Source organism: Tigriopus californicus, chromosome 3 (genome assembly GCF_007210705.1).
Source record: "Tigriopus californicus strain San Diego chromosome 3, Tcal_SD_v2.1, whole genome shotgun sequence".
Taxonomy (NCBI): Eukaryota; Metazoa; Arthropoda; class Copepoda; order Harpacticoida; family Harpacticidae; genus Tigriopus; species Tigriopus californicus.
Window position 1 is genome coordinate 6,764,164 of NC_081442.1, and position 60,948 is coordinate 6,825,111.

Here is a 60,948-nt window from a genome sequence, read left to right on the forward strand (position 1 = left end):
ATACGATGGAAGTTTTCAAGGATTTATTTCGGGTACATTACTCTTAGCGTTGTACTTAATCGTCTGATATTCATCTCTCGAATGATCTCGAACGAACATAAAAACCAGCGTGGTTTCACGCACACACAATAAAGGCGGGAACGGACGGAACAACTAAATTAAGTCCCCACTCAACCTGATATAGGAGGATCGAGGACACACATTCCAACAGGATTGAACCTATGAACCCGAGTATAGCTCGGGCACGCGTTAACCAACTGCGCTACAACCATCTCCACCCTATTGATGTATGATTTGTTCTGGCCGAGACTCGAGTATCCCCTATAAAATCGATCTCAGTTGCAAAGCTTGAGCTGAATGCCGCCTTGCTCGGAGCTAGAATGGCATTCGCAAACCATCTGTTCGGATAATAGAACAAATTTTGTTGCAGGTGCACTGGCTTTACAAGAGAGGCAGATTCCCACCAAGTGGACATTCCAAGTACCAACGGCCCCTCATTTGGATGGAGCCCATGATGCCCGGGTAAAATCTTTAAAGAAAGCGTTGGCAGCAATCTTGGATAGAGAAGAGAAGGGTCTGCGGCATCTGAAGGACGACGAGTTCCGTGTGGTATTAGCGGATGTTAATAGATTTATATACTCAAGGCCCTTGGAATACGAGGATGGAAATCCAATGAACCCACTGTCTTAGGGCAGATTTGCACTAGGAGGAAAAACCAAGATTGAATCCGGTTTGAGGATGGAGGTAGGACTAGTGCTTGGGCGACTCCAGTCTTTCACTGTACTGAAGTCGAACAAAGAGAATCATTTTGCGAAAATATCGCCACAGTACTAGTCCTACTCCCATCCTCAAACCGGATTCAAACCTGATTTTCCAACGTAATGTAAAGTCGCGCTTATTCATTTTTTGTTGAAACAGCCAAATCTTATGGTGCCAAATGGGCGGTTTGCCTCCCGAGATCCAAGACAAAATTTCCGTTACTTTCAGGACTGGTGGATCCGATTTGGGAGCGATGGACAAATGAAAATCTTCCGACATTATTAGCTCGAGGGAAGTGGAAAACCCGTTGTCAGGACTTACAAGTCAAGGATCGTGTTTTGGTCTTGGAGGCAAATTTGCTATTGGGTCTGACGAGTTAGTTAGAGCCGCAACAGTGAGAATGTCGGGAGGAGAAACGAAACAACGACCTGTCACGAGACTACGTGTATGTTTAGTCTAGCGAGTGGAGCAGGTTACGACTGGCCCGCAGAGAGAAAAAGAAGAGGAGGATTGATTGGACAAAATGATTTTCAGAAAATTTATATATCTTGTTTTGGGGCCAATTATGGTAACCCTGAAAAAGTGGAATGATTATGTATGAAAAAAGGAGAGAACAAAAGAAAGCAACCGGGAAACCCTCAATGGAAGAAATTTACGAACAAAAGTAAGATTAATAGTCTACTACAAACGACGAGAAATGGTCAAAACAATATTCTTCAAAAGAAGTTGCAAACTAACGATAAAGCTCCTTAACAATTTGTATCCAGTAGTCAGTAATTGCTAACCGTCAAAGAAAATTTGGTTTGATTCTTCCATCATCATTAAACAATCATTACCCCATCCATGGTCCCAATCTAAACTCCTCAAAGCATTATGATGCTATATATTTCGAACAATTAAGCCAAGATTAAATGCCAATGCTCGTTATTAAAAAATGTTGACACTACGTTTCAAATGTTACAAGTTAGGACTACTTGTAGCAAAAAAAAAAACCAAATTTTCTTTAGAGAAGTATGGTCTTGATGGGGGAAAGGCATAAACTATTTATTGGTCATCTAAATCTTAGGAAAAGAAACGAGTAACGCCATTACATTTTTTTCGAGTAATGGTTGTGTAACGAGTTACTACTTTTGACCAAAGCAATTGTAGGTGTAGTTCGTTCCTTTCATTGAGAAACGACTAATGCCCTGCCTATTACTTCTGGCCAGATCCAATATTTGGCCTTTTTGACGTAAAACCACGGCAAATTTCAAGGCATTCACCTCTTTTAACAGTTTCGCTTACAGGTCGCATGATAGTACAATGATTGAACGTTGCTCTTGCAACGCAACCTTGACCTGAAATTTGGCAAAGTCTTTTTTATGGCATACTATGTTCCCAATTTCTCCCCGCCCGTCATGAATATCATTGCAAAGGGGAGAACCTGAGATGTATCTAGTCTACGAACATTGTTCAAAGAATACGAACATGAGAACGAGAAGATCTCTGATGTAGAGGAGTTATTTCAATTCCGTCTCAAAGTTAAGTAATTTGACATGTACACCATTGACTTTGTAATGCCTTAAGCTATTCCACATCGAAAAAGCATAATCAAACGTATTGCTCAATAAATCGAACGGTAGGAAAGAAACAAATTCAATAAAAATAAGAAGCCAACCCAACAGCAAACCATCTAAGCATTTTCATAAGGTTATCATGTATGGACTCAATCAGTGTATTGTCGATGGCAAAATTGGATTTTGAAATCGTACCTTCCGTAGCACAAATCGATTCCACCAATAAAGGCATATAATTGGTCAACCACAACGAGTTTTTCATGATGAGCCCACAAATAATCTGTCATTTCAGCCTTAGCACCATGATCAGGATGACGTAGCACCTAACATATACATACATCTATTAGCATGGTTTTTGTATGTGAAAAAGAGCACTTCCCTTACTTTAATGTTTCTCCCTCCTTTCTTGAGAAGACACCGTTTGGAATAAAGGCTGTTCAAACCTAGAGCGAACTCGAATTCTTTGTAGAGCAACACGAATATTTTGACCCCCTCTTCCTGTGGGAAAGATGTGGGATAAATCCAAATTAATAAAGTTTTGATGGAGAATGCAAACAACTTGGTAATTGATTGGTCGCACGCTGGTACGGAGTCTTGTGATTGTGGAAAAGTTTCATGATGGGATTTTGGGGCTTAATTAAGAACTGGGAAATTGAAAGTACAACCAGTCATCAAAGTTGGGTTCATTGCTTGCGTCATTTTTCAATTAGAAGCAAAATAGAAATTGACAGATAATTGTTTTAAAAAAACATTATGTGCATTGAACGAAATAGGGTTTCATTTTGTCAGACCAACCCGATGGACAAAAGCCTCTTTCAAAAGGAAATCGAAAGAGTTTGACGGCTAAGGGTGTTTGAACGATATGGGCAGGTTTGAGAAGCAAACTGATTATTGCAGCCCTCTCGAATTGCTCCCCAACGACATTCTCTCAGTCGCATGAAATGGATTAAAAGCTAGAGAAGTGCCTTACTGAAATGCGTGATCTAGAGTGCTTTCATATTATATTTCCGATTCCCGACTTACCGCTTTTCTAGCCAGCAAGTTGTCCAATCTCAAGGAGGGAGCAAAATGTAACCCTCTCTTAAGGTATATTTCTGGACTTAGCCACCAATCCGTAATGAAGATCTCTTCCTTTGCCCCTAAAATAACGTCACAAACCGATGACATGAAAGATTGTCCGTCCACGAACCATCGTGTTCTCTGGTCGGAGCGCACGGGGGCGAAAGAGGTATATCGATTGGGCTGCACGAAATATTGACCTATAATTGAGGAACATATACAATAACAAATACGACACTGCCCTGCTTTCTTCACAGCGAGAAAATCACATTTTTGACCAAAACATGCAAGCGGAGACCTTTCATTAACAACAAAACACGCCTTTGATAGTGTCCATACAGTGTAGACTAACTCATATATTTCTAGACACAGGATAGAACAGGATAGTACAATGGATGTTCTCTAGGAAATTGATCGCAAACTGGTTGGTTGTACTGTTTAATGAAAGGCTAAACTTCCATAACAATCACAGGTATTGTCAATAGAACAGCTTTGACTCAGGATGCAAAAAGATGCACTTAAGGGCCCAGGATGCAAATAAATGTTATTTGCGTATGTTTGAAACACTACTGATCACACACTGGTCCAAAGCGCCTCTTGCGAAGAACATTTAAACCGTCGAACTGATTGGTCCGTTGTCGTAGCCCATGTGCATAGGCTAGGCCAAGGACGTTAAAGCTTAGGAGACCATGGATATGCACTCTCAAAATGATTTAGAACCCTATCACCTTTCCTTAAGACAGTTAACAAATTCGAGAGCAAATCACGTCAATTGTCATGGATTCATGGTCAATACCAAAAAGAATCTGGAATTGCGAGTGTAATTTGATTCATGCAAAAGTAAGCGTTAGTCGTTTAATTTTGATCGTCATCTTTTCCTTCACGATGATCAAACTTGTGACTCGTCTTTTGCGTTATGAAATTATTACTTTCTAAATTTTGGTCTGTTCAGAAGTTTGTTCGCTTACTGTTAACTTGATATTTGATGGCTACAGCTTGGATTTCAAATGAAATCTTTCCCCACTTTGTCAAAATGATGATAGAAGATGATGCAAGTGATACAAGATGAAATGAGAAATGCTTTCATTTCCAACATGTTATGTTCAAGTGACAAGTGACAAAGTTCGCCATTTCATGTTGCCTCAGTGAGGACTGACAAATAGCGATTAACTTCCGTTGACCAAAGTAAGTTTTTTGCGTTTTCTTTGCTCTTACGTTTTATCACTTACCAAGCTCTTATTTCAGCACAATGTTTGAAAGGGTAATCCAACTCTTTTCATTGAAATGAATAGACCAGACAGACTTTTCACTCAGCCTCAACATGAGTGATAAGACCCTTTATTTGCCACGAGGAAAATTGCAACCAGGTCTGATATTTTCGTTATTTTGAATACTCTTCAAAGTGATATTTTTCGGATTAAAAAAAACCCTATTTTTACGTATTAAAGTGCTGGGAATTCCATTTGTAGTAGCAGGAAGGCAGTCCGTATCAAAAGAGGGAGCAAAACAACCAAACCAAATTTTAAAGATGTTATTAGGCCCATTGCTTACCCGGAGCTGATGTAATAGCAAGTTGAATTCCGTTCAACCATTCTTTCGTTTTCCTCTCAGTCCAAGTTTTTAGGCATAAACATCGGGTCAAATTCGTGGCCAAAATTGTATTTCGTCTGCGTACTTGCCGATAGCCGGAGCTGATTTGAAAATCTGAGAAAATATATCAATTAAAACTGCAATACAAATCATTCGGAGAAATGAGAAAGTAACACCTTAATGGTTGACGCCATTGTTTTCATTACGACACCTCACTTACTAAGTCCTACATAATTTGAAAATGTATTACCAGGGCGCAGAAAGTTATTTTTGAGGAACACAAAATATATTTTTATCGAATTTCTTTTACAACAAAAATTATCTAGCGCAAACATATAAGCTTGATAAAATTCAAAAAAAAGAAACTTGGAAAAGGAAACTGGGCTAAAAGAGCACGTACTTTTATATTTGCTCTTTATGTGTGGAAAGTATTGGGATTCTAGTAGCGTTTTCAGGAAAAACTTGAGCTTTTGCTAATTGAGTCAAGGAGGAACAATGTGGCAATGGGAGAGCTTCTTTATTGGGATAAATCAAGAAGGTTTGGACTTTACAACATTTAAAGGAGGTACAAAAGGTATTACTCCAAAAGATTTTCTATAATCTTTTAAATTATTATTCATTATCATTTCATTATTATTTCTATTATTCATTATTATTAAAGTATTCATGAGCTTTGTCCTCAACCAGGTTTTAGGGTCAATTGTAATGATTAAACCTTCAGGTTTAATACACTTTTGAGTCCTTCACAATCCAGGCTAGTCAAAACAAGGAAGTACTCTTTTCTCTTACAGGTTCCTTCAATGCCGATATGCACGAAACTATGAAAAACATCTATTCTTAATTACACTTGGGGACCATTTTATCTACCGTGGGGGTTTGACATGCGCCCACAGCACACGGCGTCAAAAATGAGTATTCCACATGGGTTGGAAAGTAATCAAATGGACTGCGTTTAACTCCAGAGAGAGAGCATTACGATAATAACTGAACTGTTTGGAGGGTTCCACGACAATTCGACCTATGGGACAAGTCGGCCTAGGACGATGCAATCCAACGAACAACTCGACCCTACGGACAACTCGACCCAACAGACAACTCGACCCAAATTGAACACAATTTATTGGGTAACACATTCTACAACAATGGAACAAAATTGAAACTTTTGTATCTGAAAGGCATCACACAATGCTAAAGTTTTAATTACTTCAATCAAGGCGTGACAATAAAATAAAGTTTTAGAAATCATATTACAAGCTTTTACTGCAATGCCTTAACATATTTGCAACGAAATTGAATGCGAATCAAGTTTTAGTTTTGTTCAAGAAGTAAGATATGTTGTGTCTGGTTGTTATATTGGGTAGAGTTGTCCAGCCAATGTGCACTAGTACAAGTGAACAAGCCACACCTTGAATATATTTAGCCAATTTGAGCCCTAATTAGTTCATATGGCTAGCAAAAAGGTGGAGCAGGTCTTTTTTCACAAGAAACAACACAGGGATAAGAGAGCGCTCCCATTGGGAGAGAGCAGTGCTGGGGCACGTCATGACTAGAGTCCGAGTGCACTACACTTTCACTCGATTTTGGAGGGATTGGATCGGCTAAAGTCTCTTAGAAACAAGGTTGTTATATATCCCTTAGAAAGGACTCTGATCCCGACTCGTCAAAAACAAAAAATCAACTTTGCCTTATGTTTCGTCAGAAAACGGACTTTCATATATCATGAAGCAGCCTTTTAATGATAATTTCATTAGCCTTTTTTTGCTTATATTAGTAAAAACAAGACAAATCTTTTTTTTAGAGTTGAGTCCAGTCTTTTGGGGGACTTGTACGAGTCCAAATTTTGCCGGACTCGTCACAGCAAAGAGAGGTTAGAAACTGTACAGTATTCAGCGAATGTACGAAAGCTATCGGATAATGCACGTTTTCAAAAGCATATATGGGCTTGGTCCCAAACCAGATTTTAGGGAGTTTTTAAGTCAGACTTGAAGGGCTAGCCAGATCTGATATAAAATCAATATGAAGCCAAAAAAGAATCATGAGTCTTTTATCCCAAAGACCTAGAGATTTTGTTCTCCGTGAGTAGTTTGAAAGTCTGCAATAAACCTTTTTAAAGTTTTCTAGAGAAAGGATGTTTTTAAAAGAACTTAAAGCCATGGAAATATCATCTTGAAGGAAAATATGCGAATATCATCCCACGGCATGAACGACAGTACACTGGACATATTTGACGCCGCCAAATGTACCCGAATAGGATAATTGAAAATCTACAAACCATTGAACTCAACCTCCCGTCCAGAAATTGAAAAAATCTTGGTCACGCTATCCAAGACACGTACATTCACTCGCCATAAACATTCAAAATTATAGGGAGGAACATGGAAAGTTTTACGCTGTAGCTAGAATACATCTTGTCAACCCGGTTTTATTCTACAAGTTAAGTTTTCAGCCCAACGGGTGAGACAACATGAACGAACAAAGAAACTTGACTTGCGCGAATAAAATTTACGAGTGAGATACGTTCGTGTAAAGTTCCGAAATATTGTTGATGTCAGTGGTTGCAGAAACATCCAAGCACTCCTTGAAAGTAAATCAAAGGTGTTTTAACCACTACTGAGCGAAAAAGAGCTCACTATTCCTCGATCCTTGAATTCCATTGTCAATATTGTCAAAGGAAACGGGAAGAGGCACGATGGATTGCTAAATAAGCTGCTCTTGCTTTGCCTTGAACGCAACTTCTTTTCCGGACATTATATGTGACCCAGAACACTAATTATACATAGGATTTTGATAGAGTTAGCCAAAAACAACACAAACACATTATAATTCAATAAAAGGGAATTGGCCCATTCGGCCCTTTATTTGGTAGAGGCTGAATGACAAAGCGCCCTCTGAAGTATAGAACGTAACACATATTTCATGCAGTGTAAGGGAGCTATATTCTTGAATTATAAGCAATTAAATATGTGAAACTAAATCAAAATGGCTGGAAATAATCAGCAGTACCCACTTTGAAACGATGGAGAGTAAAAATCGATCAAGGTAAGGTCTAAATCATCGTTTCAGCCCGTTTCTCAATGAGATCAAAGCCTACCGGGGTATGCGACGGCAATTGGAAAGACTACCAGTTAAATTGCGACCTCCATGCCCAGGGTTATTCATATGAATGAAAATCGAAAAACCCCTCATGGACGTTTCATGAGTTTACACATGCAACGCATATGATCCTCTCGTTTCTTGGCGTTAAATCCTCGTTTCCGACAGGGTGCTGGGGTTAGTTTCAATGGCAAAGTCCTCGTCTTTTCTTTCCCGTGAATGTTCTCTACCCAATTTCGTTGCTTTCTTCATCTCTCCACGCAGTGCAAGAGTTGAAAAAGCCGATTTGAAGAAAATAAAAACGAACATATTCGAGATCAACCCCGCTGTTCCGAATGTTTCATAAACATTAAATGAGAATTTAAAGAGCAATTCTACTTCTTTTATCCAATGCCCAATATATTTGCATCGGCATCCCTATATATGTTAAATAAAATCAGGGGAACAAACAAAGACATTGCTAAATTCCATTCTTTGAAATAATGCAAAATTATTATAAAATTATTTTTCTAAAATAGGAAGGAAAGTGACTTACAGCTAATCGAAATAAAAGTCAAGATCCTCAGAGCAAATTTTAGTTACCTTTGTCGAAAAGTAAAACTACTCGAATTTCTCCAGTTTTCGGCTTGATTCCTAACAAAAAAGTATCTTGGAGTATCAACCACAACTTGTTCCATTTCGTCCTGAGGATTACAAATACCCAAAGTGACTACATAGTACAAACAATTGAATTGCGACTCTTACCCATAGCATGACATGCAATTCTTTACTTGGTTCAGGACACTCCGATTTAACCAAGTATGTGGTCCATCATCCCCATTTCTTTTTTTCACGAATCCTTCTTTTAGTTTAGACAATCCTTCGGTAAACGAATACTCACTCACTTCAAAAAAACTGAGCTGAAAATGAAAGCAATGTGCTTCTTAAAAAGCATGCTACCCAAGCAAGAAATTAAAAATCGTTTTTACCGTTTCCGGGTGATTTCTATATAGAGCGCATGCCAAGACCGCTTTTAGATACTTCTGAAGGTGTCTCCTTCTTTGTTCAATCTCATCATGATTAAGTAAAGAGTCTGGACGCTTAGGAAACCGAGGTAGATGTCGGTTCGAATTCTGTTCATCAGTTTCATTCTCATCATTATGGGTCTCTTCCCCAAAACTATCGGCTTTGGTATCTTCTTGATATTTTTTGCTTGTGGTATCCGTCTCCAATTTTGAAGATTTCCAAGTATCTTGTTCTCCAATTTGCCCATCTTTCTTAAGATCTTCTGATTGATGGTCCTTTTCTTGCAAAGGATGTATTTTGTGGGGAGTCTTTTCCATCGGCTCTTTTCGACTTTCGGAGAGTTCATTTCCCTAACGATTTCCAAAATGGAAGTACATTAGTTTTTGAAGATGGCTCCACGCAATCTAACATATAAATCTTAGCCGACAAAAAACTCTTTGAAAAGATAGTTCGTTTTGTTAATTTTACGAAGCATAAATACTCCTGGAAGTCTCGGCATTTGAGTCGGATGGCGGAAATGATGGTGCTGACCTGGAACTAATGCAATGCCATGGAATAAGTCAAAAATGGCCATAAAAGATCAAAAAGCATTGGAATTCCTACTGGCAGTGTGTGTTATTATTTTTACGTCATCTATAACGTCTTTTGAATTTAGAGTGAAAAAGCTACCATGAGTGTCACTAAAATGCTTTCTCGCCTTCGCTTAATTGAAAATAGAGGGAATGCTTTAGAATCGCAGGTTGCAGGTTGCAGTCTGCATTTGTTTTTGTTTTTAACATTGCACACCCAGTCCAGTATTCTGTGAGGGTTTTGCAAATCATCAGCAATGGGCCTCCGGTATTGTTCCATTTACGTGAGTAAATGTTCTCATAAGAAATCTGCACTCGAAAGGATGGCTTAATTGGACTCGGCAGGAAACCGATTGCATTCGACTACTCATTTACAGGAATATGAAGGCAACTCCAATTTCTAATGGCCTTGATTATCCCATTTAATCGGTCCGAAAAGACAACGGGAACTTTTATATTGGTTCTCAATCAATTTCAAATCTTTGGGAGGTTTTCGTTGGCCAAAGACGTTTTTCTGGAAATGATAAATGCCATACCATTTTGCATGTACTAAGTCCTTCTTTCTACCATTAAGTGAAAAGGAGTGTACTCACCGTATTGGAATTTTTGTCGACTTCCCTTCGAAGTTTAAGACCAGCTCGGAAAACGAAAAGAGAGGTATGAACCCTTCGAAAGTGTTGGTATCTCCTCCGGACGACCCATTGGAAGGGTCCATGCTGTAACTCTACAGTGTAGAGATAAGGATTGAATCTATGAGTTGAGGAGCGCTCAACTTTTGTAATGGACAACAAAATGGGAACACCAGGAATAAACCCTGCGGAGAAGAAAAAGTATGTCATTAACGTGACCTTCCTTATGCAGGATCTGATTTCAAAGCCACTCCCAAGCCAACATCTCGAGCAACGAAAAAGCCAGTTTGTGGGGGAATATCCAATACTACACTGTAAATTGTGTTAACGGCACCCATCTAGATGATATTTGTGCTGTTTTGATTGAACAGGGTTATACAGTTAAATTGGGACTCATGATAAAAATGTTTTAAGCACTCTCAATTTTTAATTTCGGCGCGCTTTTTTAGCTTATTTGTTGACAAGCTGGCTCGAACAACCAACTTTTGTTTAACAACTAAGTTTGATTTTTTTTTAAAGCAGGGAAAACCTATCTGAACAAGTTCGGCGCAATCTCATTTTGAATGAATTTTCAAAAGGTGTAAGGGCAAGGACCATTGTCAAGAAGTTCAAGGGCACAGTGGGACAATCCACTATTTTCAGGACCATCCAGGACTTCAAAGCCACCAACAAGATCAAAAGGAAGCCCAGCAGCCGCATGCTGGCTGTGAAGAATGCTCCTTTGGTCAAAAGGGTGCGTGAGAAGATCCGGCGTGACCCAAGGTGGAGCATGAGGAAGATGGACAAGGAGGAAGGAGTGTCCTCCACCACCACCAATGCTACCTGTGGGTCCACCACTAAGTGGTTCTAGGCCATGGCGAAGCCCAAAGGCGGCCATTTTGAAAATTGATATAAAATAAATTGTTTCTGCTTTTGTACAAATAGAATTGCATTTAATGTGTTCTCCTGCCAAGCCATTATTTATGTATATAATAACTTATTTAACAGTCCCAGTTTATCTGTATCACCATGTAAGAACAACCGTATTATTTAGCAACAACTTGTTGACCAGAAAACATGCCGTATCTTTGAGTCAAGGTACGATGATGAATGGCTCAATTGGGTGCCAGTCACTTACTCATATTTGGGTCTCTGACCATCAACCACCAGCAATTCTAACAAGAGGCTCACCTCGTCTGTGATGGGATTTGAAAGGCACATGCTCTCTGGGATAGACGACACTGGAGAAAGGTTTTTGTTCCCGTGGAGCATTGACTAGGTTTTCACCCAGGGTGGTGTCTGATGATTGCTGATGATTCATGTCGACCACACGGCTTCCTGCTCCCTCCATACTTGGGAACGGAAGTTCTTCATATTCAGAATCAGAAGCTTGTATAGATGCTAGAGAGAGTAACAAGAATATCAAATACATACAACGGTCAACAGCACTGGGTTCCAATCTATATTCTTTTGTACTAACAATGCAAGGAATGGAGGAGGAGGTAGTGGTTGCAAAGAGCAGTAAGAACTTTAGCACTATCAGCAACAGAAGACTAACACTATATCAGGAAAACTTGCGGTTTCTACGCACCGCACTAGAAGCATCCAAAAAATGATTGCATGCTTGTTTTTCAAAAGGACTTTTTTTCGTATTCACAACACAGAACTTCGTGCTATGAGTTCAGAATTAAAAGCATATTGTCATATTACTATAAAAAGTAGACAAGTATTATGGCTTGGTAAAGACATAAATTTTTGGTCAACACTGGAACAAAAAGAAACTTCTTGGGGATGTCTCTATAGGGTAGTAATTTCTTCGAACAAAATTGACTTAAACCTACTCTTTTTACAAGGCACGGTTGATTTTTGCAATAAATAAAAAGTTTCAATGGCATTTACATACCTTCCTTATTTTCTTGTAGGATTAGGCTCTTGGAGCAGGAAAACGTAAGAAATAATCTCGTGGCCCATCCCGTTTTAGAGGAATCGTCATGGAACTCAATCGTCCTAAGCCAGTTCTTAAAACTTGTATCCGACTTTCAGGACACCAACAAAATCTTGAGGAGGAATGGGATTGATTCCCCCGAATTTCTGATCCCTTTCAGTCCAGTTAGGCAACCCATCATTTCTGGGAACCCTTATCAAACTTATGATTTCTTTTTTGTGTTGTGCCCTGTGTTAGCAAGAAAGCAACTCAGGAAACGTTGATCGAAGTGAAGTGACCTATTAATGAAACGAAGACTCAGACTAACATTTTGGTTGGCAGGCAACCATCGTGAAACACATGATTCACAGAAACCAAGATTTAGTTTTGAGATCATTGTGTAATTTGTTTCTAATCTCCATTACACTATTGAAGGCCATAAGGTCCATCCACATTCTGGACGGTCTCAACCTATGGACCTCGATTTTATGTCAACTCCACGAAATCGAATCGAATCAAAATCACCTTATGCAAGGAGTTGGCAAATTTTTGGCTGAGGGTTTATTACTGAAGAGACAAAAGCATCCATTCAAAGGATTCATTTTTATCATTAGATATAGGAAATAACTCTTGTCAGTTCCTCTGGTTATGCCTTCCTATAGGAAACTTAAATCGATCCTCAATATATCTATATTTTTCAATACTTGTATTGTATATTTGCTCAATTAACAGAGAGAGACTCTCAAAATCATAAGATTTGAGAGGACTAATGAAATGATGACTTTTGGGTTTACTATTATCCTATCCTCATATCAACCCCTTCCAAAACAGCTACCTTTCCGTACAGATTTTGGACTGTTCTTCAATAACTATAACTTAGATTCTAAAAAAAATGTTGTGCTTTTCAATTCAAGTACCATTATGCCATTTATTTGACAATTTTCAGCAATTTTCTCTTTTTATTGGAAACATGCTTGCCATTTTTCGTCTTAACTGCCAATTCATTTGCCAGAAATCGGGAACCCTCCACATGAAACCAAATGGAAAAGATGTCCTTCTCGGTCTTGAAGCATTTAGCATTCTCGCCCGTGCCTAAATTATGGCCAGGGCTCTGTTGGAGTCGTTGAGAATCAGAACAGATTGTTGCTCGTCTTTGGTTAAAAAAATATTCCTGGCCTAACTTCGCCTTTGTTTTTTGTAACATAGATCCCTAAGCTATGATGTACCTTGATCAAAAAATTCACATTCGGTTCACCTTTCGTTTTCACCCTGTGTCAATTTCAAACTCCAAAATAATAAAGCTATTTCCGAAACTTAGTTTCAAGCACCATTCCCCCTAACTTGAAGGCATTGATTCGCTTAACATACAATAGTATTTAAGCTTACTTGGATCGTTCCTCTTGAGAGAAATCACATTCGGGGATGCACGCCTTGAAACTGCGGCTAAATCTGAATTGGCACGCTCATCAAGTTTGTATGATTCCTCCATCGTTGGTTGTTGATGAATGTTGTTGTAGGGACGCTTCGTATTAGCCTAGTCCAGTAACCTTTTTCAAGGTCATCATTTCGAATCAGTTGTAGCAATCGGAGAAGTTTGTAGAATTACTCGTGGTCAGGGGGACTTTTCGACTATCTGAAAGATTTAAAGCTTTTCAACAAGGACATCCCACCACATGACACACAAAAATATGCTATCTTGGTGATGTGTATCATATCGTGGGCAATTCGCTTCAATCAGGTGGAATGCCTAATCTTAACGTCTTCGATTGCCGTGTCGCTGTTTCTATGAAGTCCTTGCATAGTTATTTCAGGTGACGGTTGATTTGCTACTTAAGAACCAGTCGTGGCACAAAAGGTTGGATTAAAACAGGACGATTCCTCAATCTCTTTTGTCTACATAAGAATCATGAACGAGAAGCCAGACCAACCAAGAAATGTCAATTTGAAAAGTCAATGAATTCAGTCATTCAAGCCGATTCAGCCAAATCAAACCCACCAATTTGTTGGTTGCACACCCTAACGAGAATCACGGCCGAACAATTGGCTCTAACCATGGAACATGGAACAATCAAACAGAAGTGATGCCGAGTACGGACCATAAAACATCATATTTCTTGTCGATTGATATGATAAGTCTATAATTTTGAATCAATATTTCCCAATATTTCCCTGGCTACGACGAACATTTCATTATTTTACCAAAAAGATCCGCTCGCTGGATGTGAAACGTGCAAAACTCGTTGGACTGGATGGATTAGTTGGACTTTTGGACTCATGGCCTCATGCCGAAGATGGCACAAGTACTCACATCAGTTGGAACATTAGTTCATGCCCGGCCATTGTCTCGATCTCTATCTTTTATTATACGAATGTGCCCGGGGGGGGAGGGGAGCAGACATAACTTACCTGGAGTTAAAGAGGCTCGAATAAATTCAGTAATAACCTGCGACTGAAGCGTCGAGGGAAAAGTGTTCAATGTGTAGAAGAACACCTGTAAAACAGTCTGTTAGTTGGTTAGTCAGTAGGTCGGTCGGTCGGTCCACTCACTCGCACTATCTAGTCGTATTCGTCGATTGCAGTTGACTCATTTGTTGTTACCATTTGTCAGCGGGCCAACAGCTGTGATCCAGGCCTTTGGCTTAGACATAGGGTTACTAGATAAAAGGCAGCGGCGCTTGGGATGTCCAACTAAAGAAGGAAAAAACTGGAATTCAAATTGTAATAAAGATGCGGACGGACCTCAACAAGGAGAAAATCACGAAGTAATGAGGTATTTCAACTAAAGAAGGCAGCCCTCGGCATGACCTTTCTAAAGTATGGATCTTAGTTTTATGGTGAAAAAATATGGTGAACAGAGTAGCAGAAGTAAATGTTTGAAGATGACATCCCAAATAGTCGTTTGAGAGGCAGGTCAAAGAGGATAAATGACATTGCTCCCCATATTTAGTATGTGCACGGGAATTAAGTAAAGGTTGATCAGTCAAGCCTAGATTTCGAGGATATTTGCATTTTAGAAGTTACAGGCCTAGCCTCGTCACTACTCTATTTGCCTTCGTTATTCAAATTTTATCTGAAGCAAACAGACTTAGGGAAAGCCTAGCGTTTATGGTTTGAGTCTGCGTCAAGCAAAAATAATACTGTCCAAAATGTTTGGATTTTTACATAAATAAAAAGGTCGCGGCACAGGTTTCAAGGAAAGCTGTTTTTTAATGGCAAGATATCCTATTCATAAGTGTACCTATGAATTGAATCTCGATTTTACCTATTAGTATCTAATTGCAGATTAATCATTAGGTATATTTAGCACAAAAATAAAGGTCATCCATAAAAACAGGAAATGGGCATCGCAATCTATGAAATTATTTACCTCGTTTCACAGGATTTCAACAGCTCTAGTCAACAATCATAAATTGTGTTCAGATAAAGGAATTCCCTACAGACCTTAAGGTAAGCGTGACCATGTGGCTGTGGCTCAGGAGAGAAATTAAAAACACAAAGGTAGCACGCTGTCCCCTTGCCCATGCCCCCTCTTTGGGCCGGGGCAAAACACCGGATTATTTGAAATCCAGCACTTTGGCCCGTGGCATGCAATCGCGACAATATAGAGGGCATGTCAAGGGAAAGAAATTCAAGTAAAAATGTAGTCCGGTACCCTGATTTTGGCATTATGGGGAGGGAGAACTTAAACCTTGACTTAAACAAACATCACAGTCACATGAAACCGACATAGTTAAAATGCTTTAAGATCTCAACTGGACTATTGTTCTTATGGAAGGAGGTGGAAGGGAGACGACCCTTATGGAAAACCGTGGCCTCCATCTTGATTGTATTGGCTTGTGGGCACACATTTTTGAAGCAAATCATGAACAGTTTGCATGTGGTGGGCAAAACTTGTCGCTTATTGTAAAAATTGCCGATATTGCCTTTGGCTTGCTCTCTCGTGAATTACATCAAGCAGATCACAACATCTCGTGGAGTAAATCATCATCATCTACCACACTTTGAAACTGTACACAGTTAACGAAACTTGAATTGTCCGTAGTAAGGCATTATCGGTGACATCGGTGACATCGGTGACTATGGATTATTGATTACCAGGGATGCCATCCACATTTCTATACTGAGACAAAGTATGAACGTATTCTTACTTATTCATTGTCAAAATTGTTTAAAGCAGTTTTATAGGTTACCAGGCACAATCAATTTCTAATGGCAAGGGATATCATTTTCTTTAAATGACTTTTTTCGATTGGTATTCAACCCATACATAATTGGTATAATGTTTATCTAGATGTCGCAAGCCTGTAGGGTTGAAATTTGCTAAGGTGTAAATGCCAAATGATTGAAAAATAATATTTTTTTTAAAGGTACAACAACTTAACATGATACGTAGACAAACTTCTCAGGTCAAATGAATTTCGTTGTAAGCATCGTATATGCCTTCTTATGCCTAGAATTCCGCCGTGTTCCTGTACTTGTAAATGAGTTGATTTTTTCTGTTGTATTCTATCTGTTTAGTTACGCATTTTCAAAACAGAAATAGGTTCTAGAACCTTCTTTTGCTCTACTCGTTTCCATTGACTCTTGCTTGTTCCTGTTGTCGAGTTGGGGTTTTTTGGCTTAGGCTACCAAGCTGGTCAGCCAAGAGTAGGTCATCGTCATTCTTTTCTCCTCTTTTGCTAACCCCCAACCTAGCGCTACCACCTATTTTTCTTCTCTTTGTCTGTCCCTAGGGAGTAATTTCCTCCTTGGTTTACCCCCAGAACGTATGTGTCGTTTGCCTGCTGTACAACTGGTTTTCATTTGCCCGCGCTGGTTTCTCTCCCTTTTGCCCTCTTGGCTCTGTCTTCCTTTTCTTTTATCTTCCTCTTGCTCTTTTCTAATGGTTTTTCTCTTTAAACTGAAGGAAGCTTCCAGAATATTTGTCGATATTCTTGTTCAGGTTCCCAGTATTTTTGATTAGGAAACACTCGAAGCTGGTTTTGGATGGGAAAACTCTATCCTCAAATAGTAAGCCTTTCATTATGGAAGCATTAATAGCTTGGGTTGGTCACACCCAGCCACTAATTTTTTCCGGCTAGCGTTGTAGAGTGGGAGATTAGTCCCGATGGGTACATTCCCATTTCAAAATCGACATCTCAGTCGAAAAGGTGGAGGAGATTGCGATCTTGCGCGATTTGTCCCAGCATGTTGGTGTAGCCCCTAGAGAGAGTAACGTTCTCGGCTTGTTTTTTTCCAATGACCCTTATCTGATCCAATGTGTCCATGTGACGCCTAGTAATCTGCCAGATCATTATATTCTCGCGATAGGGTCGAGCATTACTCAAAAGCCGTCGTGCTCTGGAGTAAGAGCGGCCAAAAAGGTCGGTCCGGCTAAGTTCAAGTTCAAAGATGAACATTGGCCGTTGATTATGGAAAGGTTAGGAGAGCTTGACATCATTTTAATGATGAAAACGGAATCATCCGTTGATGTAGCCTTAGACAAAATGATTCTACTTTTTTGAGGACGTCTGTTCCGCTCTAGCAATCACTGAATGTGTTCCACAGGGCGGGGCACAGCCTAAAATTCCGAGCTACAGGAAGAATTTGTTCAAAAGGAGTTGTAAACTAGCAAAAAGGCTCCAGAGCAATTTGAATCCAGTAGTTGTGGCCAGCCTTCAAAGAAAGTTTGAGTTGATCCAAGGTAGAATGAAGTTCTCCATTGAGACAGATCAGTTGAAAAAGGAAAGTAGAGTGGTTCAAGAGGAGAGGTCGAATCCTAAGGCATTTTTCTCCAATGCAAACTCAAAGAGAAAGATAAAACACCCTAAGGGCCCTTTGAGGTCAATTGGGAAGCCATAGACAATTTAGAGTCTATGGCCAACATACTTCGAGATCAGTTCTCTAATGTGTTTTCAACTCCAAAGAGTTTAGGAGCAACAGCCCATTGCTCTATTGATGAGTTTGTTGAGATTGGCAAGTCTTGTCAAGTTGAGCGTTTAGATGATCTTGTAGTCACAGATCAAGATGCTTTAGAGGCCCACAGGGACCTGAGACCCTCGAGCTCTCCTGGCCCTGATGATGTGATAGTTCAGTTTCTGGTGAGATGCTCACTGATTCTTGCTCCTGTTTTCTCGTACTTGATGCGTTGCATCTTGGACCAGGGCAAGTTTTCATCTTCTCTAAAGTTAGCTCACGTACTTCCAATTTTTAAAGGGGGGAGATAAGTCGCTCCCCAGCATCTATACGCCGATTTCTCTCACTTCGAATATTGCGAAGGTGTTTGAGAAGATCATGAAGTTCAAACTTGTTGAATTTTTTATATTCATGAAGGTCCTTCCTCCTAGCCAACATGGGTTCCAAGCATATTTTAGCACGATTACCCAACTGATTGAACATTAAGAGCAGGTTATTGAGGGACTAGAGAGACATGAGTCAGTTGATGTTGTCTGTCTTGATTTTGCCAACGCCTTTGACAAGGTAGTTTATGGTCTTTTGGTTAATAGGCTCCATGAGATAGGGATCCAAGGCAAGGTTCTCAATTGGTTAAGAAGTTTCATTTGTGGTAGAAAGCAATTGGTTAAGGTTGAGGGATCCCTTAGTGACATACATTGAGGATATGAGAGAGCTCTCGTATTGGGAGAGGTTAGAAAGGTCGGGATTGTACAGTAGGTACTCAGAGAAGGTACGAAAGGTATCTGATATTGTGCGTTTTCAAAAGCATTCATGAGCTTTGTCCCAACCCAGGATTAAGGGTCAATTGTAGTGACCGTAGAGGCTTAACGTGCGTTTTGGGAGCACCTTCAAGCCCTCTAGAATCCACACTAGTTAAAACAATGAAGTCCATCTCTCTTCTTTCTCGGGCTCCTTCATTGTTCAATTTGCTGCCTGCAAATATTCGTAGGACGTATGTAGGCGTTGGTCCAGTAACAGGATGTAAGTCAGACAAATTTTTGACTAAAATCCCCGATCAACCTTATATTCAAGGGTTAGCCAGATAAGCTTGGTTGGAGTGACTTTTCTCTGACAAGCCCTCTAGCCAACTCTAATTCGTCAGTCGATCAAATAATATAGACAATAAAAGTTAAGTAAAATGAACAAATTCCTCGTCTTGAATTGCTGGGATTCCAATTCCAGCAGAGGTAAAGAATTCCTCAAGTAATAATAAATGAGAAAAAAATCCTTGCAAAGAGAAGAAAAGTTTCTGGGTATTTGCGATAAGGCTTCAAAGGTACTTTTTAATTTTGTTGATGGCCCAGGAGGAGATCGAGACTCCCCGTGCGTTGAAAAAGACTTCCCTGATTGAGCTAAAGGAGAAGCCCAGATGTTCAGTACATTAATTCAATATGTTTAGTGTGCTTTAAGCATAGTCAAGTCTACTCTTTTTTTTTTTATTGCTCAGTAGCATACCGATTCTTGAGCGGTTTTCGGGACTTTAGCAAACTGTAAAGATGAAACTTAACAAGTATAAAGTTTGATTTGTTATTGAATGCATACTTTCGAACGGTTTTGTTTAAAAAGCTGTCCAAAACAAGACTTAAAATATTGGAAAATTTCACGTCAATGGGAGCTAGACTTAAAGTTGTTTTTTTAGCCGAAAAAGCCAACCGAAAAAGAACCAAAAATGGATCATAGTAATTGAAAGTGTTTTTGCGTACTGGGGTCGGTTGCTTGAGTCTCGGCCGGCCAGCGAAGCCAGCAATCAACAACGTCCTTATACTATTTCCAATGAGCAGGGTCATGTCCGTATCAGTTTAGTCCTCCATCTATGGGCGTGGTCACCGTCTAAAAGTCTCCATGAGAAAGGTTGGGGAAGAGAATCAAACCGAGGAACTCTCACAGCTAAGTAAACCACGTCTTCTCCCATACACGGGTGACTTCCAAATGCCAGATTCGACCGCTACCCCCTGCGGAACTATGTCGCCCTCTAGTGAATACATCAAACCACTCAACTATCATAGATCCTACATTGAAAGCGTATATATTCTGGGTTCTTTGTGAGCATACTATGCTTGGGCCCCGATTTATACTTTTAGAAAACATGAATTTTAATTGGCTTATAACGGGAATGGCTCGGATAGCAAAACCATACATGAAGTGATGATCGCAGGTCTAAATCCTTTTTCGAATTCCAATTCTTAACCTTTAGAAGGACATTTACTCATTCTGCACGCTTCTGCAAGCCATAGAGGAAGCAACTCCTAGAGCGTTCGATGTGCCAGGCGGTCTAGTTTTCAGAGCGAATGAATGTCAGCTGACCGGCTGCTAGGGTATAGTTTCTAATTGTAGAGACGCTGCCTTCCATCAGCTAGAGTTGCACTGTCCACTGGTTACCAATTCAGCTGCAGTAAAAAAACACAACAAACTCGACTTTTACTTTTACAGTTAAAAAGGCGCGAAATTCGAAATGTGCAACAACAGTTTTTTGGTTTTTAGGTGCAGACAGACTTTTGAATAAAAGTCTAGAGCTAATGATGAATCTTTATTTGAAGCTTTGAAGGTTTGCCCTTTTGCAAAAGCGCGCATTGAATTGAACATTGTTGATGAATGCTGACCTCTAAAAAAAGAAAGAGTATTGTTATGGTTTTCAAAATAACGCACCTGTTCTATACTTTACTTTTGTAACACCATAATCAAGTTCGCAGTTTCGTTATGCCATTATTCGCAATGAGCTTTTTTGTTTTAGACAAGATTGAAATATAAAAAAGATTATTTAACAAACAACTTCAGGTTTGAAGAAATTGACTGTTTACTTAACAATGCTCATTGGGTCTTTGCATCATTTGCAAAGTAACATTTATCTTTGGAGATGGCATCAATGCCTATCAAGTCTCTTAATTTCATTTGGATAGTAACAATTAAAATTGTCCTTAAACCAGAGCTATATCTAAAAAAATCTGATTTATAACCTTATTGGTAAGGGCAGGGGTTCTGGGATCACTTTTTAGACCTGTAAATGAAAATATGTTGGCTTATCATTGGGATTGTTCATTTTTACATGTGGTGTGGCGCTCCCCTAGTGCTGTACCATTAAAAGAAAAAGCAATTGCACATGATTGATCAAGGTTTGTCTGCTCTGTTGCCATTCTTTTTCTGTTAGATAATCCACATGGATTGCCGTAAAATCTCTATCAGCCCCGCCAATCTCATAAGATTCATCAATAGAACAAGGAGCTAAACTTTTTGGAGTTGAAAACACATTAGAGAACTGATCTCCATATATGTTAGCCATAGCCTATACATTACCAATGGCTTCCCCATCGACCTCAACGGGCCTACGGGGTATTTCAGAGGAGAAAAAAGCTTTTGAATTCGACCGGACCTCCTGATCTACTCTATTCTCCGTTTGCGAAAGGTCATTCTCAACGGAGGCCTTAATTCTTCCTTGAATCAAATCCAACTGTTTTTGGAGACTAGTCGTAACTTCTGTATTCCGATGACTTTGAACCTTTTTGCTGGTTTACAACTCTTTTTGAACAATTGCTTCCTGTACTTCGGAATTTTAAGTTGTGCCCCGCCTTGTGGAACACATTCAGGGATTGCTAGAGTGGAGCAAACTTCCTTTAAAACTAAAATGGTGTTGTCTAAGGCTGTGGACAACTTCTTTTTCAGCATTGAAACAAGGTCGAGCTCCCCTAACCTTTCTTTAATTGACGGCCAATGTTTATCACTAAACTTGAACTTAGCCAGACCGACCTTTTTGGCCGGTCTTACTCTAGAGCTTTTGAGAGATGATCGACTCCATCTCAAGAACATGATAATTTGATAGATTAGTAGGCACGGTGGTTCCCTTCAACACTGATATCTTTTTGTGCAAATGCCGAGACTTCTAGTAACGATTTTCGTTGTTATTGAAACAAGAGGAACAACTTTTGAAAAACAACGTCTCGTATTTTAGGTCTGATTTGTACATTAATTCATTTAAAACCTACATAAGGATACTATTTTCAAAAACTTAATTGATTTCAATATTTCGCAATTGTGATGCTATACTTGTCAATCGCAACTTTAATCAAGCTTGATCTTGAATTTGGACAAATTTACATTAACGTCGCTAGCACGTAGAAATTAAGTATTACAAAAAGCGACAAATTTGAAAATTGAACTGTCACATGCATCGTTCAAATTCTTTAGGAACATGATAGAATAATGTAGCTTTTAGCACTTAACTAAAATGAAAGGCAATTTTATATGTTTTGTAAGTTTTAAGTGACTTTTTTGCGCCTTTTAGTTTTTAAAGAAATTTTGAAAAAATGGAAAAATATTATTTCTTGCCAATTTACTGAAAAAGACAAGAATATACCTTGGAAATCACTTTAACATAATTTAGCCATTTTTCGATCTTTTAAGGTGTAAAACGCAACTTTCAAGTTGTAATAAATAAGCATCTGCTGAATAGAAGTTTATGAAATTTTACGTCAAATTTACGTCAAATTACATTTTGGCATTTCAGCAAACACTTTACCAGAAAATATAACCACCCTGTAAGCGTAACATGAACAAGCTGGATCAGATCAGAGTCATTAGAAAAGACCAAATCCAGAACGTTATTCGCTCTGGTGGCTACACCAACATCCTGGGAGAAATTGAGCTAGGTTGCAATCCCCTCCACCTTTTCGAAAGACTGCAAAGCCGATTTCTAAATGGGAATATACCGGCTGGAGCTAATATCTCATTATAAAAACCCCAGCCGGAAAGTTAAAGTTCTTTACAACGAAAAGCTTCAAATTAGAGAGAATCACCCAATGGAGGGACTCCTTTTTCAAAAATAATGGTTTAGTTTCCAACGGGGTAACATCATTCAGTAAATGAATTGGATTTTAACGCCCTACTTGTTCCAGTAATCAAAGATAGGTATTAGAAAACGGTATAGTTGGTTCTTAAGCGAATTTGAAGTGGGCTTTGTGTTTCAGTGCGTATTGAGAGGGTGTGTAAAAAGTGCTTCTACTGTACATTCATACAAAGCCCAACTAAAAATACCCACTCCAACCCATTTTCTAATGGTTTTATTCTTAACGCACAACTGGCCCGCAATGTTGTGGGTATAAGTTGTTTGTTCGTTTCTTTCTTTGCCTATTTAAACCGATTGTTTTACGTGGTCTGGCCTTTCCTCTTTGCCTGTGATATACAAGCTTGGTATTAATACATAGAAATGGGTGGAAAATTGAACAATTTGAACGCCTGAAAGATAAGACGCTGATGTTTTTCGTTGCTTGCGCCAACGTGAGGACATTTCGTTTCAAACTTGGAATAATCAGATGGGTTCCAGTTCTGTTGCTTTGGCAGGTATGAAACTACGGTTGAGCTGAGCCCTTGCGTCATCCACAAAATAATGGTAGCAGTAACGTCTACATCTTTTTTTAAGACTGTAAAGATCGACAAGCATTTTTAGCCTTGCCAAATAGTGCCAAATAGTCTGGCCTATCACTGCTTCAAAGCCTATTAATGCGGCGTTTTGATGTGTTCGTAGAGTTGCTCGGCGACCATAGCAGAGAACAGTATAATGCCTTTGGAATGATGAGTGGCTATAATGAGAAAATATAAGAGGTTAACCATCGTTTGACCACAACCAATAAAAACTATATATGTTTCGCACGAAACTGTGGGAAATTTGCGTTTCTAAATTTCTTGTTGCATTTGCTGACCCCAGAGAAATCCCTACAGAAAAGGCCTTTCTGTGGATAAAATCTAGAAATTGGCACTTTTGCTTTTGAACTACGTAATGGCTGGAAAGACAACACTTTTTTCATGTCGTTATTGAATGTAAAATATTGGGGACGCAGCAACAATTTCTGACTTACATTAGGGTAGAATCCTGGTCGTTAACAGAGGTCATGGGCCGTTGACTTTCGCACTAAAAGTTCCATCTGTTAAATGCAGTATGTGTACAAAAGCTCAACAATTCTCTTCATCTACACACAATTCTGGCAATCTGTCTGTACTTCCGATCGGTTCTAAAAAGAGGAAGCTGAGAGGAATGGACCCTCCCCCCATGCACATCCATTGGCCACACAGTTAGTTATACTAATTTAAAGTATTTTTCATATTGAAGTCAGGAAGTTGTTATTGGAATGATTGCATGACCTAAGTGCATAACCAAAAGTGCGTTCATTTTTTGATCGAAATAGATTTCTGTTATCTTTCAGGCGTATATTAAGATAGTTAAATTTATTAAAATGTCTAATTCATGATAGTAAGCATGAGATTAAATGCGACAAAATTTCTGTTATGCTACATGAAACACTCTTTGTTTACACGGCGTCGAAATTAATACGTACGTAGGTAATAACAAAGCTTGCATTCCTTCCATTCATTGGCAATGAGCACCGCTTTAAAGGCTCCGTGGTAACCTTTCACTCTTGAAGAGCTTGTGAATAAGAGTTCTCATGTTTTCGATGGAGTGAGAATGAAGTGTTGCTCAGTTTGGAGCTCGTGGTCTGTCTACTTGATGGGCCTGTCGAGCGATAAAACAAGGATGGAGGATGCCTTCGAGGAGGCGATGGGCGATGGGCGTGAGTTGGAACATCGTCGCCTACGATCCGTGAAAGAACACGTAAGGTAAGAGACATATATAAAGCAAATATCTTCACGTATCCGTTTTACTTCCCTGTAGTTTTGGCTGGAGCTGTGCACCCAAAAGTTGGATTGTTCAACACATTGCGAATTCTTTGGTATGGTTCATATTTGCGTTTGCTAAATTTATTGGAGCTTCCTTCAGGGCAAAGATACGTTTTAAGGATCAATATTCGCACAAGGGTACTAAGATTGCTTCCTCAAAGCAAGTAACTCATTATGACAAAAATTGAGCACCGTTCTTCTCCTTATGTGGAGTTTTCCTCGCAGTCCTTTCCAAAGAGTACTCAAGGTTGCCCTTTCCCTTGTTCCTTCCTCAGCTTCTAAGATTGGCCATGCTCAAAGATGACCATGCCATTTTGACCACAAGTCGTGTAGTCTTCGTGATATTAATACTATTTCTCGAGAGTATTACCGTGGATTCAAGTGGTTATATCCCAAACAATGAAATTTATGGCTCCTTCCCAATGGATATTTCATTGGGCGATAATGAAATTCAAGGTAAATTATGAAACTAACCAATCAAATGTAGAGCTTTAAATCAAACTAATTTACATGGTTTAAAATTCAACTATTCATAGATGAGATTGAATTAGCCAAAAGAGGTTGGAACAATTTCAATGCCGGATATGGGAAACGTGGATGGAATAACTTCAACGGTGGATCGGCGAAACGGGCTGCGGTAAATATAAAACTCCATCACTTCGTCCAATCACTTCGTCCAATGAGTCATTGTCATGATCAAATTGAAGGGATTAGACGGAAGCCATGAGCTCAGCAACGATATTTTGGCTCATGAACTTGGATCAAACTATGGAAAGCGAGCTTGGAACAGTGGCTTCGCTGGAGGAATGGGCAAACGTGCTTGGAACTCTGGATTTCAAGGAGGCATGGGGAAGAGAGCGTGGAACTCCGGATTTGTGGGTGGCATTGGAAAGCGATATTCTCCCTTATCCATTGACGACAAATCCTCAATTATTGACTTTAACAAAAGGGCATGGAATTCTGGATTCGCCGGTGGATTGGGAAAAAGGGCTTGGAATTCTGGATTTGCGGGAGGAATGGGTAAACGAGAATGGAATTCTGGTTTCTCCGGATCCTTAGGAAAGCGCGCTCTTGAAACCTTTCAAGATGCCGGAGAAGGTGGAGAGCAAGGTACGTGTTTGTACTTACATACAAAATATTTGTTTATATTTTTGCTGTCCAATAATCCCAAATTTGAAGATAACCAATCACATTTTTGTTTCCGAGTATCGCTAACAGGCTGAAAGAGTTAACTAATCGCGAGTGTGATGGTTCGTGAAATGATTTTCGTAACAAGGAATGACTGAAACATTTTTTTCTCTGTTGTCATGTTCCTGTCAGTATTCTGTTTTGATCTAATTTATAACTAACGTTGAGTTGAACAACGTTTTTAATCCTTATTTTTTCGTTTCAACTTGCCCTCCAATCTTATTAGATGTTAGTTTGATTGTGTATATACTTACATATGGTGTTCTTGCTTTTACTCTCCGTAGGTCTTCAAAGCTAAGGTTTATATGCATCTGGATTTGTTGGGACAACTGAAAACAATTTTGGTGTCTTCACGAGTGAATGAGCCAATCAACATTTTGCCCTTGATTGCTCTTCTCTTTTGCCATCTCCCATTTACATGTGTCCTGTGAAGTTCATCTGTCCTCTGCAAAGATCTAAATCAAATTACTGCTTTCTTAGGACAAAATCTATTTTGATGTTTCATCTCAAGTGAAAATAAACCAAAAGGCTTCCCCAATGTCGGTTGTTTGATCAATGTTACGTACATGATTTGTTAATAAACTCGAACCAGCCTCATCACATTGGAACTTACCGCATGCTTTATTTAGAAAAACGTGAGGACCTTTCTTGGAGTTTATTGTAGGGGAGTTGAAGCAAAAGTATTCATTTGGATGAGGGAATTTCATCAACATAGTGCATTTGGAGTGCAGGGCTGTAGATCATATTTCAAACGGCATTTCAATATGATCGTATCTATTATGACAGTTGCATTTTAGACCAAAGGAATCCATCAAAACGGAATTGGTCATCATTGGGAATTCGAGGGGCGTGGGGAAAACGATCGATTACCCCAACCCAAAACTACGTTGTCATTTCCCCTTCAAACTTCCGAGGTAAACTTTTTTAGGGATATCCTTCGACAACTGAACAAAAATGTCATGGATTTGTTTCTTATCGTGGGAATGTTTCGTGGAATGTTCTACACTAATGGAAATATATCAAATTCTATAACTATTCCAGCCTTGCAAGACAAAACAGAAAAGCGTACATATGGTTGGTTGGCTTTACGTGGACTATGGGGGAAACGCGCCATGCCGACAACTTCGGCGGTCAATTCCATCTGCTTAAACCATGCAATCAGATTTCCATTCAAATGCGAGAGATATTCTCGAGACATTCCCAAAATCTCGGTCGAAGAGGTGGATCGACTCACAAATGGAATGATAAAGTAAAACATGAAGGCAAGTCAAACTGCAAAATGTTTTTGATACTTACTCTACGGATAATTGCCATGGTACAATAAGGATTAAACGGAAAAGGAGTTAAAATCACAGGGGATGGCGCAAAGTTCGAAGGCAAGGGCGTCGTTAACCAATTAGAAATAGCCCATTCAACTTTTAGGACACTTGTTTTTGCTTTCGATTCGTTGAAGCATCGCCTCGTCTTGTTTTGAAATAGTCTGAAAAAAATGCTTATAAAACAGTCCTGAAACTTGTTATAGGACTTCGCAACAAGGGCAAATTCAAAATTGAAATCAAGGTAAGTGGACATAAAGTCTTTGCGGTGTCCAAGAATTGTACTACAAATACTATCCGACGTTATCATTATTCTGAAACCATGCCCGTGCTCATTCAAGTTAATTTAATCATTTATGCATACTTGGAGATCAGTTCTCTAGTGTGTTTTCAACTCCACTGAGTTTAGGAGCAACAGTCCATTGCTCTATTGATGAGTTTGTTGGGACTGGCAAGGCTTGTCAAGTTGAGCATTTAGATGATCATGTAGTCACAGATCAGGATGCTTTGGAGGCCATCAGGGACTTGAGGCTTTCGAGCTCCCCTGGCCCTGATGGAGTGACATCTCAGTTTCTGATGAGATGCTCACAGGTTCTTGCTCCTGTTTTCTCGTACTTGATGCGTTGCATCTTGGACTAGGGCAAGTTCCCCTCTTCTCTGAAGGTAGCTCATGTTGTTCCAATTTTCAATTCCCCAGTAACTATAGGCCGATTTCTCTCACTTCGAATATTGCGAAGGTGTTTGAGAAGATCATGAAGTTCAAACTTGTTGAATTTCTTGATATCCATGAAGTCCTTCCTCTTAGCCAGCACGGGTTCCGAGCACATTTTAGCACGGTTACCCAACTGATTGAGCATATAGAGCAGGTCTCGACTTTGCCAAGGCCTTTGACAAGGTAGATCATGGCCTTTTAGTTAACAGGCTCCATGAGATTGGGATCCAAGGCAAGGTTCTCAATTTGATAATAAGTTTCATTTGTGGTACGAAACAATAGTTAAGGTTGAGGGATCCCTTAGTGACATACATGATGTCAAGTCGGGTGTCCCTCAGGGCTCAATTTTGGGTCCTCTCCTTTTCATTATCTTCGTTGCTCCGCTTCAGAAGCTTAGTAGTAGTAATGTCAGTATCTCTTCTTATGCTGATGATACAGAATTGGTAGTTGGTAGAAATGGTCAGGATTCCGGTTGTCTGGCAGAGGTCCTAGACCAAATCTACTCCTGGGTTGCTGCGAGTAACATGGCACTGAATGGAATGAAATTTCGCTCAATGACCTTTGGGTCGACGCCATTGGACACTCCATTATTAGATGATGAAGGTAAGGGCATTCAGCAGGTCTCATCCATGAAGGATTTAGGTGCAGTCCTCCAAGATAATGGAAAGTTCGATGAGCATGTCCATTTGAAAGTTGGTAAAGCTTTTCAAACATGTGGTTGGATATATCGCACATTTAAGTCCAGAGATAGTATTATGATGCTAACTCTGTACAAGTCGATTGTCCAGCCACATCTTGAATATGCCTCGCCTATTTGGGCTCCAATCAGTTCAGCAGGTTTGCAAAAGCTCAAACAGGTCCAAAGATGTTTTGATAGGAACATTAAGGATATGAGAGAGCTATTGTATTGGGAGAGGTTAGAAAGGTTGGTATTGTACAGTATTCAGAGAAGGTACGAAAGGTATCTGATATTGTACGTTTTCAAAAGCATTCATGAGCTTTGTCCCAACCCAGGATTTAGGGTTAATTGTAGTGACCGTAGAGGCTTAACGTGCGTTTTGGGAGCACCTTCAAGCCCTCGACAATCCAGGCTAGTTAAAACAATGGAGTCCATCTCTCTTCTTTCTCGGGCTCCTTCATTGTTCAATTTGCTGCCCTCAAATATTCGTAGGGCTTATGTAGGCGTTGATCCAGTAGCAGGATTTAAGTCAGACTTGGACAAGTTTTTGACTAAAATTCCGGATCAACCTTATATTCAAGGATTAGCCAGATCAGCCAACTCCAATTTTTTGGTCGATCAAATAATATATATAAATAAAAGTCATGTAAAATGAACTATTGGGATTCCAATTCCGGTAGCGGTAAGGAAGTCCCCAAAACAAAACAAAAAAAACAACAAAAAAAAACATACCACGGTCAGCTGCTGCCCTCTTTCCCACCAACTTCGTGGTAGGCAACTCTGACCTTTGTCTTGTCAGATGGCCGAGGCCTTGGGCTCGTGACATGCCCGGATGGCACCGTGACCCGCCCGGATGGCACCATGACACGCCCGGATGGCAACGTGACACGCCCGGATGGCACCGTGACACGATCGGATGGCTCCGTGACCCGCCCGGATGACACCATGACCCGCCCGAATGGCACTATGACCCGCCCGGATGGCACCATGATTACCCTGGATGGCAACGTGACCCGCCCGATTGGTCCATGATCACAGATGAATGGCCGTAATCTCGGATGGCTCGTAACCCTGGAGGATTGCCCCGTATTCCCGAATGGCCCGTAGCCCAGGATGGCTCATAACCCCGGATGGTTGGCTCATAACCCTAGATGGTTGGCCCATAACCCCTGATGGTTGGCTAATAACCCTGATGGTTGGCTAATAACCCTGATGGTTGGCCCGTAACCTCTGATGGTTGGCCTGTGGTGCATTCGCCATTCCCGCTCACATTCGAACTGACAACAGCTTACACGAGCCGAGTATGTACCTTTGCAGATATGAACTAGATGTTGAGAATAAGTAAAGCCGGGGGGTTTACCCTTAAACTGAACACGCTGAGCCTTTCATTACAACCTCTGGTGGTTGGCCCATAACCCCTGATGTGGTTGGCCCATAACCCCTGATGGTTGGCCCGCAACCCCAGATGGCACCGTGACCCGAATGGTCGGCCCGTAACCCCGGATGGTCGGCCCGTAACCCCGGATGGTCGGCCGTAACCCCGGATGGTCTGCCCGTAACCCCGGATGGTTGGCCTGTAACCCCTGATGGTTGGCCCATAACCCCTTATTGGTTGGCCCGCAACCCCAGATGGCACCGTGACCCGAATGGTCGGCCCGTAACCCGCGGATGGTCGGCCCGTAACCCGGATGGTCTGCCTGTAACCCCGGATGGTCTGCCCGTAACCCTGATGGTTGGCCTGTAACCCCTGATGGTTGGCCCATAACCCTCTATGGTTGGCCCGCAACCCAGATGGCACCGTGACCGAATGGTCGGCCCGTAACCCGCGGATGGTCGGCCCGTAACCCGGATGGTCGGCCCGTAACCCGATGGTTGGCCCTGTAACCCCTGATGGTCGGCCCGTAACCCCGGATGGTTGGCCGTTGTTCCCTGGATGGCCCGTCATTCCTGGATGGAGTCCCAACCCCGTGTGTAAGGGACATGTTATGAATCGATGCTTGCGCTCATTCAAGTTTATCTAGTCATGTCTGGGGACGTTTAGGCAAGCTCTGGCAGGTTCCTTTGTTTGATGGTACCAGTGTCAGCGATGCAAGTTTGGAGCTTGAAACATGTTTTTGAGAAGCTAACCCTTCTTTCACATTGCTATATAAGGGAAGGTCAGCTTCTTTAAAGCCAGTTCGAAACGCCAATTTTGCATCACTGGCATTGGCAGGCAAGTTTGTTTGCCGGTACCAGCGCTTGCCTAAATGTCCGAATATATAAACCAAACTAGTCAAGAAATAAAGTCAGTCACGAAGCGTTCACAACAATCATTTGGGCAATATTGCCTTCCTGGCCCCTTCGGGGATAAGAATCAAATTCACCATCAAGATAGATGCTAGTTATTTTGGCAATTGAGCTAAGAGGCCAAATTGAGTCACCGAGACATTTGGAGGGCTGAACTATATTCGTACGATGAAAGGCAATTTATTCAAGTGACGAGAGTTATGACTAGGATTTAGATAAGGATGGGATGAGTTTTATTCTATTGGGTTGAAGATCATCTGACCAAGGAACGGAGAAATGACTGAAAACCTCGAACTTTATATGCAGCATTATTCCAGGTCATGAAAACTTGGAAATAACAATCTTTGTCCCTTCAACTTGATAACAATATGATGCTTAGTATTCCTTTTCATTCTCCTCTCCCTCCTCTTGTTGAGGACGAACAAACACAGAAACACAACAGTACGCTTTAAGATGACTGATTTTAACAAGGTATTTTTCGTTGAACAACTTATTGCTGATCTATTCAAACACCATAAATACATCACCCATAGCAGTTTCAGTTTTTTTGCTTGCATTACTGTAGTCGGAGGGTTACCCTTGCCCATCCAACAAAGTAAACCATTCCAGAATCCATATCCAAATTATAATAGGCAATGTCATAATTTGAATCTTTTTTTTTTTTTTGGTTTGGTTTTTCACGGGCTTTTCTAACAGCTACAGGGAATGTAATCCCCAGTCAATCAAATTGTGGGTGTGGTAAACGTTAAACAGTTTCCTGAAGTGAAAGATCAGGGACTAGAATTAAACCAGAGATCTCTCTCATGCTTGAAACTGAGCTAACCACAACTCTTTTCCTTAAAATATAATTGTCCGGCAATAGGCTTTAAACCAGTTACACGTGATGAGAAGAATATTATCCCCTTGACACAGCCTTTTAGATCAATCTGCTCCATTAGCTCAATTTGTGCTCTTTGTTATAAACAAAAATTGTAGAAGGCAGTAAAATGACGTACACAAACACCAAGACCCCATATATTCCCTTGTTGAAACATACTGAGAATGACTTGGAAACTAAGGGGGGAGCATGCATGAGGGAATAATCTCCTCGCAAGATGTCGTGTGTAATAGTCTCTAAATGCTAATTTGTTGGTGGATCAGATGATTTATGAACGTAGAGTTCAATGAGAATTATAATTTTTTATCCCGAATTGATGGAGATTGTATTCTATGTAGTTGCGTGGAAAAGAGTGTTAAGATTGTTATTTTACACCACATTTTTTACTTATTCACAAGGATAGAATTTTTTTTGCGAAAACAGCTTTCTTTAGACTAGTTTTGATGCTTTTCAATCTTCAAACTATATAACTAAATTTTTGAAACATTAAAAACAATTTGTATTTAACAATGTGGTTTGTACTTTTTTTCAGTACCTCTTCTGTATTGACTCTTGATTCTTCTGTACATTAATGATCCCTCAGGAATATGCGCTGGCATCTTCTTGGTTGATTATTTAAGGTACTCTGTCCTTCAAAAGATATGCAAAGAAAATCCCTAAATGGGAAAATATGAAAGAATATGCAGTTTATCGTATTATTGTATTAAATATGCAAAATTTGCGATGGTAATTTTCCTCCATCTCTACTGATATCACTGGATTGACGATTATGGGACATCGAAATGCAAACGGAAGTGAATTTGCCGTTGAGGGTTAAAAATGGAGTTTTAGTTTTATCAAACGGGGGATCCAAAAAGGAAAACAGAAATAATAGTAAGAGAATTTTCCAACGAGGCACAAGAGGTCGTTCCTATTAAACAGAAGGGGTACAGCCGAGTTTAAGGTTGGTTTAAAGGTTTGAACCTGTTAGGATTTGAAGACCATTGCTTATGAAGCCAAGACTATCGGGATTGAGTCCGACAAGAAAGAGATCCAGGGGTATATGTTATCATCAATATGGTTGGCAGGATCGAAGAGCATCTCACTGAGAGATATGGGGAGACTTGTACTGTTTGTGGAAGCAGACAGGCTGAGCTAGTGCTATTTCGTTAGGCCGAGATAAGTCGTGCGTTAAAGGCAAGATATATGTCGTATGTCAAACCTCGAGAGGCCGTGAGGGAGGGTCAAGAAGCCAGCCTGAAAGCCGAGGAGTCAAGCGTGGAAATTGGCATTGGAATAATCATTGCAGAAGTTGGAACTGGGTTCTAGGGCAGAAGTAGAACCAGAGGAAGCTCCACCGAAATCCGTTCCCCAGCCGGTTATGAATTGGAGGATGAACCACACAGAAGCCAATGGGAGTGCGGTCGAACCTAAAGATTGATATACCGAAGTTCATTGGTGACATGCTACAATTTGCGGAGTGGTAGAACATGTCCCAGACCTTATTTCACGATATCCGGAAGTCGGTCCCAGAAAAGTTCGGCATGTCAAAGGCTTCGTGGCTTGCGTTGATCCGTTTTGGAAATCCGGGATATCACCAGTTTTGAGCCGTGCAATTGCTCCATCAAGCTTTCGGCGATGAAAAACAAGCGGCAGTGGCCCACTTGAGACCAATCGAGATATTACCCCAGGTCAAAGCTATAGACAAGAGTCTGGCTAATTTTGCTTCCAAGCTACAAGGACATTTAGTTAATATCCAAGAACTTGTCAGCTCTGGAGACACTGCTTGAGGTCATCTAGATTTGAGAGCGCAAGCTGGACCATCAACCTATGGGATTTCCATATTACCAATCGTAACATTCCCGAGTTGGAACGAGAGGAGAAGCAATTTACTCCTGCGCATTGCCAAGCGAAGTCGTCGGAGAGCTGATCCTCTTGAACCAAATGAGGTAATTTATTGCACTTTCACCAAGTAAGAGGTTCGCAATAGCACGAAACCTTAGGGTATGCTTCGGCTGTTTAGGAAACGGCCAGACCCTTCGATAATGGATAAGGAAAAGACTGTGGCAACTATGCTCCGTTGCTTCATACCGAGAGAGAGTAGAGGTAGAACGTCAATGTATCCAGGGATGACACCCCTAGTAAGGGAATCATTGTTCTAGGAATGACACCGATTCCCTTGACTGGGCCACTTGCCTAGTCGACTAAGGATCTGATTCGTCCTTCATTAATCACAAGGTCCTTCGAACGGTTGGGTCTATTACTGGCAAGTTACAGCCAGTCACTATTCAGGGAGCAACCGGTTTTTCGACATTCCCTTCAAAAGAAACCATGATTGAAATTGGATGTCCCACCTCCTCAGAAACGTTCAGCCTCTCGGTGAGGTCCCTACCGACGGTCTGTCCGAATTTGACTGGGCATAGATGGGACGGGAAGAGAACAGGGTGGGAATGGAAAGTACCGAGGAGCCCTTGGACATATTTCAAATGTAAGTCGTGGTGTTTTGAGATTCTTGTTTGCCTTGTATGGCAATTTCAGGTCTTTTGAGAACAGTGGAAGATAACGAATGCTCAGAAAGCGTAAAGGAAGTTGTCCACAAGAAGTTTGATATGGACGACTATTTGGATGGGGGGGGCAATACCCTTAACGTCCTCTCTCAGTTGCCAAGAACGTTCAACAGGTCCTAGCAGCCTCGGGTAACTTCAACTCGCGAGGTTGGGCTTCCAATTGCTCACCATTTCGAGGTTCATTGGGAGGTTTGGTGCAACCGGAGACAATGGGCAAAAAGCTCACAAAGTGTTGGGTCAAAAATGGAAGACGTAATTCTTATTGAAGTAGATGTGAGTGACCCTATATCCATTATTCGTCGAGGTTTGCTAAGCAAATTGGCCGATTCATATGACCTTTTGGGCTTTTGGGACTCTGCAGTCATTACTGTTGGGAAGATAAGGATGAAAGAGTTGGACAGCCCAATCGAGATTGATGAACAAATGTGGTGGAACGATTGGTTCTGTGGCTTGGAAAGTCTCTCAAAAAGTAAGATTCCTCGGTGCCCTTTACCGTTGTTCAAACCATGTTTATCTATTCTTCATATCTTCTGTGATGCCTTAGAAGACGCCTTTAGGACAGTTGCGCATCTTAGAGCAAATGATCTTGGTGGAAACAACATAGAAGTTAGACTGATTGTCGGTAAATCTCATGTCTCCCCAACAGGCCCATAACTATCCTCCGCTTGGAACTTCAAGGAGTTTTACTTGGAGCTTCTTTAGAAATTTCTCCATTTGAGGATGACTTTCATTTACTCCGGGCCAGGGGGCGGCTTAGCCAGGCCCAACTGTGGTATGATGAACAACATCCTATTTTACTGGCTCCTCCACTTACCAAGCTTTTTCTTAAGGAAAATCACCTATCAAACAACCATCCAGGGGTAAATCATGGATTGGCCTGTCTGAGAAGTCGTTATTGAGTTTTAAAGGGGCGTGAGGCGGTGGACGGACCGTGGTGGAGTGTCCTCACTGCACGAAAATAATAGCCCGACCTGCCACGCAAGAAATGGCCGTCTAGCCCCTTGAGCTAATCGGACAAGCCCGACCTCCTTTTTCTTACACGCATGTGGATCTGTTTGGGCCCATTTAGAGGGCTTGTCAGAAAAGAGTCACTCCAACTAAGCCACTTGAGACTTTGCTTTGAACACATTTTGGTAATTGGGCAGCAGGGTCTTCTCTTGCGTTGCTCAGTTTCAACTAGAGCCCTCTAGTTTCAACCAAAGCAGACAAACAAGCCATCAACTCACTGGCCCCCTGAATTCGGAACTTGATTTTGAAAATCACGTAACTAAATGTGTTCAAAGTCGATCCCCATCGCACACACCAGGCAGCTGCGACGGAGCCGAAAAAATCTCAGAAATCTCGTGAGTGTCGTTTCTCTGACTAGCCCTCTTGGTCCATTGAAATTCTCATTTCCAAAACAAGGTCGGAAAGTGGTGGGTCGTGTTATTTACCTGCATGGCTGTCAGAGCAATGCATTTAGAGATGGCCCCATCTTTGAGCACAGAACACTTTTCGAAGTTTTGTTTGCTTGAGAGATCAACCACATCTCATATACCTATAACGACAATCGATGCAATTTTGTTGACTGGAAAAATTTACAAGAATAAGTGAGAACGGCCAAAAAAATTCTCGAAATTTGCAAAAAAAAAAAAGTTGAGAAAATGTGCAAAAAGGTGTGAATATGCCAAAAAATGCAATAATGCAAAAAATAATGTTACATTAGGGAAAAGATCGGTTTAGCCCCATTTAACCGCTTTGCTGTTACAAAATCTAGGCACCCATGTATTTACCAGGCTTTCCATTGAGTTCATAACAAATTAACATTTTTTTCTTGCATTGTGTGAAATTCGGCTACATTTTCAATTGAAACAGACGTCATGGTAAACAATCAGGTACTTCTGTTCACAAAATAATTTTGAATTGGATCAAACTCATGATGGCTGATGTAGCTCAACTGCAAGCTCTCTTGTTTTGCAGACTTTCCAAAACAGAAAAAGGGAGTTGAATTTGATGTATTCAAATCTTTGGGAGACCGAATTGTGTAGAATTTAAGTGGCAAGATAATATTCAACTTTAATTATGCCAGGGATTACATTCTTTGCAATGGTTAGTAAAGCCAATGAAAACCCAAACCAAAACAAAAATCGAAAAGGTTCTGGCTGAGGATTTAATCTTCCATTTTATCATGCTCCACAGACACAAATGAAAATTCCCACTCAAGAGACAACTTGAAAAGGAAGCAGATGAGGACCCTAATGATAATAAAAGGGCAAAAAAATCCTGAAGTGTGCAAAATAATGAGAAAAGTGGAAAAACACTAAAAATTGAAAAAGTTGGAAAAAAGTTACAAAGTGTTTTCAGGTTCTAAATCTTTTTAGGTCTAGTAAGAAGTCTTTTCATCAAGCTTCTTGCAACAAGTACACCGGCCTTGGATAAGATCAGGTGTTCCGATTCAGTAGTGCTGAGATTGGTCCCTGTTTGTTTGTTTTTGGGTTAGGTATTATCTTCATATTTCTTCTTTACAGTTATTGTTTTTTGAGTATCTGATTATCACATTTTTAATGCTCATGCATCTCAAATAAGCACAAAACATGTGGTACTTCATCGGGAGCATTGAAAAGCCTGTTGTGGTTTTCTACGGCAATTGAATTGGTAACCATGACACAATGTGCCTCCAGTCGATTGAAGGCAACACCTCTACCATCAGAAGCCACACCCTCACATCTGTAACCCATCCGCTCTAAAAACTGGTCTGGCTGGACGTGGAGTACGTCAGTACTGGGGAAGAAAGCTCGACCGAAGTTCGAACGTCTTCTAGCGAGCTATTGTAGAGCTATGCGTTACCTTCTGATCAGATGCATTCCCGTTGCGAGAGTCCTCAATCAATTTCATGTTCAGGCACTCAATTAGAAGGTAAAGCAAAACTGGAACGTTTTCTAGCTAGGTGTCAAAAAGCTTTCTTGACTAGTACTGACTAAGGACCCTGGATTTAGAGAAGCGCGAGGTTTGACAAGCTCCACTTCAAAAATGTGCACGATCAGAAGAACTAAAAAGTTTCCAAACAGATTTTGAATTGATGTGCTGCATAAGAAAGATTATTATCATGACAACCATCATTGAATATTTTCTTCAAGGGCACTGCCAAGTTTTACTTGAGGACAAGCTGATTCATTGATGTGGCATTTCAGATTGTTGGTAATATTTTTGTTACTTTCTAAATCCTTTCTGAACCCATTTTTTCATAAGATCAGCCTTCTAAGATATCTCATTAGATTATTTAGATTAACATTGACACAAGCGAACTTCCTGGGTCGATCTAGAAACAAGCCCCTTTTTACTTTACAATGTAATTTGTTCAATATGATTGTACTTTCTTTTATGAAGTGCTTTAGCCCAACTTGATACTGGCAGCATTTAAAAGATCAGTGTGACCACTATATTTTATTGAAAAATACCACACTAATGCAATTCTAATGACAAAAGACACTCTTAACCCTGTGGAATGAGTTTGTTAAATAAAACTGTACCCTATTATGTGATGCAAACGTGTGAGCTCTCTTTTGGAGCTACTGACTCCCTGGCGGGAAGGTTTCCAAACATAGCCCATGTTCTTTGGCAATTATATATTTGTCGAATTTGATGACGTATACTCAACTTCGCGTATCTATGCAAAGAGCATCTATAGATGCTCTAGATGTACTGATGTACTCCATGGCATGGCTTGTTCGCAGTGTATCCTCTTAGCCTTGCCTTCCCAGTTTGGGGAAGCTGGATTGCCTTTGGGCGGTTGGTGGGTTACCTTAGCTCATGGTGATCTGGGCAGGGCAAAAATGGCGATCACAAAAAGGTTTTGGACCTTCTATATTTTCATTTCAGGATCTTGTATTATATCGTTCCCCTTGAGAAAATTTAAATACTTTCTTTCCTCCATTTTGCAGGTGGGTATCCAAAAACCAAGATCTCGATTATGTTCTAATGATTTGTATTAGCAGCTCTGACTAAAAGAAATCAATTCCAGCGCACTATGGACTAATGTATGAAAATGGTCTCTCTACCAACCATTTCAATTTACTATCACTGCTACTCTGTAAAATCCATTTGACTACAAAAAGTGCTTACCAATACAATTATCGAAGGAAAAAACAAAGGAGTGGTTTTGGTCATTGATATATTTAGAGGAGCTTTAATTGTGTTCATTTTCGGATTTTCTTCGTATATTTCAATCATAACAATGTGCATTTTTTGCGACAACTAGAATGGCATGAAAAATAAAGGAAGGAATAAATACATATCTAAAGATAATTCGATTTTTTGGTTGGTTTGAGTTGATTTTTCACATGCGTTTCTAATCGCTGCAGGGAATGTAATACTCAGTACTATTAAAGTGAAAGGTTATGATTTAGAGTTGCCCTCAAAACACATATTGAGCCTAGAGCTACGGTCACTAGAATTGATCCTAAAACCTGAGTTGGGATAAAGCCCATGGATGCTTTTGCAGACGTACAGTATCAGATACCTTTCGTGCCTTCTCTGAACACTATCCAGTCCCAACCTTTTTAGCCTCTCCCAGAACGAGAGCTCTCTCTTTCCTGTGACCTTCCTAGTGAAACATCTTAGGACTTGTTCAACCTTTTGCAAACTTGCTGAACTCATAGGAGCCCAAATGGGTGAAGCATATTCAAGATGTGGCTGAACAATCGACTTGTACAGAGTTACTATCGTGATTCTACCTCTGGACTTAAACGTGCGATATATCCAACCACACGTTTGAAAGGCTTTACCCACCTTCAAATGGATATGCTCATCGAACTTTCCATTATTTTGGAGGGCTACACCTAGATCTTTCATAGCCGTGACCTGCTCAATACCTTTAACTTCATTATCTGCGAGTGGAGAATTCAAAGGAGTTGACCCAAAGGTTATTGAGCGGAATTTCCATTCCGTTCAGGGCCATAATACTCTCAGCAACCCAAGAATAAATTATTTCTAGGCCTTTTGCAAGGCTAGTGCAATCTTGGCCATTTCTTCCACAAACAAATTTATATTGTTAGCATCAGAAGAGAGACTGGCAGTAATACTAAGCTCTTGAAGCGGGGCAACGAGTATAATAAAAAGGAGGGGCCCTAGGATGGAACCCTGAGGAACACCTGACTTGATAGCATACATGTCAATGAGGGATCCCCTGACCTTAACAGTTTGCTTCCTATCATGAATGAAGATTCTCATCCAATTGAGAACCTTCCCTTGGATCCTAATGTCATGAAGTCTATTAAGCAAAAGGCCATATTCTAGTTCATCAAAGGCCTTGGCAAAATCAAGATAGACCACATCAACTAACTCAAGTCTCTCTAGTTCCTCAGTAATCTGTTCTATATTATCAATCAGTTGGGTAACCGTGCTAAAATGTGCTCTGAACCCATGCTGGCTAGGAGTACTTCATTGACTTCAAGAAATTCAACTAGTTTGAACCTGAAGATCTTCTCAAATACCTTCGCAATATTCGAATTGAGAGAAATTGGCCTATAGTTACTACGGAGCGACTTGTCTCCCCCTTTGAAAACTGGAGCAACATGAGCTAGTTTCAGAGAAGAGGGAAACTTGTCCTGATACAAGGTGCGACGCATTGAGTACTAGAAAACAGGAGCAAGAGCACGTGCACATTTTATCTGGAACTGAGACGTCACACCATCAAGGCCAGTAGAGCTCGAGAGACTCAAATCCCTGATGGCCTCTGGAGCATCTTGATTTGTGACAAGATCATCTATTTGCTCAAATTGACTAACCTTCTCAATCTCAACAGACTCTTCTTCAGAGCAATGAGCTCTGAAGAAGCAATGAAACAAGCAATCAAGCAAGAAGCAATGAAAAAGATCTAGGTGTAGCCCTCCAAAATAATGGAAAGTTCGATGAGCATATCCATTTGAAGGTGGGTAAAGCCTTTCAAACGTGTGGTTGGATATATCGCACGTTTAAGTCCAGAGGTAGAATCACGATAGTAACTCTGTACAAGTCGATTGTTCAGCCACATCTTGAATATGCTTCACCCATTTGGGCTCCTATGAGTTCAGCAAGTTTGCAAAAGGTTGAACAAGTCCTAAGATGTTTCACTAGGAAGGTCACAGGAATGAGAGAGCTCTCGTTCTGGGAGAGGCTAAAAAGGTTGGGACTGGATAGTGTTCAGAGAAGGCACGAAAGGTATCTGATACTGTACGTCTGCAAAAGCATCCATGGGCTTTATCCCAACTCAGGTTTTAGGATCAATTCTAGTGACCGTAGCTCTAGGCTCAATATGTGTTTTGAGGGCATCTCTAAATCATAACCTTTCACTTTAATAGTACTGAGTATTACATTCCCTGCAGCGATTAGAAACGCACGTGAAAAATCAACTCAAACCAACCAAAAAATCGAATTATCTTTAGATATGTATTTATTCCTTCCTTTATTTTTCATGCCATTCTAGTTGTCGCAAAAAATGCACATTGCTATGATTGATTTCGTTAAAAAGGCTGAAGAGCAACTCGAATCCAGTAATTGTGTTTAGTCTCCAAAAAAGTCGGACGTGGTTCAGGGTAAGATTTAGAACCCCATCAAGAATGACCAATTGAAAACGGAGAGTAAAGTGGTTCAGAAGGTAAGGTCGAACCCAAAGGCTTTTGTCTCCTATGCAAACTCGAAGAGAAAGATGAAACACCCTGTAGGTGGATGGTGAAGCCATTAACAATGTAGAGGGTATGACGAACATGCTTGGAGATCGATTATAGATTGTGTTTTCAACTTCCGTAGTCAATAAGCCCTTCATCATAGAGGATTTAGCTGTCTGGCTCAATCAGACCAGGGTGGTGGTTGAGCAACAGACTCACCCAGTACTTAAGAAGTCGACTAATTTGACCAATGTAGAGGTTAAGTAATATCTCCTCTTGAAATAGAGTAGGAAAAGACAATTGTAGAGAATAGAGAAAACAGTCTGTCCTGTTTGCCGGAAGCAGCCATGTCCTTAAGAAGGAAGAGACTGTCAGTTTGACCACCCTAAATGGTGTCAAAAGTTTTCAAGCTCGGTCTTGAGAAGTACAATAGTTAAAAGGGATGTTTAAAGGCAGACTGTCCATTTTCCACCATTACATGTCAGACTTGGAAAACCATTTAAGTAGCATTCGGGATCAACCCTACTCAAATTCGTTGGTAGCCCAAATATTCGTTTGAAACGAACACGTCGTATCTTTCGTATCCTTAATCTCCTTCAGGCTAAAGTAGGATTATTCGTTGTATTAGGTTTTTCAATTTTTCATTTTCAAGAAAATTTGAGACTCAATATGATCAAGCAATACTTTGAGGGAGGGGGAAAGATTTCCAGAAGGCACAAAGAGTGCCCCTTAATCTTTTTCCACCCATTATAGTACATTCTGCATAATGGCTTTTTACACAATATTTTTCGCTAAAACCGAAGGATAAATACATTTGTATTCGTCTCGTAATTGTTATGTTTCAATCTGTAACGAATTCCTTTACCTTAAACATCTTTTTCTAAGGATGCATTTATTGCCATGGATAGACAGGGCTTGAGTACCTCGTGACTTTGTGAGTATCGCTACCGGTATCACGTTACTTCATGAGTATTGCTATTAGTAACATGTTATTTTTCTGAAAAAAATGCGTTAGCATTTCCTACTCAATTTTTTTATTCCGTCTCAAATGGATTGACTTTCTTGCCACTGATGGGATCGAACAAATAATCACCAGTTGTTTGTTTCACGTCATATTTATTAAACGTTGAACAATTGTACAAACGGTTGTTTGCAGTTTCAGGCCCTCTTTTTACCTGCAAAGGTAACGGGTAATGGTAACGTGTTACTTTTTCTATCAACTATAGCGCAAGATTTTACTATCCAATTGCCTCAGATTCTCATTCAAGGTGGTATTGATTTTAGAGACCATTTTTTTACTTTGCACTGAACAAAGATTTCAGAGGCGAGTGTTTTAAATGCTCGTACGTATGAACGTATTTTTTTTCCATTCTATTGCAATAACCAAGATTTTCATCACTTACCTCTACTTACCTGTCTTTGTACTATCTGTAACTTACCTCTTACCTTTTTTCATGTGCATTGAACCAATTCTAGCCATACTCATTGTGATATCACTCTCTAGTCAACTATTTTATTGCCTTTACCTTCTTGACATTTTTCTTGTTTTATTAACAAACCTTTGTATAATGTATATACATCAGATTTTATTTTATAGTTATTTTTATGCCATGGCATGACCAAGAGTCGCAATAAAAGATTATTATTATTATATTACTTGAACCAGCAATACCTTTTAGTGTTCAAAAACTTCTAGAAAAATAATCTTGGCCACACAGCCGAAACTTTGTCATCCCTATAGTGAACCTTACGGACGTAATCATGTCGTGCATGTCCGGAAAAAAACAGATTATTGAAAGCCAGTATATACTTTTGTCCACAAGATAGAAACTGATACAAGTGCAAAAAATTCTCAGTATCGGTTGGTTTCACCAAATTTTGACCTCAATTGTAAAATATGATAATGCCAAGAATGGCAATCCTAAAACGTTCATCAGGATTTCGGGCCAATTGCCAAATTTCAGGATGAAAGAGCTATTGACAGGACAGCTTCAAAGTTCGAGTTTGCGTGAATTCCTTGTCACAGGCACCACCATTGAACACAAATTTAGATGGGCCTCGCCACAGCTGACTCTAGGCCTCACGATTGTTTTTGAGTGAGATGTAGCTAAGCGTGAGCGTTCCTTTGGTGGCACACCTGGATTTGCTTTATGAAGTGTTTGAGGGGTGACAATTTGACAGGATGTGCCTAAATGGCGAAGGTAAGACAAAAACTTAAAAATCTAGGTGCTAAGGTTTCATACTTATTGAAGAAGCAGGAAACAATGTAGAAGAAGATATTTATTTTGAAGTTGTGAAGTCAAACTATTTAGCAACAATTTCGACTGCGGGATCCCCCGACACCTCTTCTTCTTGAGCAGTAGGCTGAAGATTATTTGGAATATTGTCTTCATTGTCTGATTCTATTCCACCAGCATTGAGCAATCTTACAAGTTCTGGATCCTCCAAACATCCTTTGACAAATTCCTCGGTAGTTAATTCCCCGTCTCCATTGATATCCAACTCTCCAAAGATTTTATGTGCCCTTTCCGAGGCAGACTCCTTCAATAAATGAACAGTTCATTACAGTGGTTTGTTGTTCTAAATTTCGAAATACTTTTTCAGCATCATCAGTCATTACTCATTACCTTGCTCACGCCTTCCATCTCGTAAAGAGTTCCGATTATTTCGATCATTTCAGCCAAGTCAATTGTTCCACTGCCGTCCTTGTCATACATTTTGAACGCCCACCTGATGATAGAAATTGGTAAATTTCTTTTTAAACGTTAAATCCCTGGTTGTTCAGAAGGTGGACGCAAACTCCGAAACTTTATGCATTTACGAGAAAATTTTCAAGGTTCAGGGCTCGAATGCCAAATGAGGCAGGCTCCAAACTGATTTTGAATGTATAGCACAAAGTCTAGGGGAGAAAAGCGCAAGAGATTTCGAAGCACAGTGGACCAATATGCAAACTTCAATTTGGACCAATGGCACAAGACTTGGAAAGCCTGTTTTCACGTGAGAGTTGAAAACTTATTGGTAAGGCTTGGGAAAAATTGAAGTTACTTTTCAACTTTTTGAGTTAAAAATTCAAACTCATCACCACACTAAGCAAAGCCTTCAATTTTTTCTAGTTGCCAGGCGGCATCTTTGGGTACCATTTTAGCCCATTAACCACCGTCACATGACGGGATGGTTATTTCTAATTTATATATGAAGCAGTCTTAACCCTCCTTCCCCTCCTACATGTGCATGATAAATTGATCGTCAAATAATTTGTTGTATACCTTATAAGTCTTTGTGACGAGAAAGCTCAGGCATTCAACTATTTCCAATAATTAATCAATTCAAACCACTAATTATCTTGTCCAATACTTTTTTGGCTTGTTCCTCTGACAAAGATCTGGCAACCATATAGTCTCAAGTTCATCAAAAATGCCTCTTGAACGGTTCTAAATACGTCAAGGAAGGGTACACGTAGGGTGCTCTGACACACTTCATTATTCTCATTCATATTAACTTCAATCTAATGGTCAAACTTGATGCCGATTCCAATAGAACCCAAAATCTATCAAGACTTTTTTCATTTCTGGTAAATAAAGAAATCCGGTTTTTAAAGCGATCGTTTAACGAAGATGATGTAGTGTATGTATCGAACCAACTTACCTTAACTTTTCTTCAGGTGAACCAGAAGCTGTCATATCTGTTGCCATCATGAATTCCTTGAAAAAAAATCCTTGTACAAGTTTCTCCTTGTACCAATTTTTTGCCAGGGTGTGTGCAAATTTTTCAAATATCGGTTGATTTTACGTGGCATGATCCAGAAACAACTAACTCGAATGTAGACCGAGACGTGAAGGTAAAGAACTCGCAATTCCAATTATAGTCAAAGCAACACATTCTCCTTCAACTACATGCTCCAAAAGGTATCCTATTGAACAAAAGTATGACCAGAAAAAAGCACTCATTCACCCTCTCGACTGAGGTTTGAGAGTGCATAACTTTTGATGCAGTCGTTTGATTCACCAGCAGATTAAGGCTGAAGTGGAATTACATCCATAACCCCCCTACCCTTTTTGAATAAAATTCCAGAATGAGACAAACCAATTAAAACATCCACAATTGTATATATTGAAAATCCAACGAGGCACCTATCCTCGCAATCATCCAAGAATTAAGAAGAACATCACGTTGATTCAAATGAGGAATGTTCGGTCTTTCTGGTATTTTGCGTTCCTGTCCATATTTCAATCGTCAACATATGATCCAATTCATACCTTAAAGTCAATGCTGCCGTTGCCGTCCTTGTCAAAGATTCGAAATATTTGATCCACAAAAACTTTTGCATTTCCAGCTGGCAAAATCATTCCATACATGGCCTGAATTTTATCTTTGTCTAGCAAGCCGTCAGGACAATCAGCCTACGAGAAGAAACAAAATGTTGATGAGTGATACTATTAAAAGTATCACCTCTTCAGGTCAATTCGTTTAATCATTATACCACAAAATACCTTGAACCCTTTGTACCATTCTCTGATTTCTTGTTCATCATAGCGGGTGTTTTTTTTTAAGAAATCGATGTCATCTTGAGTTAGTGACATTGAAGAGTGCTGATTTTTCTTTCTCTTATGAGTTCCTTTGCCTCGACCGTGACGTCGGCTCGAAGAGCTTGAACCACTCCCACCTGATGTTCCAGAGCTTCGACGCAGATCCGACGACATGATTTTTTGTTTAAAGATCAAACTTGACTTTAAGTTGTGAATGGCTTCACTTAATCAAATAAAAAAGAGATTTTGTTTTACGTCCCTGGATATACTTCCGATAGTGGCTGTGTTGGTCCACTAATCCATGATGGAACTAAAAGTGGAAAAAGTAAACTTCTCTTGCCACTTCCAAGTACCCGCATGTTTTTACAGGACCCATCAGTAATATTGGCTGGACTTGTATAATAGATCCAAAATAAAACAGAGTTTTTTTGATTGTTTTACTTGTTTCTTGGGCTACTTGGGCAGACGGTTTCACAACTGAAAAAAAAGCTTGTGAATAGCTTACGCTCAAAAAGACAAGGTTTAGCAACACAATGGATTAACCCTTAGTCGCCTTTAATATTGATAGTGGGCTGATATCAAATAATTTAGCTGTTGAGTGTTGGTAGAACCCACCCTTCTCATTGGCCGATCTATTTTTGGTCACTTGGAAACTCTTCAGACCAAGACAAAACTGTTCTTCTCTAGCTGAGGCTTGATTTTCTTTTGGATTAGAATAATGCTCTTTTGCGTTGACTCTTTCATGATTTTCAACTTCATGCAATATGAAGAAGAGAGCACAAAACTTGTTAATCCATTTTTGTTTGATAATTATGCATCTAATAGCTGGGGGATTTGGGAAGTAATAATGGATTCGAGCGACGACTTCATTTATGAAATCAACTCCGTTCATCCTCTAAGGTAATCCTTTTGATGAAATGGCTTTCTTTTTTGAAGAATATTTTCTATCTCCATTGGAATTTGTTTTCATCTTCCTGAAGAAATATTTGACCCCTTCGCCTGTAGGCAAGATATCATAAAATTCGTTTCTTTTGCTTTCATGAGTGCTGACATTATGTCTTGATGACTTTGTGACGACCAACGGAGTAAGTTTTATCAATACTCCGAGACACAGGGTGAGGAAACGAGGCTTTAATTCAATTATGTGTGGAATAAATCACGTCACATTTTATTCCTTCAAGGTTATGACGATGCAATAAGCAGGTTGGGATTAACTTTTTTAGGACGTACCTTATGCATCACAACTTGTGAAAATGCAAGAGCACCCTGTAGGTCATGGTTGGTTGTCATTGCTAAAAGAATGAAATGCCTGGAAGACAAATCGAAAGTCGTTCCTTCGCATGAGGGGAATGTGAAAAGCATTTACTACCTCAGGTAGATTTAGTGTTTCTCTATTTGTTCACACAATCAACAAAGTATAAATGAGTCAAGGGGCATAAAGGATATCTCTTTTTAGTATTGCGTGGATAGTCGTGAGTACATCACAAACAGTAACAAGAAACAATGGGTGGGAAGAAGGGTTCCATATGGGCTTTTGGGAGACTAAAACCTTTTCCAAATTTCAAGCACAACAACTGATGAAGATTGTTAGGGAGAAATTTATCAAGCTTCTTCTTGAAATGAGAGAAACTACGCGAAACTTTAATTGTCGTTTTACTAATGACTCATTACTTTTTCCAGGCGAAGAGGTCCATGCGAACGAAAAATAATCGTATTCAAAAGCTCAATAGAGCTGAGACAAGGTTTTCCCCGATTAGACAGCAAGAATGGCTCCCCACGACAAAGAGAATCCCACTTACACAAATTGGGCTTTGCTCACCTTGAGTGGGAACACTACAGTTCTAAGACTCCATCAAAAAGACTTCAACTACCAGCTACAACGCAACTTTAATACGTTAACTGATTCATCATCTTTACGCCTTACCATTAGTTCGATAACTTACACGCCAACAATTCTTGTCAACGCTACACTGAATGGTTCTCAAGAAAAGCAGGGCGACCTCATATCACTATTAACTGAATTTGCAAGGGAAAACAAGACTCTAGTCACCTTCAGCGAAGATCGATTTCAAGTGGTTGATGTTTTGCCTTCGAGTGGCATTATGGCCCCGAAGCTAATGTTTCCCTCTCCTTCCTTGGTGAGCACAATAATCTACGCCGGAGTTTGGGCTCTATTGGTGCTGTTTCTTTTTGTTTGCTCGATGACATTGGTTTGGCATTATTTCATCACCAAAAGAACAACAGGGACATCCTCCAAGACTAATAGTTCTAACGCAATGTTAGAGCAACCTGAAAATTATGCTCCATTTCATCAACCAATCTACCAATTCGAACCAAGTCCGACAAGATACTATCATGGTTTCACAACGGGTCTCCATCAAAATCTACATCCTGAGGACGCTTTCAATTTGAACACCCATGTTGATGCACCTCTGGCTTTATTGGAAGAGGAAGATGGTTTAAACTCCTATGAAAAGTTAAAACAGGCGGAGCGGAAAGAATCGCCAAGAAATTCAATGAAAACAAAACCTGATAAGATTAGGCTCCTTAATTTCCATCGCCATAGCGGAGGTGGCTTCTTACCAATGCACTCTGTATTTGGAGCAACCAGTTCGGACTATACATCGTCATCAACGCAAGCACAAACAAATGCTAAACAATGGGAGGATCTAAATCCTTTGTCAAATCAGCTTGAACTTACCCAAGAGCAAATTTACAAAGACATTGAACCAATTTTGAAAAACTTGGGTCTATCAGTAGCGCCCTCCAGGTGGTGAAAAGGAACTTGAAATGTTACACAATATATCGAAGTTGATGATTTATTTCTTGGTTGGGTGGTAATGCAGGTAATAATGGTAATTATACCTCAAGTGTGAAAAATGAATTATTAGTTATTATGATTTTGTCACAGAAAACAAAGTTAATGAATGCGGCAATGTGCCTTCAGTCCATGAGACTTAAGACGTCCTTTAATGAACGGTGACTTCTGTCCACATAGATGGAACACAAAGGAAATAAAGGTACAGACAAGCTCAATCTCGTAGTTGTAGAGTGGACCCTATTCTTAAACCTAATCCCACTCCACCCCCCTTTCCTTAACCCGTTTAGCTTCCTTCCTCCCTCTCCTCCTACCTCCCATTCTCTATCCCAATTCCCTGCTCTTCCCTTAAATACCCAATCTACACCCATTCCTGCAAAGCCCCTCCTTCCTAATATTCCTTGTCTCACCCCTATTCCCAGGGCATTAGTAACGAAATTACATGTAACGAAATCACAGTATTTCGTTCCTTTTTTCGAAAAAGGAACTGTAATTGCATCACAATCTAAAATTGTGTAATTGTAACGACCCAAAACGAATTACTTGTTACTCGTTCCTTTTTCAGCTTCCAGAATGGAGTTCAATTTTTCGTTTATCTCGTGACAGCTGAGGAACCCTAAGGCTTAACAGAAATTGCCATTTTGCTAATTCCATCTAGCACATTTTGATCAAAGAAAGTCAGGGTTGAAAATTGTGCTTGCTCTCAACTACTTCTTGGCTTTCAATCTGAAATTGCATTTGTAACTTTATTGTTTTCATCTTCTCATTTCAAATCCGTTGGACCGAAGATCTGATTCAGTACTTGAATATGATGCGTCAAATTTCCAAAGCAGCCTCACTTCCACGACCTAAGGGATGGACTTCATACATAGAAGCTTTACCGACTTCACGATGTCTAAAACTGTTTTTCCATTATAACTTTTGAGACATTGTTTCAAACCTTCAACAATCATTATCCCATCCAGGGTCCCAATGTTGACTCCTCAAAGCATTATGATGCAAAACATTTTGAACACTTATGCCAAGATTAAATGAAAATGCTCATTATTGAAAAATGTAGAAACGAAATCTTCAAATGTTACGCATTAGGACTGCTTGCGTCAAAAAACTCAATATCTTTTGAGAAGAATGATCGTGATGGGGTAGACCATAAAATATTGGTAATCTAAAATTTTAGTGAAAGTAATCGTAACGAGTAACGCCATTACATTTTTTTCGAGTAATGATTGTGTAACGAATTATTGTTTTTGACCAAAGTAATTGTAGTTCGTTCCTTTCATTGAGGCACGACCAATGCCCTGCCTATTCCTAAAATTCTTTCCTATTCTAATGTAGCTGCCCAAGCCATTTTCTTCAAAAGCATCCAGGAGTTTCGAGTTTTGTCAATTCCCCTCATCGCGCGATAAGCTTGAATGAGGTCTAAGCGTCTTGCTATTATACTGAGATTAGGGAGGTCGAGTAGAGTCAGACGTTCTTCGAATGAGTGCTGCTTCATTGCACTTATAATTCTAGTTAATCACTTCTGAGCTGACTCGAGAAGGGCCATGTCTTTCTTCAAATATAGACGCCACACACTGTAAGCAAAAGTAATGTGAGGTAGTAGGTATAAATTGTAAATTCTCAGGATCAACTCTTGGCTCCGGTTGTTTAATGATCTTCTTGCTTATTCAATTATTCAGTGGCAAGTTTGGGCCACTTTTCTCACCTGACCATTGAACTTTAAGTTTGCTTGAACAATAACCATATTCAGATTTTGAGGAATTAATATCATTGTTATCCACGTAATGTTTTTGTTTTTTGTTTGATGCTCCGAAGTGGAACTGAGCACTTATTTTCATTGAATTCCATTTGCCAAATCGCAGCCAATTCTATTAATGCATTAATGCTCGTCTGCAGTTTTAGTATTTTTTGTCACCGGGCCAAAAAGCTTGGTATTATCAGCAAATATAGAGAATGAGCGAGTGGTAAATTTGGTCCCCTATGTCATTTAGATAGATTAAGAATAACACCAGCCTGAATACAGAGCCTTGTGGGACGCCACTTGTTTCTGTCCCCCTCTCTGAAAAGGACCCGTTCAGAACAACTCCCCATCTCCTGGCATTCAACCATAGTTTAATCCAGCTGTCGTAATTTTCGCACACGCCGTAGCGGCCAATTTTAATTGCTAGGTGTTCGTGAGGCTCCTTGTCAAACGCTTTTTTAAAATCAAAGTAGACGGCATCAATTGCTTGACCACTGTCCACTGACTCGCTAACATAGGCAAGATAATCCAATAAGTTCCTCTGTTTGCGGAACCCATACTGCGCTTTCGTTAATGCGTTGTTTTTCTCCAAGTGAGAGTAAATTTCATCCTTCAGAATCAATTCCAAGAGCTAAGGTTCTGGTTGAACTAAAGCCTGATTTTATTAAAACTTGATTTTCCAAACTCTTGCTTCGTTCGACAGTTTCACAATTGGGACATTAAAACAGGAAAGGATGATGAGGTCACCATCAAATTTTGAGAGATCACTCCGTTCTTATGAGGCTAAATAGTTCTTTGTCAAGGGATTAAATTAGAGTTTCAATTCTTTTATTCATTGAAGGGATGGTTCATGTAGCATTGGATTGTAATAGACCGTCACAGTTTTACTCATTAACATTAAAAGTAAATCTTAGCCCAAAAAAGCAGATTTGTACTGAATATTCCTATATTCGAATTTTCTATTGTTACAAAAGACTTTGTGAAACTTTAGAAAAGTGCTTTGTCTAATTGCGCATTGTATCGTATTTTTTCAGTACCTCCACTAATTTAAAAAGTACCCCAACGACCTCCCAAAATTTGTGCTGAAATCATCAGATAGCTGCTACTTAAGGGTGTTATAAGCTTCCTATGCTACAAGAAATATGCCTTACGTTCAGCATTTCCGAGGGCCTTTACCAAATATAAGGCAGAATGGCCCGATTCCTCTTTATTGCTTAAGTTGTTATTTTGCAAATTTTATCAAAATCTTACGAATGATTAGCGACCCAGGTCACATACTGTCCGGCAAAGAAATTGCGCTCATAGCGTGTGACGAGTAGTTTTCTTAGCAATCTTTATAGCGATATTGCCTTGAATGGAATGAAATTCCGCATAATGACTTTTAGGTAGACGCCATTTCACCCTCGACTCGTAGATGATGAAGGTAAAGGCAAACAGAAGGTCTCGCTCGTGAAGAATTTAGGTGTAGTCCTCCAAGATAATCGAAAGTTCGATGAGCATATCCGGTTGATATTTGGCAAAGCTTTTTGGACAAGTTTTTGACTAAAATTCCTGGACCAACCCTTATTCAAGGGCTAGTCAGCTCCACCAACTCTAATTTGTTGGTCGATCAAATAATATGTGAAAATAAAAGTTAAGTCAAATGAATGCAATTTCGTCTTGAACTGCTGGGATTCCAATCTAAGTAGCGGTCAGGAAGTCCGAAAAAAATGTCTACCGTGCCTCTTTCCGTTTAATTTGGGCTCTCTGACGTTGGAAATAAGGGCCCCTAACAGGGATGAGAAATTATTACAGACCATTTTCGACTACCTGGCAGAAAATGGCAGAAAATCATGCAAAAAAGGTGGAAGCAACTGGCAAAAAATAGAAAACTTTTAACACCTTTTTTTATTCTTGCAGAAGTTTTCAACTCGTTTTCACGTCTGACTGAGGCCTTGACATGTTGGGAAGGGAATTTTGTATTGATATGCGCGATAGCAATCAAGAAACATCACTAGAGTCTGATGGAGTCTTAATTTTGCCGCAACAATCAGCAATGGCAAAATTCGACTTTGAAGGAATTTCTGCCACTTTCTGCCACCATTTTCTGACAGGTGGTCAAAATGGTTTTTGATAATTTCCCATCTAAGATATATCCTTGTTGGCAAAAAAACACTTTGGAGGAATTTCTGCCACTTTCTGCCACCAGTTTCTGACAGGTGGTCAAAAATGGCTTTTAATAATTTCCGATCTAAGTTATGCAGGGATGAGAAATTATTAAAACCCATTTTCTACTACATGGCAGAAAATGGCAGAAATTGGTCCAAAATAAGTGGCAGAAAATAGAAACCTTTGTACCAATCAAAATAATCTCTTTCTAGTATTTACGATCAGTTCCGTTAATTATTAAGCCTACCTGTATGTAGTTTTGACACGTTGGGATGGGTATTTTGCATCGAATGTAAGATACAACCACTAAACGTCATTAGAGTGTGATCGAGTTTGAATTTTGCCACCACAATCGATTTAAGTCAGAGATGCCATTTCATCTAAACTTTTTGAAGTCAAAATGACAAAAAAAGTTATATTGTATTCAACAACTATTTTGATGACTTCAAAAAAAAAACTGTAATTGTTGTGGCTAGGCCTTGGATACTGAAGTGGTCTATGGATACCCTTATCAATTCAATCTAACCATCAAACAGAATAAATATCAATATTTGAGGAACATTTTGCATTTCAGCCAATGCCATACCAGTATGCTTTTTAGCAAAGGACACTTGAAAAACTTATCCAACCCATATGATCCTTCTTATCTTTGACTTCTTTTAGAATCAAGATCAGCCATTCTAAACACTGGCGGCTATTTTTGACCACCTTCCAACAATTTCTGGCATTTTTGCCACTTTCAGCCCTTTTCTGCCACTTTCAGTCATTTTCAGCCATTTTCAGCCACTTTGAGCAGAAAGTGGCAGAAATTCGATAAATTTCGATTTTTCTCATCGCTGAAGTTATGTCCTCGTTGGCAAAAATCCACTTTGGAGGAACTTCTGCCACTTTCTGTCACCATTTCTGCGAGATGGTCAAAAATGGATTTTAATGATTTCTCATCCTGGTGGTAGGGGCCGAAACATGGGGTCTTGGGTAAATATATACACCGAGAGCTGAGGGGTCAAATGCTCCAAAAACTGCGAAGTACCAACAGAAGCTAAACACCGGAGACTTGGGAGCAGTCTTCCCCCACCTCATTTCAAGTATATTTTGTCCAGTTGATAACATGTACACTTTAATTCTTAGTTCTTCCCACCAGTATGGATGGAGTCAGTCATGATCTTCATCAATAAATAGGGGCCCAGGGACATTCCAGACAAGCATCAGACCACCGCCCTGGAGGACCCCTGCTTGAAGATGATGTCCACCCACTTAGCTGTCCACTTCTCCGGATTGGCCAAGGCAAGGGATCTACTTCTCGAGTTCCAATTCGGTTTCCGGAAAGCCGCTCAACCACCACGGCCGCTACTTTCCTCTATGAAATTGTGCACTCAAACATCAGCAATAGGAGGAGAATTTATGGATGTTTTATTGATTTCTCCAAAGCATGTGACATGGTGGACCGAACGGGGTTATTTCTCGAACTCCAACTGTGGGGAGTTCCGCGCTCGATCTGTGTCCTGCTTTCCAAAATCTTTTCGGGACTCAGATGCTCCATTGGTTCTGGTGAGGACCTACCCCCTGTATTTTAATTCCGTTGACTTTCCGCAGGGGGATCCATTATCGCTAATTCTTTTCAATCTGTATGTATCCGACCTCCCCGAAGCCTATAACACAGGAATGAGAAATCATTATAAGCCATTTTTGACCAAATGGCAGAAAATGGTGGCAGAAAGTGGCAGAAATTCCTTCAAAGTGGAATTTTGCCAACGAGAATATAACATGGATGGGAAATTATTGTTTCGACGCTCTCACGTCACCAATGATATAAATGGACTGTATTTTAATCTTAGGTTTTTACTCTCTTTTTACACTTCTTTTTCTTGTTCAGTACCAATGCTTTTTTTCTCTTCTTGCTCTCTTCCCGTACTCTGTTTTTTATTGGATTTTCTCCCGCCTCCGCCCCCCCGTTTCGAGGATTTAACCTACGCCTCATGGACTCCTCCTCAATGAGGAGCGGCGGGGGGTTGAAAGGACCATTTCATTGGGATCCCTCTTTGTTCTAAGGCTTTTACACCGGCAATAAAATTTGTCCCGTTGTCTGAGTAGATAGTTTGGGGACGGTCTCTCAAGTTTTCAAAAATCCTCAACACCGACAAAAAATCTTCCTCGCTTACCACTTCTTACCACCTCCAGGTGGATCGTGCCCGTGGTAATACAGGTAAAGATCACTTCCCACCTCTTCTCAGTCCGATTTCGAGAACCTATTACTTGATATGGCCCGAACAAGTCCACGGAGGTACGGTTGAATAAGGGGATGGAATTGATATCCTTTCTTCTGGCAACTCGGCCATCATTTGAGAGATCGGCATCGCACTCCTCTTGCGGCAAAACAGACATCTCCTGCCGGCCTGTTTTATGGCCTCTCTGCCCCGTAGCACATGATAATTTTGTCGCAGAAGGGAAAGGGCGTTGTTATTTCCTCCGTGATTACTTCTTTCGTGTAAATGGTCCAACAGGAGGATTATCATCGGGTCCTTTGGTCTTAGAACAATGGGATGTCGCAGTTCGTAGGGTGCCGCTGCTTTGTCAATGGGTCTGCCTACCCGGATGAGTCCCACTGAGTCCAAATACAGGTTCAGTTGACGTAATTTTGAATTATTCTTCAATAGCAGGGTTTTTTTTTTGGTTTGGGTTTTCACGGGTTTTTCTAACCGCTACAGGGAATGTAATCCCCAGTACTATTAAAATGAAAGGGTATAATTCGTCTATTTATTACCTTTCAATTTTTATATGATATTTGGTCTACCAACGAATTTGAGTTGGCAGACCGAGCTAATCCTTGAATGTAGGGTTGATCTGGAATGCTATCTAAAAATTTGTCCAAGTCTGACTTGAAAGATGCTACCGGATCAACAAGGCCTACGTATTCCCTACGAATATCAGAGGGAAGCAAATTAAACAATGAAGGAGCCCGAGAAAGAAGAGATGTGGACTTCATTGTTCGAACTAGCCTGGATTCTCGAAGACTTGAAGGTGCTCTCAAAACGCACATTAAGCCTCTACGGTCACTAGAATTGACCCTAAACCCTGGGTTGGGACAAAGCTCATGGATACTTTTGAAAACGTACAATATCAGATACCTTTCGTACCTTCTCTGAGTACTGTACAATCCCAACCGTTCTAACCTTTCCCAATACGAGAGCTCTCTCATTCCTGTGATGTTCCTAGTGAAACATCTTTGGACTTGCTCGACCTTTTGCAAACCTGCTGAACTCATTGGAGCCCAAATGGGTGAGGCGTATTCAAGATGTGGCTGGACAATCGACTTGTACAGAGTTAGCATCGTGATGCTATCTCTGGACTTAAACGTGCGATATATCCAACCACACATTTGAAAAGCCTTACCCACCTTCAGCTGGATATGCTCATCGAACTTTCCATTATTTTGGAGGACTACACCTAGATCTTTCATAGATGAGACCTGCTCAATATCTTTACCTCCATTATCTACGAGTGGAGTATTTAAAGGAGTTGACCCAAATGTCATTGAGCGGAATTTCATTCCGTTCAGGGCCATATTACTCTCAGTTACCCAAGAGTAGATTCGATTTAAGTCCTTTGCAAGGCTACTGGAATCTTGGCCATTCCTACCAGAAACTAACTTTGTATCGTCAGCATAAGAAGAGAGACTGGCAGTGATACTAAGCTTTTGAAGCGGGGCAACGAATATTATAAACAAGAGGGGCCCTAAGATCGAACCCTGGGGAACACCTGACTTGACATCATGTATGTCACTAAGGGATCCCTCAACCTTAACCAATTGCTTCCTACCAGAAATGAAACTTTTTAACCAATTGAGAACCCTGCCTTGGATCCCAATTTCATGGAGCCTGTTAACTAAAAGCCCATGATCTACCTTGTCAAAGGCCTTGGCAAAGTCGAGATAAACTACATCAACTGATTCATGACTCTCTAGTCCCTCAATAACCCGCTCAATATGTTCAATCAGTTGGGTAACCGTGCTAAAATGTGCTCGGAACCCATGCTGGCTAGGAGGAAGGACTTCATGAATATCAAGAAATTCAACAAGTTTGAACTTCATGATCTTCTCAAACACCTTCGCAATATTCGAAGTGAGAGAAATCGGCCTGTAATTACTGGGGAGCGACTTATCTCCCCCTTTAAAAATTGGAACAACATGAGCTAACTTTAGTGAAGATGGAAACTTGCCCTGATCCAAGATGCAGCGCATCAAGTACGAGAAAACAGGAGCGAGAACCAGTGAGCATCTCATCAGAAACTGAGATGTCACACCATCAGGACCAGGAGAGCTGGAAAGCCTCAAGTCCCTTATGGCCTCTAAAGCATCTTGATCTGTGACTACAAGATCATCTAAACGCTCAGCTTGACTAACCATGTCAATCTCAACAGACTCATCTTCAGAGCAATGAGCTGTTGCTTCCGAACTCAGTGGGGTTGAAAACACACTAGAGAACTGATCTCCAAGCATGTTAGCCATAGTCTCTACATTGCTAATGGCTGCCCCATCAACCTCAAAAGGCCCAACAGAGTGTTTCATTTTTCTCTTAGAGTTCGCATAAGAGAAAAATGCCTTCGGATTCGACCTGACCTCCTGAACCACCTTACTCTCAGTTTGTAACTGGTCATATTCGATGGAGGCCTTAATCTTACCCTGAACTACGTCCAACTTTTTTTGGAGACTAGCCACAATTACTGGATTCGAAGTGCTCTTCAGCCTTTTTGCTAGTTTGCAACTCTTTTTGAACAAAGTCTTCCTATATTTTGGAATTTTTGTCCGTGTACCACCTTTCGGAACACATTCAGAGATTGCTAGACTGGAGCAAACTTCCTTAAAAACTGAAACTAACTTATCAATGGCTGCATCTATGGACGATTCCTGTTTCAGAATTGAAATCAGGTCAAGTTCTTCTAATCTTTCTATAATCAACGGCCAATGTTCATCTTTGAACTTGAACTTAGCCAAACCGACCTTTTTGGCCGGTTTTACTCTAGAGCACGCCGGCTTTTGAGTAATGGTCGACCCTATCTCAAGAACATGATGATCTGACAGATTAGTAGGTGTCACATGGACATACTGGATCAGATCAGGGTCATTGGAAAAGACCAAGTCGAGAACACTATTTTCTCTAGTGGCTACACCAACGTGCTGGGAGAAATTGCGCAAGATCGCAAATTCTTCCACCTTTTCGAACGACTGAGATGTCGATTTCGAAATGGGAATATAACCATCAGGACTAACCTCCCACTCTACAACGCTAGCCGGAAAATTAAAATCCCCTACAAAGAAAACTTTCGAGCAAACTGCCAGATCCAACTCATTTCCAGAGCTGAATTGGAGAGCTGACAAGAACGAGCTTACTGAACTTACTGAAGAGGGGGTCTATACATTGTTACAATAGACAGATCAAGCCTTTGGATATGACAAACTAAGACCTCTACTTCTCCATTCGACATTTGTACATGACTAATGTGCAAATCATTCCTAACATATAGGCATACGCCCCCATGTGGGAATATGGGATTATCAGGGCGTATCCTATCACAACGAACTAAGTTGAAACCAACTATGGTTAGTTCTTCATCTAAGACCCCTGGCCGAAGCCAGGTTTCTGTTATAGAGATGAATGCAATCAAGGAATCAAGAACATACGTAAACTAGGAAAACAGCACAAAAACACAGAAATAAACTCAACAAAACAATAAATTCTAACTCAATAGGACCAATACAATCAAACTAAAGAACTACACATAACGATTTGGAACTAGAAAAACTACACTACAAATCAGAAAGAAACTGCTAAAGCTAGATATAAACATAAATGAACAATAAACTTATTAGGTTTTAAAGTAATTACGTCTTACCAAAGAGCCGTGAAAAACCAAACCTAATTGAGTGAATGAATGGCAATTCCCATTCATTCACCCACACACAAACACTACGAACACTACACGTGCACAGCAATCAAGGAGCAACAGAGGAAGTCACACCTTGGTTCGAAATTCCTGGGAGATAAGAACGAGAGCAAACTAAATGCATCTGTTCTCAGCGAGCTCCAAAACTTGCAAATATTGAAGATCCTCGGGAAACACGGTTTTGGCTCTGGCCTATCAATGCCATCTTTTCATCTTCTTCAGGGTCTTCGCTTTCTTCTCTCATCTTTTGCTTTGCTTCTTCCCACGATTTTATTCTGTCAAACCATTCTCTTCCTCAACCACAACGACCTTGAAAGTATTGAATTCGTTCTTAATTTCTTTCTTATTCTTCTGCACTGTCTTCATTTCGGGCCAATTTATCTCTTACTTCATAAGAAATTCAGGGCCGTCCAGCCACAAGTCGGGCATTGGTTGAGCTCAACATCTGGATTTCTCCCACCCGGTTACTCACAAACGGTTTATAATACGACGCCGTTGCTTGAATCCATCCCAAAACTGCAGTGGAATCCGTTCACAATACTCTTCTGTTGATGGGTTGGCGAAACGTTCTTTCCTAAAATCCAACCATTCTTGCCCCCAGGACAGCCCATTGAGCTCCAGTTTCGCAATCGAAATGGGTTTGACAGGAGCCACTCTTGTTATGGACATAACCAGCCGAATCTTGATTCCCCAGTCTGCATCTCATTTCGAACGTAACCAAACGCCTCAAAAGCCTCAATGCTAGCGTCGCAGAAAACATGCAGTTGCGTTGACACAACCCCAATGGTGAAAATGCATCTCAGGATCATTGTGTCCGACAATCGGCTTGCAGTTTCGACCCACTCTCTCCAGACTTCGACATCTTTCAAATCTAATTTTTCGTCCCATTCCTTAGCCATCTTTGATAACCCTTGCATCATGATTTTTTCCCTTCACGATGAATGGGGCAGCCAACCCGATCGGATCAAAGACCCCGGTGAGCTTTCTCAACAAGCCTTGACGGGTGAACGCAATAGTTTCCACTTTGAAGTTCTTTAGAGCAAACCCGAGGGAATCTTCCCGTAGATTCCATGTCAGTCCAAGGACTTGCCCTTTCTTGGAGGTTAAATCCATCACTTGAGAAGGATTCTGATCTTGGGCTCCAATTTTCCTTCCACCCTCTGGGCCCTCAATCTCCATTACAAATCACTCAGAGTTGGAAAGCCAACGTCTCAATGAAAATTTCCGTTCTTTAACACTTGGATAAGCTTTTTACTCTGAGCAATGGCCTCCTCCTCAATGGCAAAACTGTCAAGATAATCATCCATGTAGAAGCGCGATCTCAGAAATCCTGGGCGGTTCTTGATAAAGTATGGATGGCTTGGCACGGTGAAGGAGAATCGCTAGATACTACACGGTACATCTCGTACAGTTTGGACTCCCTGTTCTCATCCTCCCACAGAAATCGGTGATATCTTGCACCGTCCTTGTTCATGCAGATCCGACCATACATCGCTTCGATATTCGCCGTCAACCCCACTGGATATTTTCGGAAGCCGACAAGCAGGGGCAAAAGTTCACGTTGCAGAGCTGGGCCTGTGTAGAGACAGTCGGTAAGGGACAGTCCATGAAATTTGGCGGCTGAGTCAAATACGACTCGTATCTTCCTTGAATCTGCATTTTTGTATACCCCATGATGGGGCAACCATCTTTGGTCTGAATGTTCCCATTCTTCTTTTGACGTGACTTCATAGGTATATCCTTTTTCCAGATAAACATTAATAGCTTTCTTGTAATCCTTTTCAAAGTCCGACTTGCTATACATCTTCCTTTTCAACGACTCAAAGCACTTCTTCACAGCCAAGGGATCATTCTTCAGCTTAAATCCAGACAGAATTCCTTCTTCAATGAGCTTCATCCCATAGGCTTCTTCTTGGCTCCATATAGGCTTCTCTTCTCGAATAATCTCACAGCCGAACCTTTCTGAATTGAAAAAGTCGCGTACCAGACCTTCCAAGTCGTCATCCCCACTTTGACACCAATTCAAGGATGGCACCTGAAACCCAAGTTCGTCTTTACGTGGCGGTCGGGCTCACCCGCTCTTGGGACTAGTGATGGACCACCTCGTGAAATAACCACGTGTGGTGTCTCTTCCCTCAACTGTCTTGACGACAAACCATCTTGATCTTCCTTGGGCATAAAAATGCTCGGTGTCCCTCCTCCAAACAAATGAAGCACATTCCATGTTCCCGTGCGAACTCCCCACGACGTTGCGGGCTGGCATCTTTGAATCGGGGACAATTCTTCATCTTGTGGAGTGCGTGGCATATTTTGCAGCCAGGTCCAAGCTCGGTTTCCAGTTTATTCCACGATCCTCTTAGTCTGGTCCCTGACGGTTTGAGTCTCCGTTCGACCACTTGGCTGTGTTCACGTTCCGAATCAGCTTGATTCATGACCCAATCACCAAAGTGATGGATTCGTTGTTCATCGGGGAAAGTCTCGGCAAAATCTCTCCATCTTAGGAACTGAAATCGATCCAGCTTGAGCTCCACATCTTGCAACATCGTCTGAAGTAACCCATCGCTTGGCAGCAGTAAGCCTAGCGCCACTTGAAGATGACCTTGTAATTGGCCCGCAAAATTCGCAAAGCTTTCCGAATGATTGGGCGGCACTGAAGGACGAATGGCTTGAATGTGAGCCTTTCGGATGAATTTTTTCGTTCCCATATCGCCGGTAAATGACGACCAGCGCCTGAAGATAATGTTCCTCAGTGTTGCTAAAACACTCCATCACCTTCTGACAAGCGGTC

At 40.4% G+C, this 60,948-nt stretch overlaps 4 protein-coding genes and 2 long non-coding RNA genes across 9 annotated transcripts in view; 3 read left to right on the forward strand and 3 right to left on the reverse strand.

Annotated features, from left to right (window-relative positions):
* The window catches only part of LOC131878651 (phospholipase D2-like), a 30,993-nt gene extending 16,235 nt beyond the window's left edge, over positions 1–14,758 (reverse strand). The window contains exons 1-11 of one of the 3 annotated variants that reach the window (XM_059224728.1): positions 14,570–14,758; positions 13,550–13,792; positions 11,431–11,640; positions 10,225–10,445; positions 9,026–9,412; positions 8,802–8,956; positions 8,640–8,740; positions 4,926–5,078; positions 3,339–3,574; positions 2,700–2,813; positions 2,511–2,638 (exon numbers count right to left, since the gene is read on the reverse strand). In XM_059224728.1, coding sequence (XP_059080711.1) covers positions 2,511–2,638; positions 2,700–2,813; positions 3,339–3,574; positions 4,926–5,078; positions 8,640–8,740; positions 8,802–8,956; positions 9,026–9,412; positions 10,225–10,445; positions 11,431–11,640; positions 13,550–13,652 — 1,808 coding nt within the window. In that variant the 5' untranslated portion in view covers positions 13,653–13,792; positions 14,570–14,758. Of the gene's footprint in view, positions 1–2,510; positions 2,639–2,699; positions 2,814–3,338; positions 3,575–4,925; positions 5,079–8,639; positions 8,741–8,801; positions 8,957–9,025; positions 9,413–10,224; positions 10,446–11,430; positions 11,641–13,549; positions 13,797–14,569 lie in introns of all 3 variants that reach the window. The other 2 variants (XM_059224727.1, XM_059224729.1) reach the window with 2 other exon arrangements.
* On the forward strand, positions 3,568–6,174 carry LOC131878655 (uncharacterized). Its single transcript, XR_009373050.1, has 3 exons — positions 3,568–4,559; positions 4,620–4,741; positions 5,756–6,174. It is a non-coding gene; the product is annotated as an uncharacterized LOC131878655 (long non-coding RNA).
* A 9,931-nt stretch (positions 14,759–24,689) lies between the features above and the next one.
* LOC131878654 (buccalin-like) lies at positions 24,690–38,479 on the forward strand. 2 transcript variants are annotated; one of them, XM_059224732.1, is made up of 7 exons: positions 24,690–24,813; positions 25,036–25,216; positions 25,297–25,397; positions 25,468–25,870; positions 26,746–26,862; positions 26,990–27,210; positions 38,285–38,479. In XM_059224732.1, exons 2-6 carry the CDS (start codon positions 25,051–25,053, stop codon positions 27,199–27,201), a joined length of 999 nt encoding a protein of 332 aa, XP_059080715.1. In that variant the 5' UTR covers positions 24,690–24,813; positions 25,036–25,050; the 3' UTR covers positions 27,202–27,210; positions 38,285–38,479. The 2 variants fall into 2 exon arrangements, with proteins under 2 accessions (XP_059080715.1, XP_059080716.1); XM_059224733.1 differs by lacking the exons at positions 26,746–26,862; positions 26,990–27,210; positions 38,285–38,479 and adding an exon at positions 26,233–26,548 and having other exon boundaries at positions 24,691–24,813.
* Positions 25,035–26,343, reverse strand: LOC131878656 (uncharacterized). The gene is made up of 2 exons (XR_009373051.1): positions 26,203–26,343; positions 25,035–25,979 (listed from the first exon to the last, which is right to left on the reverse strand). It is a non-coding gene; the product is annotated as an uncharacterized LOC131878656 (long non-coding RNA).
* Positions 38,480–42,967: 4,488 nt separating the features above from the next.
* On the forward strand, positions 42,968–48,469 carry LOC131878200 (uncharacterized). The gene is made up of 2 exons (XM_059224114.1): positions 42,968–43,188; positions 47,194–48,469. Exon 2 carries the CDS (start codon positions 47,280–47,282, stop codon positions 48,288–48,290), a length of 1,011 nt encoding a protein of 336 aa, XP_059080097.1. The 5' UTR covers positions 42,968–43,188; positions 47,194–47,279; the 3' UTR covers positions 48,291–48,469.
* On the reverse strand, positions 43,250–45,883 carry LOC131878201 (neuronal calcium sensor 2-like). The gene is made up of 5 exons (XM_059224115.1): positions 45,478–45,883; positions 45,244–45,387; positions 44,633–44,688; positions 43,615–43,717; positions 43,250–43,528 (listed from the first exon to the last, which is right to left on the reverse strand). Exons 1-5 carry the CDS (start codon positions 45,685–45,687, stop codon positions 43,292–43,294), a joined length of 750 nt encoding a protein of 249 aa, XP_059080098.1. The 5' UTR covers positions 45,688–45,883; the 3' UTR covers positions 43,250–43,291.
* Positions 48,470–60,948: the final 12,479 nt, after the last annotated feature.

What these genes read in the sequence shown, in the direction of transcription:
- LOC131878654 (XM_059224732.1), top strand. Translation starts at nt 25,051, where the DNA reads ATGCTCAAAGATGACCATGCCATTTTGACCACAAGTCGTGTAGTCTTC. An exon ending in GGGCGATAATGAAATTCAAG is followed by an intron (nt 25,217 to 25,296) that starts GTAAATTATGAA and finishes AACTATTCATAG; the next exon opens with ATGAGATTGAATTAGCCAAA. An exon ending in TTCCCCTTCAAACTTCCGAG is followed by an intron (nt 26,863 to 26,989) that starts GTAAACTTTTTT and finishes TAACTATTCCAG; the next exon opens with CCTTGCAAGACAAAACAGAA.
- LOC131878201 (XM_059224115.1), bottom strand. Translation starts at nt 45,687, where the DNA reads ATGTCGTCGGATCTGCGTCGAAGCTCTGGAACATCAGGTGGGAGTGGT. An exon ending in ACGGCAGCATTGACTTTAAG is followed by an intron (nt 44,689 to 45,243) that starts GTATGAATTGGA and finishes TTTTTTTTCAAG; the next exon opens with GAATTCATGATGGCAACAGA. An exon ending in AGATGGAAGGCGTGAGCAAG is followed by an intron (nt 43,529 to 43,614) that starts GTAATGAGTAAT and finishes CATTTATTGAAG; the next exon opens with GAGTCTGCCTCGGAAAGGGC.
- LOC131878200 (XM_059224114.1), top strand. Translation starts at nt 47,280, where the DNA reads ATGGCTCCCCACGACAAAGAGAATCCCACTTACACAAATTGGGCTTTG.